This window comes from Capricornis sumatraensis, chromosome 20, assembly GCF_032405125.1.
Source record: "Capricornis sumatraensis isolate serow.1 chromosome 20, serow.2, whole genome shotgun sequence".
NCBI classification, from domain to species: Eukaryota; Metazoa; Chordata; class Mammalia; order Artiodactyla; family Bovidae; genus Capricornis; species Capricornis sumatraensis.
Genome location: NC_091088.1, coordinates 20,969,326 through 21,041,414, shown reverse-complemented (window position 1 = coordinate 21,041,414; position 72,089 = coordinate 20,969,326). Strand labels below are relative to the sequence as shown.

General features: G+C 39.2%; 1 protein-coding gene across 2 annotated transcripts; it reads left to right on the top strand.

Annotated features, from left to right (window-relative positions):
- Positions 1-36,360: 36,360 nt before the first annotated feature.
- On the top strand, positions 36,361-70,594 carry C20H16orf87 (chromosome 20 C16orf87 homolog). 2 transcript variants are annotated; one of them, XM_068992893.1, is made up of 4 exons: positions 36,361-36,479; positions 41,346-41,442; positions 61,200-61,382; positions 69,712-70,594. In XM_068992893.1, the coding sequence occupies exons 1-4, from the start codon at positions 36,414-36,416 to the stop codon at positions 69,828-69,830; spliced, it is 465 nt and encodes a 154-aa protein (XP_068848994.1). In that variant the 5' UTR covers positions 36,361-36,413; the 3' UTR covers positions 69,831-70,594. The 2 variants fall into 2 exon arrangements, with proteins under 2 accessions (XP_068848994.1, XP_068848995.1); XM_068992894.1 differs by lacking the exon at positions 61,200-61,382.
- Positions 70,595-72,089: the final 1,495 nt, after the last annotated feature.

Genomic DNA, 72,089 nt, shown 5'->3' with positions numbered 1-72,089 from the left:
GATGAACTATGGAATGAGGTTCGTGACATTGTACAGGAGACAGGGATCAAGACCATCCCCATGGAAAAGAAATGCAAGAAAGCAAAATGGCTGTCTGGGGAGGCCTTACAAATAGCTGTGAAAAGAATGGAAGCCAAAAGCAAAGGAGAAAAGGAAAGATATAAGCATCTGAATGCAGAGTTCCAAAGAATAGCAAGAAGAGATGAGAATGCCTTCTTCAGCGATCAATGCAAAGAAATAGAGGAAAAGAATAGAATGGGAAAGACTAAAGATCTCTGCAAGAAAATTAGACATACCAAGGGAACATTTCATGCAAAGATGGGCTTGATAAAGGACAGAAATGGTATGGACCTAACAGAAGCAGAAGATATTAAGAAGAGGTGGCAAGAATACACAGAAGAACTGTACCAAAAAGATCTTCACGAACAAGATAATCATGATGATGTGATCACTAATCTAGAGCCAGACATCCTGGAATGTGAAGTCAAATGGGCCTTAGAAAGCATCACTATGAACAAAGCTAGTGGAGGTGATGGAATTCCAGTTGAGCTGTTTCAAATCCTGAAAGATGATGCTGTGACAGTGCTCCACTCAATATGCCAGCAACTTTGGAAAACTCAGCAGTGGCCACAGGACTGGAAAAGGTCAGTTTTCATTCCAATTCCATAGAAAGGCAATGCAAAAGAATGCTCAAACTACCGCACAATTGCACTCATCTCACATGCTAGTAAAGTAATGTGCAAAATTCTCCAAGCCAAGCTTCAGCAATACGTGAACCGTGAACTCCCTGATGTTCAAGCTGGTTTTAGAAAAGGCAGAGGAACCAGAGATCAAATTGCCAACATCCAGTGGATCATGGAAAAAGCAAGAGAGTTCCAGAGAAACATCTATTTCTGCTTTATTGACTATGCCAAAGCCTTTGACTGTGTGGATCACAATAAACTGTGGAAAATTCTGAAAGAGATGGGAATACCAGACCACCTAACCTGCCTCTTGAGAAATCTGTATGCAGGTCAGGAAGCAAGAGTTAGAACAGGACATGGACCAACAGACTGGTTCCAAATAGGAAACGGAGTACGTCAAGGCTGTATATTGTCACCCTGCTTATTTAACTTCTATGCAGAGTACATCATGAGAAACGCTGGGTTGGAAGAAACACAAGCTGGAATCAAGATTGCCGGGAGAAATATTACTAACCTCAGATATGCAGGTGACACCACCCTTATGGCAGAAAGTGAAGAGGAGCTAAGAAGCCTCTTGATGAAAGGAAAGAGGAGAGTGAAAAAGTTGGCTTAAAGCTCAACATTCAGAAAACGAAGATCATGGCATCTGGTCCCATCACTTCATGGGAAATAGATGGGGAAACAGTAGAAACAGTGTCAGACTTTATATTTTGGGCTCCAAAGTCACTGCAGATGGTGACTGCAGCCATGAAATTAAAAGATGCTTACTCCTTTGAAGAAAAGTTATGACCAATCTAGACAGTATATTCAAAAGCAGAGACATTACTTTGCCGACTAAGGTCCGTCTAGTCAAGGCTATGGTTTTTCCAGTGGTCATGTATGGATGTGAGGGTTGGACTGTGAAGAAGGCTGAGTGCCGAAGAATTGATGCTTTTGAACTGTGGTGTTGGAGAAGACTCTTGAGAGTCCCTTGGACTGCAAGGAGATCCAACCAGTCCACTCTGAAGGAGATCAGCCCTGGGATTTCTTTGGAAGGAATGATGCTAAAGCTGAAACTCAGTACTTTGGCCACCTCATGCGAAGAGTTGACTCGTTGGAAAAGACTCTGATGCTTGGAGGATTTTGGGCAGGAGGAGGAGGGGACGACCGAGGATGAGATGGCTGGATGGCATCACGGACTCGATGGACGTGAGTCTGAGTGAACTCTGGGAGTTGGTGATGGACGGGGAAGCCTGGCGTGCTGCGATTCTTGGGGTCGCAGAGTCGGACACGACTGAACTGAACTGAACTGAACCTGTTTTGTCTCTGCTCAGGTCAACAAGCTACAACATGCAGTGCCAGTTCAACAAAGATTCAAAACTATAGCCGACCACGGAAAATATCACTCACACTTAGATGGACACCACTATGAGGACTCTGAGGCCTGAGACTAGCAAGAGGGGGAGGCCCAATACCCCTTGCTGTCCCAATTTGGCAAGAAGTAGCCAGAAAGACCTCAATGCCCCTATTCCCAAAGAATTGGGCCTCCCATCTCTTGAGGGGGGAATGTTAGGTAGTTAGAATAAGAAACAGGAGTCCAAAATGGCAGTGAATAAAAGACAAGGAAGGGAAAAACCTGCAAAAATAGAACAAAGGAAGGTCAAAGGAAGGTTTGAGTTAAGACCTCAGGTAGAACAAACAGCACTCCTGGCTAAGCCCAATTTTCATAGGGCAGGCCCAGGGGGAGGAAAAAACATACAAAAGGAGGAGCCAAAACTCTTTCTCTCTCTCTCTCCCTCTCTCTCCCTGGCCCCGCGTGCTGGAGCCCTCCTCCACTGTCTTCTCTTCGAGTCTTTGGGTTGGCATGCCCTCACGCTTCCAGGATGGATTCTCCTGCTATCTTCTAAATAAAATAGAGCTGTAACATTGAATTGTCTAAGAGCTATAACACTGTCTGTCCAAGACCCAAGAGCTGTGAGGCGCAGAGGGCTTTAATGTCCATCACTCCAAATCTTTGTTGTGACAAGACAGAACGGAGGAGCATACACTCGCCTGACAATAGTATACCTGGACCCCCAGAGAATCAGTAATAAAACTAACTCAAACTGAAAGAATTCAGTGAAGGAGCAGGATTTGAAATTAACAAAAATCAGCTTTCATAAGGCAGGCATACCATATTTTGCTTCACATCATAGACTTTCACAGATAACTGCATTTTTAACAAATTGAAGGTTTGTGGCAACACTGCATCAGATAAGTCTTTACGTGTCTTTTTTTCAAAAAGCAGTTGCTTATTTTTTGTCTCTGTATCACATTTTGGTAATTTTCACAAAATTAGAAATGGAGTTTGAAGATGTGACTGAATTGCTGCAATCTCATGATAAAAACTTTATGACACTCAAGGAGTTTCAGAGAAAGTGATTTCTTGAGATAGACTTTATTCCTGGTAAAAATGCTGTGAAGATCATTGAAATGACAACAAATAATTTAGAATATTATATAAACTTAGTTATTAAAGCAGAGGCAGGTTTGTAAGGATTGAATCCAATTTTGAAAGAAGTTCTACTATGAGTAAAATGCTGTCATACAGCATTGCATGCTACAGAGAAATCATTTATGAAAGTATTAGGGGAACCACTGAAATCACCCACCCTGGCTAGGCAAGATACTAGCCACTTGCATGAGTTATATTACAGTAGGAGGTTTTGGTAAGGAATATGGAACTAACAAGCTACCATCAACAAGAAGAATTTAAGACAGGTCAAAAGGAGGGAGGAGACACCAGTCCATATGTTTTACCGGCCTCCCAGAATTCTTCTCACTGGAATCCATTTTGGTTGAACGATACGTGCACGCCACCAGGAAGGACCCTGAGTGTCAGAATGATTGGCCAGAAACAACCTGGAAACTAACCCCATCACCATAAAACCTGAGACTGCAAGCCACATGGCAGAGCAGTTCTCCTGGGTTCCCTTGCTCTGCTGGTCTCTGCCCTGGCACTCCTTCCCAGTAAAGTCTCTGGCTTTCTCAACATGTGTGTCTCCTCAGACAGTTCATTTCCAAGTGTTAGACAAGAGCCCACTCTTGGGACCTGGAAGGGATCTCCCTTTCTGCAACAAAAGAATGAGTTAATTGATGTGGAAAACTTCCTTTTTGTCTTATTTTAAGAAACTGCCACAGCCACCCCAGTCTTTCAGCAACCACTGCCTTGATCAGTTAGCAGCCATCAACACGAAGGCAAGACTTCACTGCAAAAAGAGAATGACTGAAGGCTTAGATGATGGTTAGGTTTTTTTTTAGTAATAAAATGGTTTTAAATTAAGGTATATACATTTTTATGCATAAGGCTATTACACAATAAACTATAGTATAATATAAATATAATTTTATAAACATGCACTTGGAAACCAGAAAATTTGTGTCACTTGCTTTATTGCAGGATTCATTATTGCCATGGTCTGGAACCAAACCTGCAATATTTCTGAGGTTTGCCTGTAGTAAACAGAACATAATGTTAGAGAAAAGCCCATTTACAACAGCTAACTAGAAGATTAGATACTTATGAATAAATTTAATAAGGTGCATAACCTATATAAGGAAATTTAAAACACCCCTGAAAGACATTAAAGCAAATTTAAACAAGTAGCAAAACATGAAGATGTCAATCCTAATTTATAAAATCAATGCAACCTTAATAAAAATTCTAAGAAGTTATTTTACTGAGTTAGACTGATTTTTTTAAAGTTCATATGGAAAAACAAATATGCAAAAAATAACCAGGAAAATTGTCAATTGACTTTTAGTAAGGGTCCCAAGGAAACTAAATGGGAAAGAAAATATTTTCAGCAAATAGTATTAGTACACCTTGCTGGATATCTACATCTGAAAGAATGCAGTTGGTCCACTATGTCACAGCATACACAAAAACCAATTCCAATTCTATCATAAGCCTAAATGCAAGCGCTAATCAAGCTATTGAGGCAGTCTGAGTGCAGGTTGAAAAAGAATTTCCAGATGCAGAGAATTTCAGAAGGGAGTGAGTTTATTAAGAGCAAGGAGCAGAGATAATGAAGGCACTGTGAGTGAAGTGGGCTGACCTCCTGACAGACCAGGGAGAGTTGACAGTTTTTGTGGGTTAGTGGCCAGTTTTTATAATCGCAAGACAAAATTCCTGCTGGAAGGTTGGCCCTAGAGGATTGGTTAGGGCGCTATAGGGTGACTACTGCAGTGGGCATCTTTGCCTAGTTTGGAATCAGGAAGCCTGCTGGTGATGATCATAGAGGCTTTTGGCAATGGTTACAAAGGGGCTTAGCTTTGGAGTGACCTTGATTCTGGTGGCCACTTCTGTGGCCTTGGTACAAGGTCTTGCCCCTGTGGCCTTGGGGCAAGACTCAACATTCCCCCCTCTTCTTATTAATGGGCCGAATCTTTGGCCCCTTAATACCTGCTCGTGTCTAACTACTTGCGTATCTTCATCTCAGATCATGGGGACCCAGGTCATTGGGGAAAGGGGTGGAGACTGCTCTAGCTTCTTCCTGCTGGACAGGAGCATCATGGGGTCCTGGGTTCCAAAGCCTGCTCTCTGTCAAGGTGCATTTGTGGAGGGAGATGAGAGTCCATGGAATGATCATACGGCTTGTTCCAGTGTAGTCTGTGTGCTAACTGGCTGCTATCCTTGTTGTAGCATCATCTGGAGGTTTAGTTATTGTATTCTAGAAGAAACAAACTTTACAAGAAGGTTAGATATACATGGCCCAAAGATCAATAGAAGCAGAAAAGCTATCGAGGGGCCTGGAAGAGAGGCTAGCCTGGAGAACCAGGACCAGACAGACATTGGTTTGTGATGTTAGTGTTTCTCTAGGTAAGAGAACATGAAAGAATTGGGGCTTATGAAAGTCTTTGTTCGAAAATATCTAACAATCTGAAGACTTGTTCTGTCAGTTTTTCCCAGAGCAGAGAGTGCCTTATTTCTGATTTCTACCCTGAACTCCTTTCAGAGGGTGTTGAAAGTCAGTAGCTGTAGTGGCTGCTGATTTAATCTTTGTAGAGGCAGACAGCAAGTCCCAGTTCCAAGTTAGCAGGGCTCCTTCATGGCAGTGAATTTGACCCTTGGTTTGCGGGCATTTTATGATCATTTTGTCCCATGATGCTAGGAATGCTCATTCCCAGATCTAGTGAAGATTTTTCTGATAGATCACTTAATATGCTGTTACTGGACTTTATCATGAAAGTAGTAAAAGTTCTGGACTATAGCTTCTTTACTGCTACTGCTAAGTCACTTCAGTCGTGTCCGACTCTGTGCGACCCCATAGACAGCAGACCACCAGGCTTCCCATCCTTGGGATTCTCCAGGCAAGAATATTGGAGTGGGTTGCCTTTTCCTTCTCTAATACGTGAAAATGAAGTTGCTCACTCTTGTCTGACTCTAAGCAGCCTACCAGGCTCCTCCGTCCATGGGATTTTCCAGGCAAGATTACTGGTGTGAGTTCCATATGAGATCAATATCATAATTATGTAACTCTAAATATGGGAAGAAGCAACAAGATGGAATATTTTCCTGGACTATAAGAGACTAGCTAGTATCTAGCTACTATCTCATATGGAACTATAGATCATCATTTTATTAGAGACTCAGTCACACATTTGGTAATATAAGAGACAACCATTTTGTAAAATAGGCAATATAGAAAGCCATATAGCTAGCAGTAATAGTAACTTCACAAGTAAGAATTTAAGAACTTTTATTAGGTGTAGCCCAGTATATACCTAGGTTATCTGACTTAATCTGTTAAATGACTATAGCCAGTGTTAATCTGGTTGTTGATCATGGTGCATCTGATCTTTACCTAAAGATTGATTATGAAGTTAGGTTTCAGAAACAAACTTAGAGTACCCTTTATTAACTCAGTTAAATCTTGTAATAGTATCATGGTGCATCTGATCTTTTCCTAAAGATTGATTATGAAGTTAGGTTTCAGAAGCAAACTTAGAGTACCCTTTATTAACTCAGTTAAATCTTATAACTGTGTAACAGCAAAGGACTAGCTGGGAAGTGAGTCTTGGTGAACACAGACCGTATTAACAAAAATAGAATTTAATATTTGGGCTTTCTAGGTGGCACCAGTGGTAAGGAACCTGTCTGCCAATGCAGGAGATGTAAGAGATGCAGATTCGATACCTGGGGTCGGGAAGATCCCCAGGAGGAGGGCATGGCAACCCACTCCAGTACTCTTGCCTGGAGAATCTCATGGACAGAGGAGTCTGGCGGGCTACAGTCCACAGGGTTGCAAAGAGTCAGACACAGCTGAAATGACTTAGTACAGCACCCAGAATTTAATATTTAGTGAAACTTTTTGTTTCTAAAATCATTCCCATTTTATTAAACATAGCCAAGACTAATTTGTTTTTTAAATAAGTTTGGTCCATTGACAATAGATGTCATAAACCTGTCATCAGATTTTATCTAAGTGTTTTTTTCTTCTAGAGGTCCCCAGTATACTTTGAGATTCCTGTTTATATCAGGAGACAGTCTTTTTATTTACCTGATAAGGCTGTTCAGACCCCAAGTGTCTCCAGTTTCCAGAGGGACAAGGCAGAGAGGAAAGATAAATGTTTATTTTACCCACAGGTATAAATTACCAAATTGTTTTGAACCATACATAGCTTGAGGAGGAAGAAGCTCTTCTCCTCAAGATTAGAAGCCAGTAATATGTCAGACAAGAGGTCATGAACATTGTAATCTTATTTAGTGGTTTATTTAATCCCATGTAGTCCCATGGACTGCAAGGAGATCCAACCAGTCCATCCTAAAGGAGATCAGTCCTGGGTATTCACTGGAAGGACTGATGCTAAAGCTGAAACTCCTATACTTTGGCCACCTCATGCGAAGAGCTGACTCATTGGAAAAGACCCTGATGCTGGGAGGGATTGAGGGAAGGAGGAGAAGGGGATGAGAGGATGAGATGGCTGGATGGCACCACTGACTCGATGGACATGAGTTTGAGTGAACTCCGGGAGTTGGTGATAGACAGGGAGGCCTGGCTTGCTGTGATTCATGGGGTCGAAGAGTCGGACACAACTGAGTGATTGAACTGAACTGAATTAATTTTTGTTCTGTTGTCCTTGCCTGATGATTGAGGATGATAGTGACAGTGATAGTTTTAAGAAGTTCGTGAAGTTTTTGTTAAGACTTATATGATTTGTCCGATGAAGTGGGTGCCTTGATCACTGGAGATTGTAGAACGTATAGCCAAGTGGAAGACACACTTTTAACCATTTTTTCCTCCATTGTGAGAGCATCAACCCTGCAGCCAGGAAAGGCTTTATCCCATCAGATAAAAGTGAAGTTTGTCAGGCAGCCAAAATCCAAGCGGCCATCTTGGATTTCCTATAGCCCTGACTGTTTGCTTTACAGCATTGTTTATCCATTTTAAATTCCCTGATTAATGAATAGATGAAGGGTTAATTTTTGTATAAGCAGAATGAGCTTTGCCTATGTGTGCCATAGTCCTCATAGATCATTGTGAAATACTTATTTATTTTATCACAACAAAAGTTGTAACAGTAAGTTTTAAAAACAAATATAAATCACTTCAAGGTGAAGAAACGTACATAGTCTGTTATGTACCTTCCAAAAGGTGCCTTCCAAGAAAACTTTGTTCTTTTTTTTTTTTTTTTAACTTTGTTCTTTTAACAAGGAGAGAAAGCCAAATTCCAGTTTGGTACCAGCTTATATTCACTGTGAAACAACAGTTATTCACTTAGCCAAAGTAACAATAAAAGATTTCAAAGGCAGTTTAATGTCTTAGAAACTTGTACCATGCACAAAACTCTCTTCTCTAGGTCCATTTTCCACAAACCATTTCTTTTTTCACTTTCTTTGCCCATTCAAAGAACAGCCACCTGTAAGTTTAGACTTACTTCTTTTCCCTTGACAAAGTGTAATTCCATTTCTTATAACTTTCTTACTGAAAACACACATCCTATTTTCCTTAAGCAACCATGAACTGTACTTTATATTGCCATTCTGTAGATTGGCAAGCATAAATTACCCAAAGCCATTATCTCATTTTATTTTCTTAAAAGTTTCTTTATAGCAAGTTATTTTTCTTGTTGACCAATCTGCAATAGATATATTCACAGTTCAGTTTATTTAAACCTAGGCATAATAAATTATTACACTTAATGTTAATGAACCTTAAGACATATCTATATTAATTAAATCAATAAACATTAATATCAGATATTAAATTTAATATTGAATATTTCCCAGCTTATATGAACCTGAAATTCATTTAATTTCTCTTATATTTAGAATTGTTTGTAAGACTAATTAAATTAGAACTCATTTACAAATGAACCTCAGCAATATTATCCAAAGACAAAGATACACACTGAGACATACATATATATCCAGAGATCTCACAATTTTCTGTTTGATGTTTAAAATGTCTCTTTGACCTTTTTTTTCTTGGCCTGAAGTTCTACTGATAGGCCCAAAGTCTCAGGCAGAGTGGACTGTGTATCTCAAGGACATAAGAGTTAACTTCACACTCTTTCCTAGGCATGTTGCTGTTTTCTGAGGCAGAATCAGAGCTCCAAAAAAAGTATTTTAATAAGCCAGGTTTTTCTAATTGCACATGCAAAAAGAAACAGTTTTGTAATTTCAAAGATTTCATTTTAACCAGTTTTCTCTGGAGTCTAAAGAATATCATAACATCCAGTTTCAAAAAATGTCATCTTTCCTTTTTGCAGTTATAGTTTCATAGCTAAAACATAGACCAAATAGTGTTCAAACTGGCTCAGATGACAGGGCCAGACTGACTGATAAAATATTGTCCCAGCAGGTGTTGTTCCTCTGGGGAGGTGGAGTCTTAGTTTGATCAGAAGACTCTGAAGGAGTAAGGGACTAGCAGGAACAGAGGAAGCTTGGTTCCCGCCCTCCACCCACCACCACCCAAGAGATCAGAGAAGGGGATTCTTTAGAATGTTAGGAGAGGGTTTTTTGTTTTCAGACTTTTTATTGTAGGAGAGAGTCCTAGGCTAGGAGATCTGATGGAAGGAGAGACAGAGGGGGATGAGGGGATAGGGCAGCAACAGAAAGAGATGAGCAGTATGAGTCCCTTAGGTCCAGATTCTGACTGAGTGCCATTAGGGTTTGAGCGTAAGGAATGATAAAAGAGATCAAGTTGGAGGATTGTGTTGTAATTTAGTGTATCATTAAGAAGCCATTTTTCTTGGTCCCCCAATTCATACTGGCTTCAAGTTTTGTTGAGAAAGAATGTGAACCTTTCTTTTAAGATTTTCAGGATCAAATTTTTTCCAGGTCCTGTGAATAGAGCCTAGAGGTGAATCGATGTACCTGAGCCCATTCTTAATGGGGGTACTGAGAATTCACCAGCCACAGAAGGCGTCCCAACTGTCCCAATGAACACTCTGTGTGCGACAAGGCACTGTGAGGCTAATGGTACAAATGGCCAGCCATCCCAACAATCACGTCCAACAGAGAGGTAACCCCTGAGCATGCGATGTGGCTAAGCACCAGCCTAGGCACAAACTGTGTGAAAATGCACCTGGTAGCTAGGGCAGGAAATGACAGAAAAGAATTTCCTGGAACCAACCATGACTCACTCTTTAGCGATTCCCTGGGGTCACAGAGTCGGACACGACTTCACTTTCACTTTCACTTTCACTTGACATGTGAAAGGCACCCTTTGGGATGATTCAGAGGCAGTTCCTAGGCTCTTGTAAATTAATCTGGACCATGGGAGGATAAGAAAGACAGAGAAGACAGGCTGAGGAATCTGCCCTGCAGTCCTGCCAGGAAGGGGGTGGCCTGGAGAACGGGCTCAATGTTTTGCTTGACCCAATATGTGCCTGACATGGTGCATGGAAGTTGTCTTGCTAGGGATGGCCTGGTGTGGTCTATGACCCCCTTATCCTGTCACAGGAGTCTTCAAGCGGCAGGTGCCCTAATGGCTTTTAGGTGCTTGAGCTGTGTCTGTACAATTTTAATTGGCCTGGCCCTCAGCTTAGGAGGAGGAGGAGGAAGAGGAAAAGAGAGCCCTTGCCCACTTGGGTGGCAGCGACTGGCCCAAAGTAGGCAGTGGAGACTTTGAAACATGCCAGAGAGTAGCCCTGGCCAGAGTTCCTCAGTTGCTTCTATAGACAATTGCCTGTTCAAGGATGGTTTGAGGGAAAAGAAAAGAAAGAAAAAAGGCAAGTGGGAGAGAGCCCCCTAAAATTCCATGCGTGGGCCACCAAATGTTGAAGCATTCTGAGTGTGGGTTGGAAAAGAATTTCCAGACAGAACATTCCAGAAGGGACTGAGTTTATTAAGAGTGGGGAGCAGAGATAACAGAGGTGCTGTGACCTCCTGACAGACCAGGGAGAGTCGACAGTTTCTGTGGGTTAGTAGCCAGTTTTAATAGTCTCAAGACAAAATTCTGGCTGGAAGGTTGTCATTAGGTAATTGGTTAGGGCACTATAGGGTGACTACAGGGATGTGCATTTTTGCCTAATTTGGAATCAGGAAGCCTGCTGGTGATGATCATGGGGCCTTTTGGTAATGGTTACAAAGGGGCTCAGTCAGATTTGGAGGTGACCCTCGTTCTGGGCTCCACTTCTGTGGCCCTGGTACAAGGCCTTGCACCTGTGGCTTTGGGGCGGGGCTCAACACAAACCATAAAACTCTTCAAGGAAAACAGCAGTAAGTCTTTGTGATATTAGGCTAGGCCATAGTTTCTTAACTATGACACCAAAGGCACAAGTGACAAAATGAAAAATAAATTAGACTATTTATAAATTTAAAACTTTTTCTTTCTGCTGCAAATGCTATGAAGAAAATGAAAAAACAATTCACAGAATTGGAAGAGCTATATGCAAATCACATATCTGATGAAGGACTTGTATTCAGAATATATAATGAACTCTTGGAATGTGAAGTCAAGTGTGCCGTAGAAAGCATCACTACGAACAAAGCTAGTGGAGGTGATGGAATTCCAGTTGAGCTATTTCAAATCCTGAAAGATAATGCTGTGAAAATGCTGCACTCAATATGCCAGCAAACTTGGAAATCTCAGCAATGGACACAGGACTGGAAAAGGTCACTTTTCATTCCAGTCCCAAAGAAAGGCAATGCCAAAGAATAATCAAACTACCACACAATTGCATTCACCTCACACGCTAGTAAAGTAATGCTTAAAATTCTCCAAGCCAGACTTCAGCAATACATGAACCATGAACTTCCAGATGTTCAAGCTGGTTTTAGAAAAGGCAGAGGAACCAGAGATCAAATTGCCAACATCCACTGGATCATGGAAAGAGCAAGAGAGTGCCAGAAAAACATCTATTTCTGCTCTTTGACTATGCTAAAACCTTTGACTGTGTGGATCACAATAAACTGTGGGAAATTCTGAAAGAAATGGGAATACCATGCCATCTGACCTGCCTCTTGAGAAATCTGTATGCAGGTCAGGAAGCAACAGTTAGAATTGGACATGGAACAACAGACTGGTTCCAAATAGGAAAAGGAGTATGTCAAGGCTGTATATTGTCACCCTGCTTATTTAACTTATATGCACGGTACATCTTGAGAAACGCTGGGCTGGAGGAAGCACAAGCTGGAATCAAGATTGCCGGGAGAAATATCAATAACCTCAGATATGCAGATGACACCACCCTTATGGCAGAAAGGGAAGAAGAACTAAAGAGCCTCTTGATGAAAGTGCAAGAGGAGAGTGAAAAAATTGGCTTAAAGCTCAACATTCAGAAAACTAAGATCATGGCATCCAGTCCCATCACTTCATGGCAGATAGATGGGGAAACAGTGGAAACAGTGGCTGACTTTATTTTTCTGGGCTCCAAGATTGCTGCAGATGGTGCAGCCATGAAATTAAAAGATGCTTACTCCTTGGAAGGAAAGTTATGACCAACCTTGACAGCATATTAAAAAGCAGAGACATTACTTTGCCAACAAAGGTCCGTCTAGTCAAGGCTATGGTTTTTCCAGTAGTCATATATGGATGTGAGAGTTGGACTATAAAGAAAGCTGAGAGCTGAAGAATAGATGCTTTTGAACTGTGGTGTTGGAGAAGACTCTTGAGAGTCCCTTGGACTGCAAGGAGATCCAACCAGTCCGTCCTAAAGGAGATCAGTCCTTGGTGTTCATTGGAAGGACTGATGTTGAAGCTGAAAGTCCAATACTTTGGCCACCTGATGCAAAGAGCTGACTCATTTGAAAAGACCGTGCAAAGAGTCGGACACGGCTGAGCGAATGAACTGAGCTGAACTGAACTTGAACCTCAGTAATTTAAAAAAAAAAACAGTTTTAAAAATCAGCATAAGATTTGAATAGAATTTGTCTAGAGAAGCTATGGTGGCACTAGTGGTAAAGAACCCGCCTGCCAGCGCATGAGACATAATGAGACGAGGGTTTGATCCCTGGGTTGGGAAGATCCTATGGAGGAGGGCATGGGAACCCATTGCAATATTCTTGCCTGAAGAATCCCATGGATTGAAGCCTAGTGGGCTTCAATCAGTAGAGTCACACAGTCAGACATGACTAAAGCAATTTAGCACACACGGAGAGAAGATATTCAGTTCAGTTCAGTCACTCAGTTGTGTCCGACCCTTTGTGACCTCATAGACTGCAGCACGCCAGGCTTCCCTGCCCATCACCAACTCCTGGAGCTTACTCAAACTCGCCCATTGAGTTGGTGATGCCACTGAACCATCTCATCCTCTGTCCTCCCCTTCTCCTCCCACCTTCAATCTTTCCCAGCATCAGAGTCTTTTCCAGTGAGTCAGTTTTTCACATCAGGTGGCCAAAGTCCTGGAGTTTCAGCTTCAGCATCAGTCCTTCCAATGAATATTTAGGACTGATTTAGTTTAGGATTGACTGGTTTGGTTCTCCTTGCAGTCCAAGGGACTCTCAAGAGTCTTCTCCAACACCACAGTTCAAAAGCATCAATTCTTCAGCACTCAGCTTTCTTCACAGTCCAACTCTCACATCCATACATGACTATTGGAAAAACCATAGCTTTGATTAGATAGACCTTTGTTGGCAAAGTAATGTCTCTGCTTTTTAATATACTGTCTAGGTTGGTCATAGCTTTTCTTCCAAGGAGCAAACATCTTTTAACTTTATGGCTGCAGTCAACATGTGCAGTGATTTTGGAGCCCAGAACAATAAAGTCTGTCACTGTTTCCACTGTTTCCCCATCTATCTGCCATGAAGTGATGGGACTGGATGCCATGATCTTCGTTTTCTGAATGTTGAGCATTAAGCCAACTTTTTCACTCTCTTCTTTCACTTTCATCAAGAGGCTCTTTAGCTTTCCTTCACTTTCTGCCATAAGAGTGGTGTCATCTGCATATATTAGGTAATTGATAATTCTCCCAGCAATCTTGATTCCAGCTTGTGCTTTATCCATACCAGCATTTTGCATGATATACTCTGCATATAAGTTAAATAAGCAGAGTGACAATATATAGCCTTGAAGTACTCTTTTCCCAATTTGGAACCAGTCTATTGTTCCAGGTCCAATTCTAACTGTTTCTTCTTGACTTGCATACAGATTTCTCAGGAGGCAGGTGAGGCTTCCCTCATGGCTTAGCTGGTAAAGAATCCACCTGCAAATGTGAGAAGACATTCAGATGGACAATAAGTACATAAAAAGATACTCAGCACTGGAGAAATGCAAATCAAAATCATGAGATACTATTTCACACACTGATGGCAATAATAAAAAAGACAGAAAATAACAGGTATTGGTGTAGAAATTGGAAAACTGAAACTGTTGTACACTGCTATTATAAATGTAAAATAGTGTAACCACTTTGTAAACAGTCTGCCAGTTTCTCTAGAGTTAAACAGAGTGATCCTCTGTGTTCCAGCAGTTTGTTAGGTATATATTTAACATAACTGAAAACCTATGTCTGCACAAAAGCTTGTATGTGAATTATGCTTGTACATGCTGCTTTGGGGCTTCCCTGTTGCTCAGATGGTAAAGAATCTGCCTGCAATGTGGGAGGCCTGGGTTCAGTCCCTGGGTTGGGAAGATCCCCTGGAGAGGGAAATGGCAACCTGCTCCAGTATTCTCGCCTGGAAAATTTCATGGGCAGAGGAGCCTGGTGGGCTACAGTCAATGGGATCGCAAAGAGTCAGACATGACTGAGCAACTATGTTGTTATTAGCAGCCTTATTCATAATAGCTAAAAAATGAAAGCAGTCCTCATGTCTATTTGATAATAAATGTGGTATTATTACCAATAGAAAATGGTATTTTAAAAGTAGGAATGCTCACTCCTTTGAATGAGGGGTCAAATGAGTTTAGGAATGAAGACAAGAAGATGCTCTGGCGGCAGCAGTCCTGGTAGGCATGGCATGAGGCATAAGTCCTCCTTCGGTGAGTGAGTGAGTGAAGTCGCTCAGTTGTGTCTGACTCTTTGTGACTGTAGTCCACCAGGCTCCTCCACCCATGGAATTTTCTAGGCAAGAGTACTGGAGTGGGTTGCCATTTCCTTCTCCAGGGGATCTTCCCAACCCAGGGATCTAACCTGGGTCTCCTGCATCACGGGCAGACGCTTTACGGTCTGAGCCACCAGGGAGTCCTCCTTGAGGAGGTCACTGTTAGCTCAACTATAGCGCCACCAAGCAGGTGACCCACAACCTGGAAAACAATTATACCAAAGAAGTTCTTGCACTGTTGTGAAAGTTCTAGGCCCCGCAACAGATTTCCCAACCTGGGGATCCAGCAAAGGGACTCAGAACCCTCAGGGAATTTGACTTTGAAGGCCCGTGGATTTGATTACAGAACCTCCACAAGACTGGGGAGAGAGAGACTCTTGGAGGGCACAAACGAAACCTTGTGCATAACAGGACCCAGGAGAAAGGAGAAGTGACCCCACAAAAGACTGAGCCAGACTTGCCTGTGTGTGTTCGGGAGTCTCTGGCAGATGCATGTGTCTACAGCGGCCTCCTGTGGGGTGAGGGACACTGACTGCAGCAGTCCTGGGAAGCACAGCATTCTGGCATAAGCCTTGTTGGAGGAGGTCTCCATTAGCCCTACCATAGTTTGGCCTCAGGCTAAACTACAGGGAGGAAACAGCCCAACCCATCAGCAGAAAATTGGATTAAAGATTTATTGAACACGGCCTTGCCCACCAGAGCAAGACTCAGTTTTCCCAAAAGCCAGTCTCTCAGGAAGCTTATTTACAGCCTCTTACCCTCATCCATCAGAGGGCAGACAGAATGAAAATGACAATCACAGAAAACTAACCAGACTGACCACATGGACCACAACCTTGTTTAACTCAATGAAGCTATGAGCCATGCCAGCATATAGGGCCACCCAAGATGGACAGGTCATTGTGAAGAGTTCTGACAAAACGTGGCCCACTGGAGAAAGGAATGGCTAACCACTTCAGCATTCTTGCCTTGAGAACCACAAGAACAGTATGAAAAGGCAAAATGATATGACACTGACACGGAAAGATGAACTCCCCAGGTTGGTAGGTACCCAATATGCTACTGGACAAGAGCAGAGAAATAGCTCTAGAAGGAATGAAGAGGCTGAGCCAAAGTGGAAGCAACACCCAGTTGTGTCTGGTGGTGAAAGTAAAGTCCAATATTGTAAAGAACAATATTGCACAAGAAAATGGAATGTTAGGTTCATGAATCAAGGTACACTGGAAGCTGGTCATACAGGAGATGGCAAGAGTGAACATCAACATTTTAGGAATCAGTGAAATAAAATGGATGGGAATGGGTGAATTTAATTCAGATGACCATTCAGATGACTACTACTGTGGGCAAGAATCCCTTAGAAGAAATGGAGTAGCTCTCATAGTCAACAAAAGAGTATACAATGCAGTGCTTGCGTACAGTCTCAAAAACGACAGAATGATCTTGATTTTTTTCTAAGGCAAGCCATTCAATATCACAGTAATCCAAGTCTATGCCCCAACTACTAACACCAAAGAAGCTGAAATTGAACAGTACTATGGTGATTGCAGCCATGAAATTAAAAGACGCTTACATTTGGAAGGAAAGTTATGACCAACCTAGACAGCATGTTGAAAAGCAGAGTCATTACTTTGCCAAAAAAGGTCCGTCTAGTCAAAGCTATGGTTTTTCCAGTGGTCATATATGGATGTGAGAGTTGGACTGTGAAGAAAGCTGAGTGCCAAAGAATTGATGCTTTTGAACTGTGGTGTTGGAGAAGACTCTTGAGAGTCCCTTGGACTGCAAGGAGATCCAAATAGTCCATCCTAAAGGAGATCAGTCCTGGGTGTTCATTGGAAGGACTGATGCTAAAGCTGAAACTCCAATACTCCGGCCACCTCATACAAAGAGTTGACTCATTGGAAAAGACTCTGATGCTGGGAGGGATTTGGGGCAGGAGGAGAAGGGGACGACAGAGGATGAGATGGCTGGATGGCATCATCGATTCGATGGAGATGAGTTTGAGTAAACTCCAGGAGTTAGTGATGGACAGGGAGGCCTGGCGTGCCACGATTCACGGGGTTGCAAAGAGTCGGACACGACTGAGCGACTGAACTGAACTGATGAAGACCTACACCTTCTAGGACTAACACCAAAAAAAGAAGTATTTTTCATCATTGGGGACTGGAATGCAAAAGTAGGAAGTTAAGAGATTCCTGGAGTAACAGGCAAGTTTGGCCTTGGAGTACAAAATGAAGCAGGGCAAAGGCTAACAGTTTTACCAAGAGAACACACGAATTATAGCAAACACTCTCTTCCAACAATAAGAGATGACTCAACACATGGACATAACCAGATGGTCAATACCAAAATCAGAATGATTATGATCATTGCAGCCAAAGATGATAGAGCTGGAGAAGCTCTATGTAGTCAGCAAAATCAAGACCTGAAGCTGACTGTGGCTCAGATAAGGAACTCCTTATTGCCAAATTCAGACTTAAATTGAAGAAAGTAGGGAAAACCACTAGGCCATTCAAGAATGACCTAAATCAAATCCATTACAATTATAAAGTGAAAGTGACTGATTCAAGGGATTAGATCTGATAGACAAAGTGCCAGAAGAAATATGAACGGAGGTTCCTCACATTGTACAGGAGCTGGTGATCAAAACCACCTCCAAGAAAAAGAAATGAAAACGGTAAAATGGTTGTCTGAAGAGGCCTTTCAAATAACTGAGAAAAGAAGAGAAGTGAAAGGCAAATGAGAAAGGGAAAGATACACCCATCTGAATGCAGAGTTCCAAAGAATAGCAAGGAGAGATAAGAAAGTCTCCCCAAGTGAATAATGTGGAGAAATAGAGGAAAACAATAGAATGAGAATTACTAGAGACCTCTTCAGGAAAATTAGAGATACCAAGGGAACATTTCATGCAAATATGGGCAAAATAATGGACAGAAATGGTATGGGCCTACAGAAGCAGAAGATATTAAGAGGTGGCAAGAAAACACAGAAACACTATACAGAAAAGGTCTTAATGACCTGGATAACTGGTCACAATGGTGTGATCACTCACCTAGAGCCAGACATCCTGGAGTATGTAGTCAAGTTGGCCTTAGGAAACATCACTACAAACAAAGCATAAAGATGATGAAATTCCAGCTGAGCTATTTCAGACCCTAAAAGATGATGCTGTGAAAGTGCTGCGCTCAATACACCAGCAAATTTGGAAATCTCAGCAGTGGCCACAGGACTGGAAAACATCAGTTTTCATTCCAATTCCAAAGAAGGGCAACGCCAGAGAATGTTCAAACTACTGCATAATTCCACTCATTTTACATGCTAGCAAGGTAATGCTCAAAACTGTTCAAGCTAGACTTCAACAGTTTGTGAACTGAGAACTTCCATATATATAGGCTGGATTTAGAAAAGGCAGAGGAACCAGAGATCAAATTGCCAGCATACACTGGATCATAGGAAAAGCAAGAGAATTTCAGAAAAAAAAAATCTCCTCTGCTTCATTGACTACACTAAAGTCTTTGACTGTGTGGATCACAATAAACTGGAAAATTCTTAAACAGATGGGAATACCAGATCACCTTATCTGCCTCCTGAGAAATCTGTATATAGGTCAAGAAGCAACAGTTAGAAATGGACACTGAACAACAAAGTGTTCAAAACTGGGAAAGGAGTACATCAAAGCTGTATATTGTCAGCCTGCTTCTTTAACTTATACGCAGAGTACATCATGTGAAATGCTGGGCTGGATGACGCTCAAGCTGGAGTCCAGAAAGCTGGGAGAAATACCAATAACCTCAGATATGCAGATGAAACCACCCTTATGGCAGAAAGCAAAGAGGAACTAAAAAGCCTCTGGATGAAGGTGAAAGAAGAGAGTGAAAAGCTGGCTTAAAACTCAACATTCAGAAAACTAAGATCATAGCATCTGGTTCTGTGACTTTATGGCAAATAGATGGGGAAACAATGAAAACAGTGAGAGACTTTTATTTTCTTGGGCTCCAAAATCCCTGTGGATGGTGACTGCAGCCATGAAATTAAAAGACTCTTGCTCCTTGGAAGAAAAGCTATGACTAAATGAACAGTATATTAAAAAGCAAAGACATTATTTTGCTGACAATGGTCCGTATAGTCAAAGTTATGGTTTTTCCAGTAGTCATGTATGGATGTGAGAGTTGCACTATAAAGAAGGTTGAGCACTGAAGAATTGAAGCTTTCAAACTGTGGTGCTGGAGAGGACTCTTAAGAGTCCCTTGGACAGCAAGGAGATCAAACCAGTCAATCCCAAAGGAAAGCAACCCTGAATATTCACTGCAAGGACTGATGCTGAAGCTCCAATATTTGGTCATCTATGAGAAGAGCTGACTCACTGGAAAAGGCCCTGATGCTGGGAAAGATTGAAGGTAGGAGGAGAAGGAGACGACAGAGGACGAGATGTTTATATGGCCTCAGTGGACATGAGTTTGAGCAAACTCCAGGAGATGGTGAAGGTCAAGCAGGCCTGGCATGCTTCAGTCCATGGGGCTGCAATGAGTTGGACACAACTGTGCAACTGAACAACAACAAAAATGTTGTATATCCATATAATGAAATATTATTTGACAATAAACGGAAAGGAAATAATGATATATGCTACAATGTGAATGACTTGAAAATATACTATGTGAAAGAAGTAGTCATGAACGATCACACACTATAGGATTCCAATTATAGGAAATACCTACATAGGCAAATTTATAGACAGAAAATAGATTTACAGTTCAGGACTGGGAAATGGATAGAAGGAGAATGTGGAATAACTTTAATGGGTACAGAGTTTTTTTATGGGAGGTGGAGCAAAAAAATGTTCTAAAATTAGATTAACAGCACTGTGAACACTAAAAACCACTGAATTATACTTCATTATAATTTTTGTTCCATTTGTTGTTTTCTTAAGGCTTCCCAGTAATTCCATGTGATCTGGCTGGTTGTCTTCAGGATTAAATATTCCTTCTTTAAGGTAACTGTTAAATCTTGCCCTAAGCAAAGGGCCTCTCAGGTTAATGCAGAGTCTATTAGGATTTATTCTTGTTTGTTTCTTCCATTTTTATTGAGATGTAATTGACATTATGATGATGTGATCACTAATCTAGAGCCAGACATCCTGGAATGTGAAGTCAAGTGGGCCTTAGAAAGCATCACTACGAACAAAGCTAGTGGAGGTGATGGAATTCCAGTTGAGCTATTTCAAATCCTGAAAGATGATGCTGTGAAAGTGCTGCACTCAATATGCCAGCAAATTTGGAAGACTCAGCAGTGGCCACAGGACTGGAAAAGGTCAGTTTTCATTCCAATCCCCAAAAAAGGCAATGCCAAAGAATGCTCAAACTACCGCACAATTGCACTCAACTCACATGCTAGTAAAGTAATGTGCAAAATTCTCCAAGCCAGGCTTCAGCAATACGTGAACTGTGAACTTCCAGATGTTCAAGCTGGTTTTAGAAAAGGCAGAGGAACCAGAGATCGAATTGCCAACATCCGCTGGATCATGGAAAAAGCAAGAGAGTGCCAGAAAAACATCTATTTTTGCTTTATTGACTATGCCAAAGCCTTTGACTGTGTGGATCACAATAAACTGTGGAAAATTCTGAAAGAGATGGGAATAGCAGATCACCTGACCTGCCTCTTGAGAAACCTGTATGCAGGTCTGGAAGCAACAGTTAGAACTGGACATGGAACAACAGACTGGTTCCAAATAGGAAAAGGAGTATGTCAAGGCTGTATATTGCCACCCTGGCTATTTAACTTCTATGCAGAGTACATCATGAGAAATGCTGGACTGGAAGAAACACAAGCTGGAATCAGGATTGCCGGGAGAAATATCACTAACCTCAGATATGCAGATGACACCACCCTTATGGCAGAAAGTGAAGAGGAGCAACAAAGCCTCTTGATGAAAGGAAAGAGGAGAGCGAAAAAGTTGGCTTAAAGCTCAACATTCAGAAAACGAAGATGATGGCATCCAGTCCCATCACTTCATGGAAAATAGATGGGAAACAGTGGAAACAGTGTCAGACTTTTTTTGGGGGGGCTCCAAAATCACCGCGGATGGTGACTGCAGCCATGAAATTAAAAGACGCTTACTCCTTGGAAGAAAAGTTATGACCAACCTAGATAGCATATTCAAAAGCAGGGACATTACTTTGCCGACTAAGGTCCGTCTAGTCAAGGCTATGGTTTTTCTTGTGGTCATGTATGGATGTGAGAGTTGGACTGTGAAGAAGGCTGAGCGCTGAAGAATTGATGCTTTTGAACTGTGGTGTTGGAGAAGACTCTTGAGAGTCCCTTGGACTGCAAGGAGATCCAACCAGTCCATTCTGAAGGAGATCAACCCTGGGATTTCTTTGGAGGGAATGATGCTGAAGCTGAAACTCAGTACTTTGGCCACTTCATGGGAAGAGTTGACTCATTGGAAAAAACTCTGATGCTGGGAGGGATTGGGGGCAGTGGGAGAAGGGGACGACCGAGGATGGGATGGCTGGATGGCATCACGGACTCGATGGACATGAGTCTGAGTGAACTCTGGAAGATGGTGATGGACAGGGAGGCCTGGCGTGCTGCGATTCATGGGGTCGCAGAGTCAGACATGACAGAGCGACTGAACTGAACTGAATTGACATACAGCATAAGTTTAATATGTGCAGCACAAATATTTGACTCACATACATCATGAAATGACTACCACAATTGGTTTGGTGAATATCCATCATTTCATATAGATACTAAATAAAAGAAAGAAAAATTTTTCTTCTGATGAGAATTTTTAGGATTTACTCTCTTAACAACTTTCATATGTAACATACAGCAGTGTTAATTATATTTACCATGTTGTACGTTACATCACAGGTGGCACTAGTGGTAAAGAACCAGCTTGCCAGTGCAAGAGACAAAAGAGATGCAGATTGATCCCTGGGTCGGGAAGATCTCCTGGAGGATGGCATGGCGTGGCAACCCACTCCAGTATTTTCGCTTGGAAAATCCCATGGACAGAGGAGCCTGGTGGGCTACAGTCCATAGGATCAATGACTCAACACGACTGAAGTGACTAAGGAAGCAAATGTATGCACATTACATCCCTAGTACTAATTTATCTTATAATTGGAAATGTGTACTTTTTGTGTACTTCATCCAATTCCTCCACCCTTCCCTATAAGACTCTGGTAAACACAAATAGGTGACTCATTGGAAGAGACTCTGATGCTGGGAGGGATTGGGAGCAGGAGGAGAAGGGGATGACAGAGGATGAGATGGCTGGATGGCATCACTGACTCAATGGAGGTGAGTCTGAGTGAACTCTAGGAGTTGGTGATGGACAGGGTGGCCTGGCGTGCTGCAATTCATGGGGTCGCAAAGAGTCGGACACGACTGAGGGACTGAACTGAATTGAACTGAAACACAAATATGATCTCTTAAGTCTTTGAGTTTGTTTTTGACATGTAATTGGCCTACAACACAGTGTTAGTTCCTAGTATACAACATAGTGATTCAGTACTTCTGTACATTACACAATGATCACAATAAGTCTAGTTACCATCCGGCACCATACAGCCATATACATTATTATTGACTGTATTCCCTACACTGTGCATTTAATACCTTTGTTTGTTCGTTCAGTCACTCAGTTGTGTCCGACTCTTTGCAACCCCATGGACTGCAGCATGCCAGGCTTCCCTGTTCTTCACCATCTCCTGGAGCTTACTCAAACTCATGTCCATTGAGTCAGTGATGCCATCCAACTATCACTCTGACGTCCCTTTCTCCTGCCTTCGACCTTTCCCAGCACCAGGGTCTTTTCTAAGTATTGGAGCTTCAGCTTCAGCATCAGTCCTTCCAGTGAATATTCACAGTTGATTTCCTTTAAGATTGACTGGTTTGATCTTGCAATCCAAGGAACTCTCAAGACTTTTCTCCAACACCACAGTTTAAAAGCATCAATTCTTTGGTGCTCTTCTTTATGGTTCAACTCTCACATTGATATGTGACTACTGGAAAAACCATACCTTTGACTATACAGACCTTTATTAGAAACATAACGTCTCTGCTTTTTTAATATGCTGTCTTGGCTTGTTATAACTTTTCTTCTAAGGAGCATCTTTTAATTTCATGGCTGCAGTCACTGTTCACAGTGATTTTGGTGTCCAAGAAAATAGAGTCTGTCATTGTTTCCATTTTCCCCCCATCTATTTGCTATAAAGTGATGGGACCAAACGCCATGATCTTCGTTTTTAGAATGTTGAGTTTTGGGGAATTCCCTATATTCTGAGTATTAATCTCTTGTCAGATACACGATTTGCAAACATTTCCCCCCATTTCGTAGGTTGTCTTTTCCTTTTCTTTTTTATTTATTTGGCTGTGTCTGGTCTTAGTTGCAACAGATGGGATCTTCGTTGTATCATGCAGATCTTTGCTTACAGCTCATAGACTCATGATTGTGGCTCAAGCAGGCTCAGTTGTTCCAAGGCATGTAGGATCTTAGTTCCCAGACCAGAGATCAAACCCATGTCCCCTGCATTGCAAGCTGCATTCTTAACCACCGGACCACTGGGGAAGTCCTTTTCCCTTTTTTATAGTGTCTTTTGATACACAAAATTCTTAAATTTTATGAAGCCCGATTTATCTACGTTTTGTTAATTTGTATTAATTGTGGTAAGGTGGTTCAGGTGGCAAAGAATCCGCCTGCAGTGCAGAAGACCAGGGTTTGATCTCTGGGTTGGGAAGATCCACTGGAGAAGGGAATGTATTCTTTGCTCCACTCCAGTATTCTTTGCTGGAGAATTCCATGGACAGAGGAGCCTAATGGGCTACAGTCCATCGAGTCCCAAAGAGTCAGACACAACTGAGCCATTTTCACTGCAATACAAAATATAAAGTTTACCATCTTAACCATTTTTAAATATATAGTTTAGAAGTAGCAAGTATATATATGTATATGTCTATAGATGTATATATATATATACATCTTTGTGCCACTGATCTCTGGAACTAGTTTATCTACCAAATCTGAAACTCTATTCTCCTTAAACAACATCTTCCCGTTTTTCCCTCCCCTCAGCCTCTGGTAACCTACCTCTATTTTACTTTCTATCTCTGTGAATATGATTACTCTATGTACCTCATATAAGGGGAATCACACAGTATTTGTCCTTTTGTGACTGGTATATTTCACTTAGCATAATGTATTCAGGGTTCATCCATTTTGTAGCATGTGACTTAGTTTATTTCTTTTTAGGCTGAATAATGTTCCACTGGGTATTTACCATATTTTGTTTATCCATTCATTGTTTGAATGACATTTGGGTTGCTTTTACTTTTTGGCTGTTGTGAATAATGCCACCATGAATTTGAGTGTACAAATATCTGAGATACTGCTTTCAATTCTTTTCAGTTCCCAGAGTGGAATTACTGGATCATATGGTAATTCTATTTTTAATTTTTTAAGGAACCAATATACTGTTTTCCATAGTGGCTGCACCATATTCTTACCAGCAGTACCCAAGTGTTCCAATTTCTCTGTATCTTTGCCAACTCTTGTTATTTCCCATTATTTTGTTGTTGTTGTTAACAGCTTTCTTGATGAAAGGTTGTTGCTGAATGAAAAGATGCCAGGATTCTTGGCCTCCAGAGGAGAAGAATTCTATCCAGGGCCAGAGACAAGGCTTGATTGCTCAGAGCTTTCGTGTAATAAAGTTTTATTAAAGTATAAAGGAGATAGAGAAAGCTCTTGACATAGGCATCAGAAGGGGGCAGAAAGAGTACCCCCTTGTTAGTCTTCAGCTGGATGTTATATAGTCACTAGCAGTCTGTTAATGAAAGAAAGAAATGTCTTAAAACTCAGAATGGCACCAGGCCCCTCACCCATAAGATGTATTTTGGGATAATCTTGGCACCAGAAGATTCATCCCAGGCCATAAAATGATTAACTTGAATCTTGTATAAGGGCAGATTACCATACAAATAATTTCATTTACATAGATTAGGGGAACAATATCTAAGTATAACATACTGGTTTGTCAAGTAGGTTCTGAGCCATTAGGAGGAACCAACTTGAAGACAGAGTTTGGGGTAAATGTATAGTACATTAGCATAGCTTAAGACAAACATTTCCATAAGAAAAATGCATTGGTTAACTCAAGGTTTGAGAATAGTTAACTTCAGTGAAACCAGGTGTTATTATGGTAACACAGTATTTTAAGAGAAACCTCCTTTTAAATTTGTACAGAGAAGAAAAAAATATCACTAGTTTGTTTCCTCCTGCCACTTAAGAGAGATAAAAATGTCTGACACTTGCAGGCTATTTCCTCCATTTGGAGACCCCTGGCCTTCCTGCCTGTTACCCTCTCACTGATGGGTGTGAGGTGATTATCTTATTGTGGTTTTGATTTGCATTTCCCTAATGATTAGTGATGTTGAGCATTTTTTCATATGCCTGTTGGCCATGTGTGTATGTTTGTTGGAGAAATATTTATTCAGGTCCTTTGCCCATTTTTTAAAATCAGGTAATTTTTTTTGTTGTTGAATTGTAAGAGTTCTTTATATATTCTGAATATTTAACCATTTATTAGATATATGATTTTTAATTATTTCTTCTATTCTATAGGTTGCCTTTTCACTCTGTTGATTGTGTCCTCATCACTGAAGTTTCAAATTTTGATGTAGTTCAGTTTATCTATTTTTACTTTTGTTGTCCTTGTAATATTATTTAAAAGTTCACTTCAATCCACTGCTAACATAAACTAGCTCCTCTATAATCATGGTGTAGAAAATAAGGCTAACTGACTTAAAATCCAGAAGCATTAAAAGAAAAGATTTACAAATTTCACTAAATTCAATTCTTGCATGACAAAAACCCCATAAACAAAGTTTGTGGGGAAAAATATTCACAATCTATGCCATAAAATGATAATTTTTTAGATGAGAATACTTCTACAATTCTTTATTTTTATTTATTGGAGTATAGTTGATTTATAATGTTGTTTCTGCTATATAACATAGTGTGTGTGTGTATATATATATATATTAGGTTCTTTTTGTATATAGGTCATTATATAGTATTGGGTAGAGTTTCCTGCACTTTATAGTCAGTCCTTATTAATTTTTTAATGTATAAAGAGGTCTTAAAAATTGAGAGACAAAATTCTAACAACCAGATATAAAAATGGTAATTAGACACTTTGTTGGTGAAACTATGGGGAAACAGGCACTGTCATACATTGCTTGTGAGAATACAAATTGCTCTAACTCTTCTGAAGGGAGATTTGGCAATACCTAAAAAATGTTACATAGTATTTTTTTTAGTATTTATTTACCTTTTGACCCAGCAAGACCATTTCTGAGAATCTACCATGAAGATATATCTCCAGCAATATGAAAACACATGCAGATATATACTGCAGCATTGTATGTAACTGCAAAATATTGGATACAATCTGAATGCCTGTACATAGGAAAGTAATTAAACTGGTATATCTGTACAGTGGAGTAATAGAGTTATATTTTAAAAATAGGATAATCTTTATTAATTTATCTGGAGTGTTTTCCAGAATACCAGTTCAGTTCAGTCACTCAGTCGTATCTGACTCTTTGCAACTTCATTGACTGCAGTATGCCAGGCTTCCTTGTCCTTCACCAAGTCCCAGAGCTTGCTCAAACTCATGTCCATTGAGTCGGTGATGTCATCCAACCATCTCATCCTCTGTCAACCCCTTCTCTTCCTGCCTTCAATCTTTCCCAGCATCAGGGTCTTTTCCAATGAGTCAGTTCTTTGCAGTTCTTTCCAAAATATAGAGTGAAGTAAAAAAAAAAAAAATCAAGCATAATAATATTTATAGTATCCTACCTTTCATGTAAGAAAGGAGACATAAGACAATACACATATGTAGTTGTTCATTTGTCCAAAATCAATGCCAGCAGGGTTAAACCACAAAGTGAGGTGACTGGTAATCTATAGGGCTGCAGGGAAATGGAGAGATGGGAACTGGGTAGTGGAATGAGAAAAGAGTAACACTGAATAGGATGGGGAAGAAAAGAACTAACCCAAGTAATTATGGAAAATACTATCTTCAGTAGATACAGTAACGTTAGACATCAAAGAACCGTGGATTAATGCTGTAGTCAGTAAATGTATTTCTCACAGGGGTAGAGATGAACAATTCTGTGCTTTATGTGTATACTCAAACTGAACAAACAGGTAAATATGTTTTAGATAAGAACTGGGTTTTTCGTAAGGAGAGGAAGAGGCTAAAATGACCTCTTTTGGGTTGGACTGGAACCTGAGCTATCACTATATGTGTCAGTTAGTATGCATACGTATTTCTCCTAACTGTTCAGTGTGAGGAACTAGAAGTGATGACACCTCAGCAGTAATGAAGAAACTTTATTACTTTATGTAACGTTATTACATCCAATTTTTAAGTGTGATTCTTCAATAAAAGGAACCAGGGATCTTTAGAGAAGAGGTCAATTACAGGACTAAGATGGGATAAAGGTGTTTGGAAAATCTTTAGGTGTGCCAGATAATTTTTATTTTATTTTATTTTATTTTTTTTTTAGAGAAAGCAATGGGAGAATATTGCTGAAAGAACACAGGAGCCAAACTAAAGAAGTTCCTAATGGGCAAAACTGGAATAGTTTGAGCAAAAGAAATAATGTTATCACTGAATTAATAAAGTATAATATCCGTGAGCCCTACTGATATAAATTTTAAAATGAGGGGAAAGGGACAGTTCTTCCTTCATAGCAGAACTTTAGTTTAATAACTGTGGAAGAACTGCAGGAAATAGAAAACCAGCATTAGCTAAATAGTAATTTTTGTTGCAGACAAGATGAACTGATAGGCAGTAAAATCAGTGAGTGAAAATTCGAGGAAAATGAAAGTTTTGTAACAGAATCTAAGTATACAATTTTGTATATGTTCAGTTTTCTTTGACAATTGAGTTTTTATTGTTTATTTTCTCTACAGATGTGAACAATACCACGTCTTTGAAGGTTACAAATACTTTTTAAAATATAAATTTAAACTAGCTCATAGTGCAGACGTGGCAAGTAGAAATGTCAATTCTGTCTTTGGGAAAGGCTCTGTTAGTGAAAGGCTCTGTTAGTGCTGGATGTTAGTTTGAAAAATTTTGTTCTGGGGATCTGAGTCTGAAAAATGAGCCTTTGGGGAAACCCAAATTTGTTTTAAATGAAGATCAGTTGAGAGCTATGATAGAAGCTAACCCCAAAACAGCAATTCGAAGTCTTGCAGCAGACTTAGCAGTTTCTGCTACAATAATTTCTTGACACCTGGCTGCAATAGGAAAGGTAAAAAAAATGGACATGTGGGCAGGTACCACACCAGTTAATGAATGATCATAAACTCAGATGGTTAGAGATATTCTTATCTCTTAAGATTTGAAAGAATAGAGACATATTTGGGAGAGGATCATAAGCTTTGACAAAAAGTGACATCGAAAGTGATCTGGACGATGGATAGATGTTGATGAAGTTCCCAAACATGGGTTCAAACCATCACTGTAAGCAAAAAAGGTTCTGGTAATGGTATGGTGGTCTACAATGACTATTTTATTACTGCTTTTTAACCCAGGTATAACTAATGGTAGCATCTTATTGCCAAAAAGTTGAAATTATATATAAAAAGTTTATCTAAAAGTACTCCGTATTGGTTAGCAGACATGAACCTATATTTTTCCATGACATCTGACCACAGAAATCACAAACCACCATAGAGAAGTTAATTGAGCTAAGAAATTTTACCACATTCATCATATTTACCTGACTTTTTTTCAACCACTTACCACCTTTCCTGTCATTTGGAACTCTAAGAAACAAAACTTTCTCCAACTGAGAAACAGTAATTGGAGGATTTGAATAAATATTAATAATGCTGAATTTTATAAATATAGTATATACCATTTAATATTGGGGGAAACTTATCAGTTGGGGAAAGCAGTTAATGCTAACAGTGTATATTTTGGTTGAGTATAGCATTTTTTCTCCAAAATACTTAACATTTTCATTTAGCCCATAAAAAGGCAATTTCATGTGGTTTAACTTGATACCTTCTCAGACCCTGGCAGAACATGAATATGGAAAGGAACCTAAGATGCTGGAAAACTACAAGCTGCCCCTGAGTTTTGGGCTTTTTCACTGGAGGAATGTGGAGCCCAGAGTGGATGTGTATGTGAAAGATGCTTAGGAGTCCGTCATGCAAAGGTCCAAGTAAAGTGGGTTCCAGAGAGATGAACTGCCTCATCAGAGGCTCTCAGAAAATATTTTTTCACTAAAGAAATGAAAGCATGTTTCTAATACTAAATGCCATGCACACATGGCTCAGTGATGCTTTTGGATGATAACACTCATTCTGTCACACAGAGCCAATCCTTTCATTCATATACTTTCCATTCTGATTTTATTATTTTTTAAAATGTAGGTGGCCTGTTAGATGCCATAGCTAATGGCCTCTTTATGATTTTGTAACCAGATTGCAGTTATTCTTTGTGGCATCCAGGGATTAAGTTATGATAAAGATACTGGGATGGTCCTTTTCCTGCCTCTTTCCCTGCTGACAACATGCTATGTCTAATCCATGACAGAGAGGAGAGTTAAGGAATCTTGAAAGGTAAGAGGACATCTTGGAATGAATCTTAACCTGGAGGGGGAGAGAGACACTGAAAGGGAGGGAAGGAGAGAAACGGAGGAAGACATGGAATGGAAATTCCCTAAAGTAAAATTGACTATGATCCCAGGGATTAAGGACAATGGGACGTATTACTGCAGAAAGGGGGAAAAAGGTGTTCTTTCCTTGGGGTAGGTGCAATCCTGCACCATGACACAGGCTTGGTGAGCAGAGCATAGCGTGCTTCCAGTCTTAATTTATTTCCTCTGCTGGATGCCCTGGTTGGGAGTCACATGCTTGTTGTACTACTACATCTATGGGTTTACCAAGGAATCTACAGTTTCTGCGGACGCTTGCTTACTCCCAGGACAGTGAAGCTTCTGATTTAGTTCAGACTGATGGGGTAAGAGGACTAAGACCAGAAGTGTGGGAAGGACTTTATTTCAAAGGCAGCACCGTCCAGTTCAGTTCAGTGGCTCAGTCATGTCCGACTCTTTGCAACCCCATGGATTGCAGCACGCCAGGCTTCCCGGTCCCATCACTAGCTCCCAGAGCTTGCTCAAACTCATGTCCATCGAGTCATGAGTGATGTCCAACCGTCTCATCCTCTGCCATCCCCTTCTCCTGCCTTCAGCCTTTCCCAGGATCAAGGTCAGGGTGAGGATAAATGGTAACAGGGCGAGAGGCAGGGGCTTGGCCATTGTGAAAGAAAGTGTTGTAAAGTTACTTACTCGGGATGGGAGTTGTTCTGTGACCCACCGATCCTTCCCTCACTTCTCAGACACCCTGTCAGATTTCCAGAGCTGGATGCTGAATTTTGGTCTAAAATAATCAGTGGATGTCCTTGTCCAGCCCAGATGAGTGATTCTGGCACAGGTAGGAAAACCAAACAGAAGCAGTGAAGTGTAATGAGACGGGAAAAGGAGCAAATATAGGATGGTGAGCTATCTGAGCCATCTTTCCTATCACCTCCAAGAAGGGATGTAGACCTGAGAGACAAAAATGTTTGTTTGGGACCATGGATCCAGTTGTGCCTGAAACTGGTACTACTATTCATGTTTTCTGGTTATGGGAGCCAGTAACCCTTTTTGTTTAAGCCATTTTGATTTGGGTTCTTTGTTTGGCAAAAAAAAAAAAAAAAAAAAACATTCCTGACTGATAATGCTCCCTGAGCCTTACTTTATTTAACTGTACACTCTGCAGGATTTGGGGAGGAAGAGGAACATAATGTAAGGATAGGCACAGAGTAGATGCCCAATAAGTAGTATTTAATACTATGGGAGAAAAAGAAAAAGGAGGCAAAGCAAGGCATGGGACACCTCTGGAGGCCCCTCTGTGTCCAGGGCAAGCCAGTGGGCTGAGTTCGGTGCTCAGTGAAGCCGGGTACATGTCTTGAATTGTCCAGAGGTACCCAGCTGTAAAAGAGGGCTGGCCTCTTGAGTTGCTTTGAGCCTGTGGCTTTCCTGCAGTGAGTGCTCCTTGATGCAGTGTGTTATTGGCTTCATGGGGAGAAAAGAAAAGCTCTCTTTCAGGAAAAAGATAGCATCTTCTTTGTCTATTATTTGATATTTCTTTTTTTAAAATCATGGACTGTTCCTTTTGGGAAATCCAGAGTATAGTGTTGTGAACAGAATCAACACAAAATGACTCCATTTTCATCATTGTGATGATCATTTCTCCATTGCTTTGGAAAAGTAGGAACTACAGCTTTAAACTTTTAACTCTTTAATTTAGGAGCTATATTAGATTTTCAACAAAAATGAGAAATTTTAAGGAAATCAAGACCTCCCAAGCAGCCAAGTGCTCTCATTCTCCTTTCCAAGAAAAGAAAGAGAAGCTTTAAAGGGCTCCTTGGTAGAAACTTTGAGTATCAAAATAAAGGAATGGAAATGGAGGCTGTTACACCTCACTTTTTCTTACTACCACTCCCCCCCCCAACCCCCCGCAGCTTGGGTATAGTAAAGGGTATAAAGAACAGTTTTGAGGGAATTCCCTGGTGGTCCAGTGGCTAAGACTGCATTTTCACTGCCAAGGCCCTGGGTTTGATCCCTAGTCAGGAAACTAAGATCCCACAAGCTGAGTAAACTCAGCCAAAGAAAAAAACATTTAAATGGCCATTTTGGTTTCTCAAGTACATAATCCCTGTATTAAAATATTATAGTTTCTGCCTGCTCTAATTGCTTACTATGAGACTAGAGCACCTACAGCCACTTATAACGGCACACATAAAAGATCTTGAACAAAGTGAGAAGTAGCATTGAAAGCCAGTGGAAAGTGGACTCTCCAGCACCCATCCTCAATATGTCAGATTCTCTCTTCCTCTTCCTCTTGGTGCTTCAGCAACAATAGCTTCCTTTCACTTCCTTTTACCTCAGTTAATTTCCCCATGCTGCTCTTTCTGGTTGAATATTTGCTATTCCTCTTTACCTTGTTAACTCTACCTATCATGCACATTTCTTCCTTGATTACTCCAGGAAGTCCTCCTTGATTACTCTACGCTACCATAGATCAGATCTCTATGTGATGAGGGACTGGGGCTTGCCAACAATCAAATGAGTGAGCTTAGAAGTGGATCATGTATGGATGTGAGAGTTGGACTGTGAAGAAAGCTGAGCACCGAAGAATTGATGCTTTTGAATTGTGGTGTTGGAGAAGACTCTTGAGAGTCCCTTGGACTGCAAGGAGATCCAACCAGTCCATCCTAAAGGAGATCAGTCCTGGGTGTTCATTGGAAGGACTGACACTGAAGCTGAAAGTCCAATACTTTGGCCACCTGATGCGAAGAGCTGACTCCTTGGAAAAGACCCTGATGCTGGGAAAGATTGAGGGCAGGAGGAGAAGGGGACAACAGAGGATGAGATGGTTGGATGGCATCACTGACTCAATGGACATGAGTTTGGGTGAACGCCAGGAGTTGGTGATGGACAGGGAGGCCTGGCATGCTCCGGTTCATGGGGTTGCATAGAGTCGGACGTGACTGAGTGACTGAACTGACTGAGAAGTGGATCTCCCCATCGTTGAGCACTCAGATGAGATTGTAGAACCACATCTGCATTCCTGACTCACAGAAACAGGTATGTTTTAAGCCACTGATTTTGGGGGTAATTTGTTATGTAACAATATATAACCAATACCTTATTGTCTCATTGTCATAAGATGGCTGCTTTACCTATACGGCCTCAAGGTGATGCTCCAGAGAGTAAGAAAAGTGTGAAAGGCAAAGGACAAAGAGGTTTTTCTGGACAAGAATTGCTTCACTTTTATCAGGAACTCAGAGCCTTTCCAAAAATCCCACTCAGTGGACTTTGGTTTATATCTTATTGGCCAGCAATAACACCACATGACCCATTCCTACTTAGAAGATGGCTAGAGAGAAGGGGGGAACCTGGATAGAGTTTGCATCAGTCAACTGTCAGTGTGTGCCAAAAACCCCACAGAGATAAAGACCTCTTCCTTACTCACACCAACCAAGTGCCCTTTTGGGGAGAGTTTCCTAAAAAGGACCTAGTCAAATGAAATTTTCAGAAAACTCCTCAAGGCCAGGATTACAGGACCTGGGTTCCCAATTCATGCCCTACACCATTCTCCAAGGAAAACTGAGGTACTTTCTTCCTCTGTTACTTCTGTTCCTCCATTTCTTTGTATTACAAGTTTGAGAGTCATCCTGGAAACGTCCATGGCCGCTGCTCTCCACCAACAAAATAGCTCCTTAAGTTTTACTAACACTATGGCCTTCATATTTTTAAAATTCCTCTCCACTACTGTCCATCCTCTCCCCATGCCTCAGGTCTTAATACCTGAGGTGTTTTACTGGTCCAATCATTATCAACTTCAAATATAATCCTGTTAATTCCCCAAAATAAAACCTCTACTGCCCCACTGCACTCAGGAAGAAGCCCAAACTCCCTCCCATGGTAGCAAAGACCCTGTCTGCACAGCTGGATATGATCTACATCACCAGTCTTAATTCTGTCTTGCACTTGGTGTGCTCACAACACCAAGCTACTGACTTCTCTGCCTTTGCTTACTCTGTCTCATCTGCCTGGTGGTTTCTCACCTCTGATTGGGCAACTCCACCTGACTTCCTTCAGTTCAGTTGCTCAGTCATGTCCGACTCTTTGCGACCCCACGAACCACAGCACACCAGGCCTCCCTGTCCATCACCAACTCCTGGAGTTTACCCAAACTCCTGTCCATCAAGTCGGTGATGCCATCCAGCCATCTCATCCTCGGTCGTCCCCTTCTCCTCCTGCCCCCAATCCCTCCCAGCATTAGGGACTTTTCCAAGGAGTCAACTCTTCTTGTGAGGTGGCCTAAGTATTGGAGTTTTAGCTTCAGCATCAGTCCTTCCAATGAACACCCAGGACTGATCTCCTTTAGGATGCACTGTTTGGATCTCCTTGCAGTCCAAGAGACTCTCAAGAGTCTTCTCCAACACCACAGTTCAAAACCATCAATTCTTCGGTGCTCAGCTTTCTTCACAGTCCAACTCTCACATCCATACATGAACACTGGAAAAACCATAGCCTTGACTAGACGGACCTTTGTTGGCAAAGTAATATCTCTGTTTTTTAATATGTTATCTAAGTTGGTCATAACTTTCCTTCCAAGGAGTAAGCATCTTTTAATTTCATGGCTGCAATCACCATCTGCAGTGATTTTGGAGCCCAAAAAAGTAAAGTCTGACACTGTTTCCACTGTTTCCCCTGTTTCCCCATCTATTTCCCATGAAGTGATGGGACTGGATGCCATGATCTTCGTTTTCTGAATGTTGAGCTTTAAGCCAACTTTTTCACTCTCCTCTTTCACTTTCATCAAGAGGCTTTTTAGTTCCTCTTCATTTTCTGTCATAAGGGTGGTGTCATCTGCATATCTGAGGTTATTGAGATTTCTCCCAGCAATCTTGATTCCAGCTTGTGCTTCCTCCAGCCCAGTGTTTCTCATGATGTACTCTGCATACAAGGTAAATAAGCAGGGTGACAATATACAGCCTTGATGTACTCCTTTTCCTATTTGGAACCAGTCTGTTGTCCCATGTCCAGTTCTAACTGTTGCTTCCTGATCTGCATACAGGTTTCTCAAGAGGCAGGTCAGGTGGTCTGGTATTCCCATCTCTTTCAGAATTTTCCAGTTTGTTGTGATCCACACAGTCAAAGGCTTTAGCATAGTCAATAAAGCAGAAATAGATATTTTTCTGGAACTCTCTTGCTTTTTCGATGATCCAGCAGGTGTTGGCAATTTGATCTTGGGGATTCAGTACTGGAGATAACTCTACTAGAAAGCCTTTCAGGAACACCAACTCCCTTGACAGTGTCAGTTGACCTCCTCAGTAACTGTGTACAAATCCTTTTCTCTTTTGCAGGGGTGGAGGAGTGGGTGGGGGGTGAGGGGTTGTCCTATGTCATATTAGGTTAACCTAGTAGACAATTCACATTAATACAATACTATATGGAATATGTCTCCCTCCTCTTCCTGCCCTCCACTTCCTTTTCTAGTCTCTTAATATATATGTAACCATAAATACATTTTCATGTTATTTTCCACAATCTTAAACAAGGTGTAGAGTACTTTGCTCTTCCAATTAATACTATTTTAGAGATCATTATATCACTTCATATAGAACTATCATTCTTTCGAAAACTGCAATGATAATTCTGATGTGTGCATACCTAAATTTGCTCAGGCAATTTGTTGGTAGACACCTGGGCTGTTTTTGATTAAGCTGTGCTGCGAAGTGCAACATCTTGGCACAAATGCATTTGAGCACAGCTGAAGAATATATTTTAAATTCTTAGGGAAAATATCTTTTCAAATTCTTAGGGATGTGATTGCAAGATCAAAGGCGAGGTGAATTTTAAATTTTGATATTGTAGTCAACCGAATTACTCCTCCCAACAACTCATTTCCCCTGTATTCGAACGTTAGGCCCTCTACACCTCTAAACTACGTGTTTGAGGACAGGCACCCCCCAGTATTCAAATTTGTCTAGCCGATTTGGCCCTCAATACATATTTGACTTAACGAATTTCATACCTCCCGGTGAAGAGCTCAAGGCTGGCATCTAGCCGACTCATCAGCTGTCTATTATAATTTATCAATGATTAGACTTGCTAACATTTACTGAAGTCTATCAAACGTCGGTATCTGTACGAAAAGTCCTACCTCCCACCTGCTTTTTCACTCTCACCTTCTTCCTCCGGGGAAGGGGGCGTGCTCAGCACCAGGACCCGCCCTTTCTGTACTTTCGTTGGTGGAGCCCGACGCCCGTTACTGCCGAATCCCGGCTAAGCCACGCCCCCACGCCGTTCATCCGGCCGAGAGAAGGCGTGTCCATTGTCCCGTCGGAAAATCCATGCTGTGTCTTCTCGTGAGAATCGAGACCCGCTGGAGGACTGGAGCCGTGTGGGTGGAAGCGTGCTTCGCAGTTCCTTGGAGCCGGCGCCCGCCGCGCCCCGCCTCCTCGATCCGCAGGCTCTGCTCGAGTTCGCGAACGCGCGCGCGCACCCGTCAGAGCCTCGGTTTGGCCAGCGGGGGCCGCGCGGGCAGAGGCTGGGCTGCTGAGGTACGAGGGGCGGAGTCCGAACCGCCGCCACCGCCGCCGCCACTGCTGCTGCCGCCGCCGCCGCCTGAGAGAAGCATGTCTGCAACTCGAGCGAAGAAAGTGAAGATGGCTACCAAATCATGCCCCGAGTGCGACCAACAGGTGGGCGTCGGGGGCCGGGCACAGAACACGCGGGCCAGCGGGGCGGGTGCGCGCGGGCAGGGGCCGTTGCCTGTGGCCGTTGGCTGTGGAGAGGCCGCCTCGCCGGGGTCCCCGCGGCCGAGCGAGGGGGCCAGCCCTCGGGCTCTGTGGCCACCGCGGGAGCCCCGAACCGGCCCGGCCGAGCCGAGGGCTTGCCGCGGAAGCGCCCGGAGCCGCGGCCCGGCCGGTGTCCACCTGGCGGCGGTCAGACGGGCGAGTGTCGTGCCCTGGGGCTGGGCGTGAGAGGGGGCGTGCGTTTATCCTGAGCAGACGGGGCGACCTGTCCGGAGGCTCCTCGAGTCGCCTGGCCGGCTCCGGTGACAGCAGCAGGAGTGTGGGGCAGCGGCCCAAGTGGACGAGAACCGTCCCTCAGCCCCCTCCTGCCCCGACGAGAGTGCCTGACGTGCGAACTCCCAAGTCAGGGCTCCTGGCTCCCAAATCCCCCTCCTGCCACTCAGGGTTGCTTTGTTCCCATTTCAGATGTGGACGGTGGACCCCCCAAACTGTCCCCCTGCCACCTGGGCGGATGCTTAAATGTGACAGTAAGGCCCACAGTGTAATAGTTATAAGTTTTGGCGAAATATGGAGTTTTTTTCTCTTAAAACATTATTTTTGCCATAAATAATCGTGAGTCTTTTCTGTACATTGTTTTAAATGGAATATAATTGAATTACGTCCCCATTGAAGCCCTTTCTTTCTGGGCGCTCCTCACGTTCCCCTAACCCGCCGCGGTATCCACTGTTAAAAATTTAGGATTTCTGCTTCTAGATCTTCTAAAAAATATGTATGTGGTTTTATGAATTTTAAATGACTGCTTTCCACACAGAATTAATGGTGTCATAGCTGTAATGTTTTAAATCTCATTTACTCTTTTAGTTTAAGAGTGCCTCATTTTTCACCCGTTCCTCTAAAACCTTATAATCTAATGAGTTAAAACTCTCAGTTAAAAGCATTAGTAAGGGCCCTTGTTTCACGCCAACATGCTGATCTGGGTGTGTTTTTTCCTTTTCCACTGGGAGAATTTTTTCAAAATGACTACCTCTCTCCTCCCCCTTTCTTTTTCTTTCTCTCTTTTTAAAATGAGTAATAATTTGAAATGGCTGAAGATTCTTTTAATAAGCTGATTTTAGAGCATTCTTTAAGGAGCAAGCTTAAAGATTGAGCAAATCTTTTAACAGAAAATGTTACATGTTTTATTCAGTATCTTTTATGGGCAATGGTAGAGATACTGATTAGAGGAAGGCTGTGCAAGGAGAATTATGGTTTATTGACTTTATGAATTTATTGAGTATGCATTTTAAAAACAATTTAGCCATGTTTGCCAAACCAAAGTTAAATTTCCATTCTTAACATTGAACTAAATTTGTTAAATTCTGAAAAAATTGGGCTTCTTTATTTAAGTCTCCTTGTCGAAGATTATTTCAATATTTAAATCATTTCCATTTGTTCCAATTGTGCAGAAATGTAAGGTTTACATGGTATGCATTATGCATTCCAGTGTCTTTAGGGCATCAATTAGTGTGAGTCATGACCTTGCAGTACTTGGCATGAAGTAACCTTAACCTGTTTTGAATATCCTGGTTGAAGAAAGAGGAAAGGATTGTAAACTTGTAGGAGTCTTTGTATCTGTTCATCAGAACCTGATCAGCATTTTATTTGGCAATACTGTATTTCATTTTGTTGTTAACACACACAACCCCTCTTCCAGCTCCTATAACAAAATACTGTAGACTGGGTGGCTCAAACAGCAGTAATTTATTTTGTCACAGGCTGGAAGCCCCAAGATCCTGGCAGAAAAGAGAGCTTTCTGACAGCTCTTCTAAGGACACTAATGCCATCATGAGGGCCCCACCCTCATGAACTCATCTAAACCTAATTATCTCATCTCCAAAAACCATTACATTGAGGAGTTGGGGCTTTAACAGATGAATTTATTGCTGGGATGTTTTTGGCAGGGTGGGGACACAATTCATTGCATAGCAAGCTACAACATAATTTAAAATGTTAGTTTGTGTTGTCCTTTATTCTGAATACTTAAGATAACGTAAATGATGACTAATTCAAACTTTTGGTTATTCTTAAAAGTAATTTGTCTTTTATTGAAAGTAACTCAATAGAAGAAAATAAGATTAATTTTAGCTTTCTAATTATTTGAAAGTATAGATTTCTTATAAATGAGAAAAATTACAACCTCAAAAGCCATTTTAAAAAAACTAAAAAAAAAACAAAAAACTACTGTTATTCTAAGTTGCCTGGTGAACATTAAATTACAATTTAGATACAGCTTATAAGCATACATGTAAAATCTTTTTAAAGTTTGAGGAAGTTGCCTCAGCCAAGTAGATTTACATGTGTTCTGTATGTGTAAGTTTAAAAATGGGTACAGAGATCAGTAAACAAGAAAGACCTAGATTTTCAGTTGCTTTATAACATCCCCTTTTACATGCCTCTATTGAAAATAAAGTTCTGAAACATCCAAACCACAATACTTTTCATTTTCAACGGGTTTCACATCCACTAATTCAAATTACTGAGCCATTTTGAGTATAGTAGTAGTCAAGATCCTTATTTTTCTGGTGTCTTTGGTGTATGTTTCTGTTTTTGCGTTTTTGTTTTCTTCTTTATTAGATCAGCTTTTCCCCCTTTTTTTGGAAAAAAATTTTACAAAATTTTATGTGACCTTTAGCAAATATGTCTGCTATAGGTAACTTTCCCCTTAGCAACAAAGAATATAAATGTATGCTCCATAAAATGGTTATTTTTTTGAGCTTTTTTAAATCAGTGAAATAATATAGGGCCAGGATTTTGTTTTTTGCAGGTTTTTTTAGAGCTTGTCTTCTAAAACATGTGCAAACAATCCAAATACCTGTTTTTCAAGGAATAAATTGATTCACAAGCCATCAGTAAACAAAACTTTTAAGTTTTTTTCTTCCATTTTAAAATCCTGAAAGTATAGCATTAGAACTTTCATTACTGTTGTTTTTGGCATTACAACTGAAATTTAAAGGAAGTTTAGATTTTTTTTAAAAAAAATCTAAATTATACAATAATTTAAAGAGACTAATATTACTGAAGTTGGCCACCCTGCTTAACAATTCTTTTTACAGGATCTGTATTGTGGTGGTGGTTAGTTGGCTTTTTTCCAGGGTTGGTGTGAGCGAAAGGAACTTTCCATTTTCAAAAGGCCCTTAGGGTGATTTAGCTCAGGCACCTAAATGTTCTTGCACATAAGATGCTTTCATTAAGGGATGTAAATCAGCCTATCGATTGCGTTAGTCATCTGAAAGCCAAATGTTACATTTCTCATCTAACTGTAGCACTCTGTTAATTCTGGATTGGATTGATGTATTTTTTGTGTATAAGACACAGAATTAAATTTCAATTTGTTGAGTTTCAGTAGCTGAAAGAAAATGGCTGTTCAGTAGCAAAGGATCTGTTGAATAAGAACATCATGTTCTGTTGTTTTTTGGGTAGCATTAACTTAAAACTATTTATATTACTTCTATGCCCTTAATGATGTGTTTAAGTGTAAAGGAAATGAGTCAGTACCTTTGAGCTTGGTTTCTATGAAGATGTGAAATTTTAAAATGACAAAACTTACCTATTTTAGGCATATTTCTCACTAATAAGAAATGTAACATTACATTTTCTGCTATTTTTTGAAAGGATCTCATTATATTCTTGATAAAGGAACCTGTTAGACATACTGGAGTTTGATTATTTTTATAGCATTCATTGTTATTTTTCATGAATACACAACAAGTTCTTTCTTTAGTATTTTTACTGCAAAGAAAAGGATTCTCCCAAAATTATGATTTAGCTTATTTAGATCAAATATTTATATTCTATAATATGAGGCATTTCGTACATAAATGGATGAAAGCTTTATAATCATAATTAAACTTTTACAACAAATGGAATTTATCTTACAAACCAGAATTGTAATTACTATTTTGTGAGTACTTTTTTGTTGAGATTAATTTCTGGTTCTTAGTGAATGTGTCCCCAGTCCAAGGAACATTAAGGTTAATATTAGTGAAACAATTGTAGAGGAAAATCTAAAACTTTTTTTCAGTAACATTTGACTTAAAAAAATATTTATATGAAATGGAGAAAGGACCCTCTTGTAAAAATATTTTATAGATTTTGAAACAGAAGCCTGGAGAATTTAAGTGTTTTATCAAACTTCCTTCCTGGACCTGAGATTATAAAATCCTAGATCTCAACTCCTGCTTTGTCCTACATTCTCTGTTGTTTATACTGCACTTTGGCCCCTCAAACTGGTTGTTGTAAACTATTTTGTTTTCGTGTCAGTAGTAATTGGTATCTTACCCTCTCATGTTTTCAGTTCTTTACCCTCTGAAATGTCTTACAGATCTGCCTTTTCTCTGTTTCCAGTCTCATTATTCCAGTGGGGCCCTCAAAATGTTATGCTGGGATTACTTTAATGACTTCCCAACCATGCCCTCCAACTTATTCTATTATCAACTGCTATCAAACTAATATTTTAGGAAATGCTACCTTTTTTCCAATATATTTTCCTTGGCTCTGATCCTGTTGTGGTTTTCTGTTGTTCACTTACATCAGCACACTTTTATCATGTATTTGCTATAGTCTTAGTGTTGTAATGCATTAGTAGAATGTGAAGATGTAGAGGACCCAATACCCATCTCATCATTTATTATAAGGAGGCGGGGTTTAAATAAACCCATGATTCCTACTTCAAGTAATTCATCATTCAGCTCAGGAAACTAAATAAACACTGAGAAGTTTAACAACAGAAAAGTAGTAATAATAAATTGTGTTGTTTTTTTTTTTTGTCTGTAGGTTCCTGTTGCATGTAAATCATGTCCCTGTGGTTACATATTTATTAGCAGAAAACTTTTAAATGCAAAACACCCAGAAAAAGCACCATCTTCTACAGGTAATTGTGAGAGTTTACCATATTTTTAGCTTTTCGATGTAGAAATTTTAAATTAGTTTTTGTGAATTTACTATTCAATTTTTGTTGAATTTAAATAAAATCTATTGAAGTATGTGTTTGGTTTTTACTAGCTATTGGAAATCAGCTTTATGACATTAATATGCCATTCATTCTATTTAAATGTTAATTCACCAGTGCTGGTAAGCTTGTGACAGATTTTCTATTTTTTGCTTTTGGAGGATGGAAAGCCATTGAAGGGCTTAGGGAGTGACCTAATCTGATTTAATAAAAATTTTTTTTTAATGTTTAATAAAGGTATAATTGACATTCAATAAATTGCACATATTTGAAGTATATCTTTGATAAGTTTTGTTTACACTAATCAGTCACCACAATCAAGATAATGAACATGTCCATCATTCCCATAAGTTTTCTAGTTCCCCTCTGTGATCTCTCCATCTTATTTCCCCTTCCCTCAGATAACCACTGATCTGCTGTTACTGTTTTAGAACTTTGTATTATATAAATGGAATCATATAGTATGTACTCATTTGCCTGGCTTCTTTCACTGAGCATAATTTAAGATTTAGCCATATTGTTATATATAAGAATTCGTTCCTTTTTATTGTTTAGTTTTAATAGTATTCTTTGTGTGGATATGCCACAATTTGTTTACCTGTTTACTGCTTGATAAACATTTGGTTTTTCCCCTCATAATGCTGGTAAAATTTGTAACAACGTTAAAGTAATATTTTTTAAACTGGTGGCTGAAAAATATACAACCTGATTTTGATGTGAATATAATTTTTGGACACATTGATTATTCTTTGTTATTCCCTGATATAGAATATATAAAAAAATTTTTTTGTTTGAATTTTATCTTCCCATTAATATAGACAGATTGGGTGTATTCAGTGGATATATTTATTAAAAATTAAATTTTTTCATCTTTGATAAAATAGAAAAACTTTGTATGTTTTTGAACCCCAAATAAGAGTAGACTGATTACAGATGTATATGTGAGCACCTGCTGTATACTAGGCACTGTCTAAGCCTTGGGTCTAAAGTAATGAATCAATCTACTCTCAAGGCAGGTTCACTTCTGTCATAGATCTTACTACATTCCTGTGGGCAGGAAATAGAGAACAAATAGGGAGAATATCAACTTGTAATAAATGCCTTGTTAGGAATTAAAACAGAGTGCTGTGGTGTGTGATTGTTAAGACTGCTTTTGACTTAGTGATTGGGGGCTTTTCTGTTCTGTTCAGTTCAGTTCAGTTGCTCAGTTGTGTCTGACTCTTTGTGATCCCATGGACTGTAGCACACCAAGCTTCCCTGTCCATCACCAACTCCTGGAGCCCACTCAAACTTATGTTCATAGTGTCGGTGATGCCATCCAACCATCTCATCTTTTGTTGTCCCCTTCTCCTCCCACCTTCAGTCTTTCCCAGCATCAGGGTCTTTTCCAATGAGTTGGTTCTTTGCATCAGGTGGCCAAAGTATTGGAGTTTCAGCTTCAGCATCAGTCCTTGCAATGAATATTCAGGACCAATTTCCTTTAGGATTCACAGATTGGATCTCCTTGTTGTCCAAGGGACTCTCAAGAGTCTTCTGCAACACCACATTTCAAAAGCATCAGTTCTTCTGTTCTCAGCTTTGTTTATAGTCCAGCTCTCATATCCATACAAAGTTTCTCACTGTTCCCATTGCTTCCCCATCTGTTTGCCATGAAGTGATGGGACCAGATGCCATGATCTTAATTTTCTGAATGTTGAGTTTTAAGCCAACTTTTTCACTCTCCTCTTTCATTTTCATCAAGAGGCTCTTTAGTTCTTCTTTGCTTTCTGCCATAAGGGTGGTGTCATCTGCGTATCTGAGGTTATTGATATTTCTCCTGGCAATCTTGGTTCCAGCTTGTGCTTCATCCAGCCCAGCATTTCGCATGATGTACTCTGTATATAAGTTAAATAAGCAGAGTGACGATAATAGGGCTTCTCTGAGAGATGACATTTTAAGTTGAGACTGAATAGGAACATGACAGGGGGGTAGTAGCCATGAAGAAGATCATTCTTGACAGAAATTGCAAATGCAAAAATTCTAAGGTTGTTAAAAATTTGATGTATTTTAGGAACAGAAGACCCACTCCAGTGTTCTTGCCTGGAGAATCCGAGGGACGGGGGAGCCTGGTGGGCTACCGTCTATGGGGTCGCACAGAGTCGGACACGACTGAAGCGACTTAGCAGCAGGAACAGAAGGGCCTATGTGGTTGCAATGTAGACAGTAAAACCAGGAGAGTGTTTGAGATGAAGTCAGAGGGATAAGCAAGGGCCAGATTATTTAAGGCTTTTAAACTAAAGTAAGATTTTGGTTTTTGTTCTTACCATGTGAGAAGAAATTATCCCTGGGTGGTGGGATGAGGTTAGGGGATGGTGACATGCTTTGCTTTGCCTTTTAGAAAGATCATTCTGACTACTATCTAGAGAATAGTTTGTGGGGTTGCAAGATGGAAGTGAGCTCTTGAAGTATGTTAACTGAGTAAGGGAGCCGGGTTAGACAAAAGAATAGTTATAGTAGGAGATGATTCAAGGATTATTTATATTTATGTCTGTGGGAGGCCTGTTTATCCCAAGTCTATGGAGAGATGGGCAGAAAGTTTTTTTTTTTAAGACTATTTCCTTCCTTCATTTTTTAATAATTATATTTATTTTTAATTGATTTAGTGATTGCTTTACAATATTGGTTTGATTTCTGTCAAACAGCAAGATGAATTAACCATAGGTATATATATATTCCCTCCCTCTTGAACCTCCTTCCCACCCTTTCCCACCCCTCTAGGTTATGACAGAGCCCCAGTTTGAGTTCCCCGAGTCACAGCAAATTTCCGTTGGCTATTTATTTTACATATGTTAGTATATATGCTTCCATGCTACTCTCTCTATTCATCTCACCCTCTCCTTCCTTTCCCCGCCCTTGTCCATAAGTCTGTTCTCTATGTCTGGGTCTCCATTATAGCCGTGCAAATAGTTTCATCAGTACCGTCTTTCTGGATTCCATATATATGCATTAATATATGATATTTGTTTTTCTGCTTCAGACTTACTTCACTCTGTATAATAGGTTCATCCACCTCATTAGAACTGACTCAAATGCATTCCTTTTTATGGCTGAGAAGTATTCCATTGTATATATGTACCACAGCTTCTTTGTTCATTCATCTGTTGTTGGACATCTGTTGTGTCCTAGCTATTGTAAATAGTGCTACAATGAACATTGAAATACATGTGTTTTTTTTTAGTGTTGGTTTCCTCAGGGTATATGCCTAGAAGTGGTAATTGCTGGGTCGTGTGGTAGTTTTATTCCTAGTTTTTTAAGAAATCAACATACTGTTTTCAGAAAGTTGTTTTAATTCCATTTCTGCCTTTGAGTTTGCTCCTTTTCAACATGATAATGGGTTTACTACTAATGCATTAGTTCTTAAAGACTGTTGCTGGATTGGGTTATACAGGAGTCATCTAGAGAGCTTGTTAAAAATCGATTCCTGGTTCTGACTTCCTAAGAGTTTGATTCAAGGAATGGAAACTCTGGAATGATTCACTCTGTAGATTTTCTGGGGAGGCATGCAACTCATTTCTGAGTCTCCAAAATGAGTAAGACATGGTCCATGCTTGTTAGTGGAACAAGTATGTTTATTTTATTTTTATTGTACAAATATCTTTGAGATCCTTCTGTATACCAGTTATTCAGGTGAGAAGTGAGGTAAGGTGGAGACCTAATGAGGACAGTGGAAAGGGTCAGATACTCCAAGTGTTAAGAAGTTAGAACCAGTTGAAGGAGAGGGAAGGCTTTAGAATGACTCCCAGATTTCTTCCTGGGATTAGTGGCTAGAAAGGGAAGACAAGTTTTGAGGGAAAGATGAAGAAACTAGATTTGGATATAGTTGTGAAATACCATCTATGTAAATTTTTTTTTTTCCCCAGTTGGAGATACAATCTGAGAGTAGCTTAGGGAGTAGCCTTAGCTAGAGATAAAGGTTTCAAATAATCATGGTTGTTGAGATCATGGGAATGGGTGAGCTAGTTCTACAGTCTATAGGGAAGGAAGAGAACTCTGGCAGACTCCAGTGTTTATGGGTAGAAGTAGGTAGGGAGTTCCTGTCAACTGAGAAAAAATGTTAGCTGTAGGAGAACAGCCAACAGTGGTTTTTACATAAGTCTGGTGATAAGTGAGAAGTAATTCATTATTATTTTACATTTGGCATTTCCTAAGATTCTGTTGTTTAATAAATTAGAATAGCCTTGTGGCCTTGAAGTACAGATGAAACATTGAAGCCTAGGAATCCTAGGGAGGAGGAAGAAGAACCAGCAAAATAAAGAGAAGGAATAGAAAGGACAAAGAAATATCAGAGAGACTTTGCTATCTAATAGGCAAGTTGGGCCATGGTTACAAAATGAAGCAGGGCAAAGGCTAACAGTTTTGCCAAGAGAACACACTGCTCATAGCAAACACCCTCTTCCAACAATAATAAGAGACGACCCTACACATGGATGTCACCAGATGGTCAGTACTGAAATCACATTGATTATATTCTTTGCAGCTGCAGATGGAGAAGCTCTGTAGTCAGCAAAAACAGGACTGGGAGCTGACTGTGGCTCGATCATGAACTCCTTATTGCCAAATTCAGACTTAAGTTGGGAAAACCACTAGACCATTCAGGTATGACTTAAATCCCTTATGTTTGTACAGTTGAAGTGACAAATAGATTCAAGAGATTAGATCTGATAGAGTGCCAGAAGAACTATGAACAGAGCTTTGTAACATTGTACAGGAGGTGGCGGTCAAAACCATCCTCAACAAAAAGAAATGGAAAAGGCATAATGGTCGTCTGAGGACACCTTACAAATAGCTGAGAAAAGAAGAGAAGTGAAAGGCAAAGGAGAAAAGGAAAGATATATGCATCTAAATGCAGAGTTGCAAAGAATAGCAAGGAGAGATAAGAACGCTTTCTTAAGTGAACAATGCAAAGAAGTAGAGGAAAACAATAGAATGGGAATGACTAGAGATCTCTTCAAAAAAATTAGAGATACCAAGGGAACATTTCATGCAAAGATAGGACATGATAAAGGACAGAAATGCTATGGACCTTACAGAAGCAGAAGATATTAAGAAGAGGTGGCAGGAGTACACAGAAGAAGTATACAAAAGAGATCTTAATGACCCTGACAACCATGATGGTGTGATCACTCACTGAGACCCAGACATCCTGAAGTGTGAGTGAAGTCAGGTGGGCCTTAGGAAGCATTACTATAAACAAAGCTAGTGGAAGTGATGGAATTCCAGCTGAGCTATTTCAGACCCTAAAAGATGATGCTGTGAAAGTACTGCACTCAATATGCCAGCAAATTTCAAAAACATAGCGGTGGCTACAGGACTAGAAAAGGTCACTTTTCATTCCAGTTCCAAAGAAGGGCAATGCCAAAGAATGTTCAAACTACCATACAGTTGCACTCATTTCACAAGGTAGTTTTCAAAATCTTTCAAGCTAGGCTTCAACAGTTCGTGGACTGAGAACTTCCAGATGTATAAGCTTTATTTAGAAAAGGCAGATGCTTTCCAATTTTTGTGCTAGAGAAGACTTGAGAATCCCTTGGACTGCAAGGAGATCAAATCAGTCAATCCTAAAGGAAATGAACTCTGAATATTCATTTGAAGGACTCATACAGAAGCTCCAACACTTTGACCACCTGATTCAGAGAGCCGACTCAGAAGAAACCCTGGTGCTCGAAAAGATTGAAGGCAGGAGGAGAAGCGGGGGACAGAGGATGAGATGATTGGATGGCATCACTGACTCAGTGGAGGTGAGTTTGAGCAAGCTCTGGGAGATAGTGAAGGACAGGGAAACCTGATGTGCTGCAGTACATGGGGTTGCAAAGAGTCGGACATGACTGAGCAGCTGAACAAGCTGTGCTATAGAACCAAAGGAAGAAAGGGTTTTAAGAAGGGCTGTTGTTTAGTCCATAAGTTGTGTCCAACTCTTTGCGACCCCTTGGACTGTATAGCCCACCAGGCTCCTCTATCTGTGGCATTTCACAGGCAAGAATCTTGGAGTGGGTTGCCATTTCCTCCTCCAGGGATCAAACCCATATCTCCTTCATTTAACAGGGAGATTCTTTATCACTGAGCCACCAGGGAAGCCCTTAAGGACTAACAATACTCAGATCCTGGAAATCAGTTTGGTACAGTACAGACATGAGCTATATGTTGTTACATGGAAGATCTGGCTTCAGATTCAGATTCTAGTTTGGTAAGTGTAACAGATTAACCCTCCATGAGGAGCTGCTGTTTACTTGTACATACACAGATTTATAGTACTGACCTTAGAGGACTGAAGTGTAGATGAAGTGCATATGAAAATGTCTAATGTAAAGAACTACCACACAATTGCACTCATCTCACATGCTAGTAAAGTAATGCTCAAAATTCTCCAAGCCAGGCTTCAACAGTATGTGAACTGTGAACTTCCTGATGTTCAAGCTGAATTTAGAAAAGGCAGAGGAACCAGAGATCAAATTGCCAATATCTGCTGGATCATCGAAAAAGCAAGAGAGTTCCAGAAAAACATCTATTTCTGCTTTATTGACTATGCCAAAGCCTTTGACTGTGTGGATCACAATAAACTGTGGAAAATTCTGAAAGAGATGGGAATACCAGACCACCTGACCTGCTCATTGAGAAATCTGTATGCAGGTCAGGAAGCAACTGTTAGCAACAGTTGTTCCATGTATGCAGGACATGGAACAACAGACTGGTTCCAAATAGGAAAAGGAGTACGTCAAGGCTGTATATTGTCATCCTGCTTATTTAACTTTTATGTAGAGTACAGTATGAGAAACACTGGGTTGGAGGAAGCACAAGCTGGAATCAAGATTGCTGGGAGAAATATCAATAACCTCAGATATGCAGATGATACCACCCTTATGGCAAGAAGAAAAGAAGAACTAAAGAGCCTCTTGATGAAAGTGCAAGAGGAGAGTGAAAAAGTTGGCTTAAAACTCAACATTCAGAAAACTAAGATCATGGCATCCAGTCCCATCACTTCATGGCAAATAGATGGGGAAACAATGTCAGACTTTACTTTTTTGGGCTCCAAAATCACTGCAGATGGTGACTGCAGCCATGAAATTAAAAGACGCTTACTCCTTGGAAGGAAAGTTATGACCAACCTAGACAGCCTTAAAAAGCAGAGACATTACTTTGCCACGAAAGGTCTATCTAGTCAAAGCTATGGTTTTTCCAGTAGTCATGTATGGATGTGAGAGTTGGACTATATAGAAAGTTGAGTATTGAAGAATTGATGCTTTTGAACTGTGGTGTTGGAGAAGACCCTTGAGAGTCCCTTGGACTGCGAGGAGATCAAACCAGTGCATCCTAAAGGAAATCAGTCCTGAGTGTTCTTTGGAAGGACTGATGTTGAAGCTGAAGCTCCAATACTTTGGCCACCTGATATGAAGAACTGACTCATATGAAAAGACCCTGATGCTGGGAAGGACTGAAGGCAGGAGGAGAAGGAGACAACAGAGGATGAGTTGGTTGGATGACATCACCGACTCAATGGATATGAGTTTGGGTAAACTCCGAGAGTTGGTGATGGACAGGGAGATCTGACGAGCTGCAGTCCATGGGGTCGCAAAGAGTAGGACATGACTGATCAACTGAACTCAATGTAAAGAAAGCTTGATATGTTATAGGTACATAAATACTAATTTTTACAATTAAATTTCTTAAAAGTAAGATTGCCTTGACTAGTCCATTATGTATAGGGAATTGAGATGAGTATAATTTTTTAAAAAATCTCCCCAGTTTTATCAAGTTCTAATGAATGTTGTCAATAGGATCTAGAACATTTCAGTTTTAATTACCAGAGAATTTATAGGAGAAATGAAAATGGATAATATATACCTGTAAAGATAATACTGACAAGCAGTTTTTGGTGAGAATAAACTCAGTTTGTTCCAAATCTTTAAATTTGGTTTTCCACATGGGTGTTCTGGATGGTTTAGTGCATCAAGAGTGCTGTTTTGCACTTAATAGCAATGGATATACCTTTTTCCTTTATACATTTTTTGTTATAAAAACTGTAAAGAAAAAATAAACTCAAAAATCTAAATGAGATACTAGTTTATAGAGGACTTCTCTAAAGATAAGAAAAAGACTTAAAATAATAAGATATTGGGATAGCTCATTAATATTTAATTTCTCAGTGAGTACAAGCTTTAGGTTAAGTAACACCCTCCCCATTTTTTACTGGAGGAAGGAACAAAGGGATAGAAATATTAAACCCAATTTTTAAATTATTCTCTAAGTTCACAGGCAAAGGCTGATAAGTAAGCAAAATCTACAAATTGCATACTCACTTTTGTTAAGGAAGAAAAATGAAGAAATTATTATCACTAGTACCTTTTAGAAATCCAAAGTCATTCAACATTAATTCAATAGTAAGTTATCCTTAACTCTGAATTACTTGACGGTGAAGATTTGGTATTGTTATTTCAGAAAAATCATTCCTTACAATTTTATTCCTGATTTTAGGTCCACAGCAGAGCTGTCACTAAAATTTCTTTCCATTGTGCTACAAGGATAATCTCAATTTTTCTTATATACTTAAAAAAAAAACCCATGTGTTTTTATTTCTGGAACTAATTTTCTAAAAATTGTTTTAGACCTGAAAAAATTTTCATGAAAAATACATTATGGTATATTTCTTATCTTCCATTGGAGAGAGTACCTTTACTTTGTTGTTGTTCAGTAGCCTAGTCATGTCCGACTCTTTGCCACACATGGACTACAGCACACCAGGCCTTCCTGTCTCTCATGATCTCCTGGAGTTTGCCCAAGTTCATGTTCATTGCATCAGTGATGCTGTCCAGCCATCTCATTCTCTGACATACTCTTCTTCTGCCCTCAATCTTTCCCAATGAGGGAAAGATTTTTCCCTTGAGGGACTTTTCCAATGAGTTGTCTGTTCATGTCAGATGGCCAAAATACTGGAGCTTCAACTTCAGCATCATTTTTTCCAGTGAATATTCAGGGTTGATCTCCCTTAAGATTGACTGGTTTAATCTCCTTGCTGTCCAAGGGACTTCCAGGAGTCTTCTCCAGCACCACAGTTTGAAGGCATCAGTTCTTTGGCATTCTGCCTTCTTTACAGTCCAGCTCTGAGAACTTACATAACCACTGGGAAGACCATAGCCTTGATTATATGGACCTTTGTCAGCTGAGTAATGTCTCTGCTTTTCAACACACTGTCTAGGTTTGTCATTGCTTTCCTGCCAAGAAGCAATCATCTGATTTGTACTCACAAATCGCCTTTACTTTGTACTCACACTTATGTCATTGTCATTCTTCCTTGTTACTCAGTAAGTCCTTTTCATCTGAAGGCTCAAGTCTTCGGCTCAGGGAAATTTTTACCTATTTCTTTCCCCCCATTCTCTTTTCTTTCTGGCATGCTTATTGGATAATTGTTGTCATGATTGCCATCCACAGAAAACCTGGCTGACACTAGATTGGACAAATAGTTTACTTTTCCTTTAGTGAAGAAAAATGAAGTTGGCATTACAGTTGGTCCTCTGCATCTGTGGGTTTCCATGTTTGCAGGTTCACTCAACCATGGGTTGAAAGTATTCAGGGGAAAAAAATTCCAAAAAGTTTCAAAAAGCAAAACTTAAATTTGCTGTGCCCTGGTATTTACATAGCATTTATATTGTATTAGTTATTATATCTAGAAATCACAGACTATACAGGTAGATGTGTGTAGGTTTTGTGTAAATAATAGACCATTTATATAAGATACTTGAACATCTACAAATTTTGATATCTGTTGGGGGTTTTAAAACCCTCATTGATACCAGGGGACCACTGTACAGGACTGTTCAATGTTGTCCCCAAGGACCTAAGCTCTTCCCTTTCTTGAAAAGATGTGGCTTTCATGCTCATTGTTGTTCAGTCACTAAGTCGTGCCCAACTGTTTGCGATCCCATGGAATACAGCACACCAGACTCCTCTGTCCTTCACTATCTCCCAGAGTATGCTCAAATTCATGTCCCTTAAGTGGATGATGCTATCTAACCATCTCATCCTCTACTGCCTCCTTCTCTTTTTTTCTTCAATCTTTCCCAGCATCAGGGTCTTTTCCAGTGAGTTGGCAGGGTCTTTTCCAGTGAGTTACATCAGGTGGCCAAAGTATTGGAACTTCAGCTTTAGCATCAGTCCTTACAATGAATATTCCGGGTTAATTTCCTTTAGGATTAACTGGTTTGATCTGCTTGTAGTCCAGGGGACTCTTAAAGCACCACAGCTCAAAAGCATTAATTCTTTGACTCTTAACCTTCTTTATGGTCCATCTCTCACATCATAACTACTGGAAAAACTGTAGCTTTGACTATATGGGCCTTTGTTGGCAAAGTGATGTCTCTGCTTTTCAGTACCCTCTCTAGAGAAGGCAGTGGCACCCCACTCCAGTACTCTTGCCTGGAAAATCCCATGGGTGGAGGAGCCTGGTAGGCTGCAGTCCATGGGGTCGTGAAGAGTCAGACACAACTGAGTGACTTCACTTTCACTTTTCACTTTCATGCATTGGAGAAGGAAATGGCAACCCACTCCAGTGTTCTTGCCTGGAGAATCCCAGGGATGGGGGAGCCTGGTGGGCTGCCATCTATGGGGTCGCACAGAGTCGGACACGACTGAAGCGACTTAGCAGCAGCAGCAGATTTGCCATAGCTTTCCTTTCAAGGAGCAAGTATCTTTTAATTTCATGGCTGCAGTCACTGTCCACAGTGATTTGGAGCCCAAGAAAATAAAATATCACTGCTTCCACTTTTTCCCCTTGGATGTGCCATGAAGTGATGGAACTGGATACCATGATCTTAGTTTTTTGGATGTTGTGTTTCAAGCCAACTTCACTCTCCTCTTTCACCCTCATCAAGAAGTTCTTTACTTCCTCTTCATTTTCTGCCACTAGAGTGATATCATCTACATATCTGAGGTTGTTGATGTTTCTCCTGGCAACCTTGATTCCAATTTATGATTCATCCAGCCCAACATTTCACGTGATGTACTCCGCATATAAGTTAAAAAGCAGGGTGACAGTATACATCCTTGAGTACTCATTTCCCAATTTGGAACCAGTCCATGCTCATTGTTACAAAGTAATTGTTGTACATCTAGGCATCTCTTAAGTATTCTAAGCAGAAAGAAGAGAGACAGACACAGACGGAAGGACAAAGCAACCATGTGCTGTGCTTAGTTGCTCATTCGTGTCCGACTCTTTGCGACCTCATGGACTGTAGCCCACCAGGCTTCTCTGTTCATGGGGATTCTCCAGGCAAGAATGCTGGAGTGGGTTGTCATGCCCTCCTCCAAGGGATCTTCCCAACCTAGAGATCATACTCCTTAAAAAAAACATTAAAACTTTCTGGAAACCGTATCCAGTTCTACTTATATGTCATTGGTCAGAACTAAATTTCATGGCCTCTTCACTTGCAGGAGAATCTTTGAATGTGTATATTTTAACTGGGCACATTTCCCTCTTGACCAGAGCAGGATTCTATTCTTAAGGAAGAGGGGGAGAATGAATATTGGGTAAATAATTACACATTATATTATGATGAGTATCAGATTTCTTAGATCTTTCCTGTATTTCTCTTCCCTTATTGTCATATATTCTGTCTTTGTTTTGTTCCAAGAAATTTCAGTGTTTTCCTTCTCTTATAATGGACATGCCTGAATTCTGTGTTCAGACATGTCCATTATTTGTCTTTTTAAAATTTTTTTAAAAAATGTATCTTTTTGGCTGCATTGGGTCTTAGCTGTGGCACATAAGCTGCTCTCTATTTGTGATGTGCAGGCTTAGTTGTCCTGTGGCATGTGGAATTATAGTTCCTTGACACGGGATCGAACCTGGATCCCCTGCATTGGAAGGTGATTCTTAACCACTGAACCATCAGGGAACTCCCTATTTAACTTGTCTTTTGCGCTTTCTTATTAGCAGTTCATTTTTTTTTAAATTTCTTCTTTTTCATTGAATCTTATTTTTTCATATCTTTTATTGTAAAATTTAGTATATTAATCATTTTAAATTGTATAGGTTAGTGGCATTAAATACATTCATTATCATGTGCTTAATCTTCACCATTATCCTTTTCCAGAACTCTTTTCATCTTCCCCAACTCCATATACATGAAACAGTAATTCCTCATTTTCCTTCCATCCCCATATCATGCCCCAGACCACCTGTGTTCTTCCTGTGCCTGTGAATTTGAATTTGACTACTGTAGTTATCGTCTTACCTGGAATCATCCAATATTTGTCCTTTTGTGTCATGTAGCATAATGTCTTCAGAGTTTATCCATGTTGTAACATGTGTCAGAATTTCCTTCTTGAATACTATGTGAGTGTATTACATACCCCATTTTGTTTATCTCCTAATGCACTGATGGGCACTTGAGTCGCTTTCATCTTCTGGGTATTATGAAACATGCTGCTGTGAGCACGTGTGTACATACTGCTCAGTGCCTTTCCTTCGTTTCTTTTGGACGGACATATGCCTGTATGGGGAAACGCTGGATCGTATAGTAATTCTGTTTAATTTTCTGAGGAAGTGTCATGGTGTTTTCACTGTTTTTCTTTACCACCAGCAATGCAAAGTTTCCAATTTCTCCACTTCCTCAGCAACACTTGTTATTTTATGTGCTTTTCCTATTAACCATCCAGTGGGATTGAAGTGATGTCATGTTGTGATTTTAATTTGCATTTCCCTTATGATTGGTGATGTTGAACATTTTTTCATGTGTTTATTGTCCATTTGTCTATTTTTGGAGAAATGTTTGTTGAAGTTCTTCGACCTTTTTTTCGTTGTTGAATTGTGGAAGTTCTTTTTATTCTGGGTGTTAATTCCTTACCTGATACATTTTTGCAAATATTTTTTTCTTCTATTTCATGAGTTGCCTTTCTGTTTTGTTGATAGTGTCCTTTTGACATACATGTTTTTAAATTTCAAATGAAATCCAAGTTGTCTAGTTTTTATTTTGTTGCCTATATTTTTGGTGTCCTATCCAAGAAATCACTGGCAAATCCACTGTCATGAAGCTTTTCTCCTGTTTCCTTCCACCTCCCTAAGCCTTTTATGGTTTTAGCTGTTATATTAGGTCTTCAGTCCATTTTGAGTCAATTCTTGTAGGTAGTATAAGGGTCCACTTTCATTTTTTTGCCTCTGGGTATCCAGTTTCCCAATTACCATTTGTTGCAAGCTCTATTTTTTTCATGACTACTGTTTCTGAAAACCATTTGACCATGGATTTATTTCTGGATATTTTATTCTCTTTGTCTCTGGTAACACAGTATCATATTTTTTGATTACTGCAGTTTTGTTAGGAAAAGTTTTGAAACCAAGAAGTATGGTTCTTTGTTCTGTTCTAAGATTGTCTTTCTTTATGGGGTTTTGAGATTCCATATGATTGGAATGTGTTTTCTGTTTCTGCAGAAGAATGTTAATGGTATAATACTCTCTGAAGGTATCATCTGAAACATTTTAAGATGTTTTTGTTTCCTGAAATACTTTTGTTCCTTATGGGTTTGTTGTTGTTGTCTTTTTTTAGCCTTGACCAGGGATTTAACCTGGGCCTCAGCAGTGAAAACCCAGAATCCTAACCACTAGGCCACCAGGAAACTCCCTGTTCCTCATGTTTTATCTTGTTCCTTCTCTCTTGCTCTTTTTGTTTTCCTCAAATAGCTGGTAATCTTTAATTATCTGTTGATGCTTGTAAATGAAGGCCTTGGTTTATCAGTGTAGGTAACTTGCATGCATATCCTACACTTTAAAAAATATATTTATTTATTTATTCATTCATTCATTTTTGACTGCACTGGATCTTTGTTGCTGCACATGGCATGTGGCTTTTCCCGGACCAGGGATTAAACCTGTGTCCCCTGCATTGGCAGGTGGATTCCTAACCACTGGACCACCAGGAAAATCTTCTTACACTGTTTTGAAGGTCCATTTTGACATCATCTTTTTAGTGTATGATGGGAAGAAGTTTATTTTTAGTGTGTATTTGGAAGAAGGTAATGTTTGAGGTTCTGTATAATTGGAAGAAGCAAACTTTTAGATGTAAATTAGGTAAGCTGGGAGATGCTGTTGAAATCCATGATTGCCAAAATAAGAAAGGCATCATTTTGAGGCAGAATGTGAAATCCTTTATAGTGTTTCTTTTTTATGAGGAACCACTTTTTTTTGTTTATTTCTTATTTCTAATGTGTGTGCCTGCTCAGTCGTGTCCAGCTCTTTGTAACACTGTGGACTGTGGCCCCCTAGGCTCCTCTGTCCATGGGGTTCTCCAGTCAAGAATACTGGAGTGGATTGCCATTGCCTCTTCCAGGAGATCTTCCCAACCCAGGGATTGAACCGAAGGCTCCAGCGTCTCCTGCATTGCAGTTGTATTCTTTACCACTAGCGCCACCTGGGAACCCCTTTCATATTTCTATGATATGGAAGTTCAAAGTTCCCTTGAACATTGCTTGGTTCTGAAAAGCTTTATTTCTTTATGTCAGTTGCTTTGTATACATAGGCCCAACTGTTCTACAGTAGTTCGAGAGTTATTCTGATGAGCACTCTGTGGCCTACTCTTCCTTACTATACTTTTTGTCCTATCCTGGGAGTGTCTTTGGGAAGAACAGCTGCCCCTTCTATAGGAGCCATCTCATAGTCTTAGTTTGAATTTCAGTTTCTTCTTTTCTGGTTACTTAATCAGAATCTGTCAGTTTGCCAGCTTGCTGGAATTCTGTAATTTCAGATTGCTAATAGCACTATTTCCTGTTTGAAACCCTGCTGATTTATTTTCCTTTTTCCCATGTTTATTTGCATTTCAGTAGAATTTTTGAGAACATCGTGAGATAAATGCATGTTCCGTTCAGTCGCTCAGTCGTGTCTGACTCTGCGACCCTATGAATTGCAGCACGCCAGGCCTCCCTGTCCATCACCAACTCCCAGAGTTCACTCAGACTCACATCCATTGAGTCAGTGATGCCATCCAGACATCTCATCCTCTGTTGTCCCCTTCTCCTCCTGCCCCCAATCCCTCCCAGCATCAAAGTCTTTTCCAATGAGTCAACTCTTCGCATGAGGTGGCCAAAGTATTGGAGCTTCAGCTTTAGCATCATTCCTTCCAAAGAAATCCCAGGGCTGATCTCCTTCAGAATGGACTGGTTGGATCTCCTTGCAGTCCAAGGGACTCTCAAGAGTCTTCTCCAACACCACAATTCAAAAGCATCAATTCTTCGGCACTCAGCCTTCTTCACAGTCCAACTCTCACATCCATACATGACCATTGGATGTACTCAGTCTAATTTTGTTTATTTAGCACCACTTGACATGTGTAAGTTGGAGAAGGGCAATGGCACCCCACTCCAGTACTCTTGCTTGGAAAATCCCATGGACGGAGGAGCCTGGTAGGCTGCAGTCCATGGGGTTGCTAAGAGTCGGACATGACTGAGCGACTTCACTTTCACTTTTCACTTTCATGCATTGGAGAAGGAAATGGCAACCCACTCCAGTGTTCTTGCCTGGAGAATCCCAGGGACGGGGGAGCCTGGTGGGCAGCCGTCTATGGGGTCGCACAGAGTCAGACATGACTGAAGCGACTTAGCAGTAGCAGCAGCAACATGTGTAGGTAATGTTCTAGTTTCTGTGAATGAGACAGACAAACAAATGTCCCAACTTTGATAGAGCTTATACTTTGATGGGGGAGACATATTGAGCATATATGTAAATAAAAAACAGACTATAGTAATAGTAGAAGAAGAAAGTAACTTGGGCTTGAGACTTGGAGTGATTTGTAAATTGACATCTGAAGGAAATATAGCCTATCTCATGAAGAGTGCTGGGAAGAGAACTCTAGGCAGAAGGATTGGCAAATGCAGAGCTTCAAGAGGAGGAAGGAGCTTGTTTTAGAGGAAGACATGTCTGGAGAGTAGTGAACAAGATGGCTAGTGATATGAAATGAGATGAGTAAGAGGTGAATGTCAGGTCTTATAGTGGGACTTATAGTCTTTTGTCAGGAAATTTGACTTTATTTTAAATAAAGTGAAAAGCCTAATGAAAGATTTTAGAAAAGGAACTTATACAGTCTGTTTTTTCTTAAAGGTAATTTTGACAGCTGTTTAGGGAATATATTCAGTTTGGATGTTGCCCACAGAAGTGGGAGAAATGAGGAAATTGTGGATATATTTTGCACAGAGTACCTGTGGATTTTTGTGATGATAGAAGAAACAATCTGAGTCACAAATGACTAGGTTTATTTGGCTTTTGTAACTGTTGGTGCTATTTACTATTATAATGAAGGTTGGAGGAAGGAAAATCAAGAGTTATTTTTTTGGACACTTTTGAAATGCTTGTGGGTCATACAAGTAGGCAGTCTAGAGCTTTGGGAAGAAGTCACAGCTGAAAGTATGAATTTTAGAACCATTATAACACCAGCGCTTAATGTTTTGGGTCCACGGAGTATCTGAGTTCAAGATAGAGTCCTAGGACTTTAATATTAGAGATGGAAAAGAATCTGCAGGGAGGAGAAGACTCCAAAGGAGATAAAAAAGGAGTGGCTGGTATGATGGGCAGCCTGGAGAACCTGAAAAATCAATGAAATTAATTTCAAGGAAAAGAGTAGTCCTCTTGAATTTTTGAGAAATGGTAAGTAAGATGATTAAAGAAAGGTGTCAGTTAGATTTGCTGACAGAGGTTTTTGTTCTTGATGATCCTTTTCATTGGGTTGGGAACTACACTGGAATGAAGTGATGGATGAATGGAAGGTGAGAAACTAGAGGCAGAAAGTATAGACACGTCTTTTTATTTGAGATTGGCTATGAATAAGTTTACAGCAATGAGTGGGTAGCTGAAGGAACAAATTTAAATTCAGTGTTAAAGTCTAAAAGGCATACTGTAAAAAGCTTTACCAGTTACTATTTCTTTGAACTTTTATTTTTTTTCTTATACTTTATTTAAACTTTTAATATTTTAAATTATGGCAGCATAATAACACATTTATTGGAGACTTGGAAAATACAGATCAAAATTACATATAGTTCCATTATGTATTACAATTATTTTTAAGTAGATTAAGATTTTTTAGGTGGAGTTTCTGCATCAAAGTCTCAAAAATTAATAGAATAAATAGAAAAGTAGGATATAGTAGACTAGCATTATGAGCCAATTCAACATAATTAAGATTTATACAGTTTTCACACAACAGCAGGGTACAAATTCTATTGAAGTTCCTATAGACATACACCAGGAGACCCTGGAACATATCCAGGGACATAAAACCAGGTGCAAAAATTTCATCATCTAAAAGTGTTGAAATCAAACAGTCTGTATTCTCTTATAACTGTGGAATTGTGTTAGAAATGAATATTGAAAGATACTTGAAAATAGCCCACATATTTTCAAGTGCTGCTGCTACTGCTGCTAAGTCGCTTCAGTCGTGTCCAACTCTGTGCGAGACAGCAGCCCACCAGGCTCCTCTGTCCGTGGGATTCTCCAGGCAAGAATACTGGAGTGGGTGCCATTTCCTTCTCCAATGCATGAAAGTGAAAAGTGAAAGTGAAGTCACTCAGTCGTGTCTGACTCTTCGTGACCCCATGGACTGCAGCCCACCAGTCTCCTCCATCCATGGGATTTTCCAGGCAAGAGTACAGTGTGACATTAACCAAGAGAGATCTTTGTCTTACCCGTTGAAAGCCTCAAGAAAGTTAAAAGACTGAAAAAACACAGGGTGATTGTGGAGAATAAAGCATTTAAATGAGAAATTAATATAAAAAATACTTAAAAAACCCCATATTTGTGGAAATTAAATGCCTACTTTTAAATGATGGGTGTATCTAAGAAGCCGTAACAAGAGAAATTAGAAAATATTTGTAAAGAATAAAGATGAAAAGAGAAGTTATCAGAATTCATTGCATGTAGCTGAAACTGGTCAATCCAATAAATACAATGTGAAATCTTGAATTAGGTATGAAAACCAATAGTGGACATAAAATTTTGTGCAATTTGAACAAAATCTATACTTTAGATAATAATACTGGAATCACATGTAAATTTTCTATCTTTTTTAATAACATCATATATCTTTATATTTTCAGAATTGGATTGGAAGTTTCATGCCTCATTTAAAATTGTTCTTTTTTTTTAAATCACTAAAATAATAATCTTTCTGCCTTTAGCAGTAATAGTAGATGCCATAATAAATGAAACTGTATCAAATCAATTTTTTATTTTTTTGAGAAATTCTAAGCACACACTGTCACATCCACATCCATTTCTTGTCTTGTATATCATTTTAAAGCAAATCTCATATAATTTCAATTATAAATATTTCATTATATGTTTCTGAAAGGTTGACCTTTAAAAGCTGAAGCACAGGGCCTTCCCTAATGGTCCAGTGGCTAGGACTCCATGTTCCCAATGGAGGGGGCCTGGGTTCAATCCCTGGTCAGAGATCTAGATCCCACATGCTGCAACTAAGACCTGGCACAGCCAAGTAAATAATTTTTAAAAACTTACATGCAATTAAAAAATAACACTAATTCTGTAATACCAAATATCCAACTGGTATTGAAATTTTCAGGTTTCTCATAAATGGTTTTTATAAACAGATTCCAAATAAGGTCCTCACATTGTATATGGGTGATATCTCTTTTGACTCTATTATTTTCTTTTTTATTCCTTGCAAATTATTTGTTAAAGTAATAACTTTCTTACAATTTGGAATAATTAAATGTTCTTACGTTATCTGGTGTATGTCTCATTTGAGACCTGGAATTAACTAATTTTCTAAGGATATGGCATTTGGAAATAACTATTACTATTTTACTTAAATTTATTTTACCTTATAATAGCCTATTGAGCATACTTAATTTATATAGCCTTTTAATTTTTTCCCTTTAGTGTTTGGGATATGAATTTTCTTATTTGTTTTGCCCCTTTACCACTGTTATTTTAGGCATTTGAGGAATTTTCTTTTTTTAAAGTCGGGTATGTATTAAATTTATTGTTTGTCTTACCCAACCTTTTAATCTGTTTGGAGTGAGAAGGAGTGGCTCCTTGTGTTAATTAAATCACCATATTGAGTAAAGTTCCCCCATTGGATTCTAATTGGGATAAACATGCTCTTAGAATATCAAAAATGACCTTATCTGTAACTAAAGTGAAAACTGCTTACCTCCCTCGTGTTTTTATGTTTTCCCTAGATACTTTCTGTTTGTTTTTTTCCGTAACATTAATATAATATAGCTAAAGTCAGTTTTACTTCTGTGTAATTTATATATTTCAATCTGTGATTTGGGTAGGGGGAAAAAAGGGATGGAATATTTATTTATTTTCCTTTTTAATACTTCACCATTTTTAGCTTAGAAACAGAGAAAAGGGAAAAAAGCAGAAAGGTTGCCTTGGAATTGTGTGAATTTACAGGGGCTGAATATCAAATAGAGATACTTGTTTTCTAATATTCCTCCTACCTTACATGTTAATATGGATCTGAATTCTGTTGTTTCTTTTTTATTCTGAAGGGCATAGATGTTATGGATGTAATTTTATAAAATATGCCAGGCAGCAAACTCTAGCGCTATTTAGAAAGAAAAAGAAGAAAGCAGTGTGAACATGGGCAAACAGTTCTTGCTTAAGCCCTAAAATATATCACTTTTATTCATCCATACAGAAAACAAGCATGAGGCCAAGAGGAGGCGAACAGAGAGAGTTAGGCGAGAGAAGATAAATTCTACAGTAAATAAAGATTTAGAAAACAGAAAGAGGTCTCGAAGTAACAGCCATTCAGATCATATCAGACGAGGAAGAGGAAGACCTAAAAGTGCATCTGCCAAAAAACATGAGGAAGAAAGAGGTATGAGTAAATCCAAGCAGTTTTTTTTCCCCAAAGTATTAAAGTTTTCTAAGATCTTAATTAGATAGTAGTGAAGAAAGTATTTGGTAGGCATTTAACTCCTGGATTTAAAATTCCAACTTATATTTTAGTTTGTAAAAGCATTTTCTCTCAGGTAGATACTTGTTGTTTTTTTTTAATCCGTAAATTTAATTCTTATTGGAAAACTAAAGGCTTAAGTTAGGTAAATTCACTTTCCTATAAACTGATGATAGTAAAGTTCAGAGACAATAATTTGTGTATGACATCCTAATAAGTCTGTTAAAATGGTTATACTTTTTTAAAAGATAAATCTAAATTCTATTAAGATTTATTTCAAACTATTATACTGTGAGTTTTAAAAATTTACTATTGAAAGTGTTCTTCAGTATGAATTTTCAGTGTTCTTCAGTATCCAAAAGCTAAGGTGGATTTCTTCTTGGATAATATTCTTTGTCTAAAACATATTCATTTTCTCCTTATAGATTTTCTCTTTTCTTTGGATAACTAGTGTGCCTACCAATAACCATCCACCATGATGTTTTTAACCATCAACTTAAACTTCAGCTTCTTTTTCTTTGATTTTTGTTTATCTTTTAAAAAACCTTTTATTGTGGAAAATTTTTTAAATTACACAAATTAAAAAGAATGGTATAATGAACCCCCATATGCCCATAATTTCAAGCCAGTAATTAAATGAAAAAGATAGTTGCTTTCTATAATTCTTTTAAAATCTCTATCAAGTAAATCAACTATACTTTAATTAAAAATAAATAACAATGTTATTAGACATCAAAAAAACCTCTGTTAGAATAATTTCATCTTCAGTTAAATGCGTTTATAATTTCTTATGTTATTTGTGAGCTACACTTTACTTCTTTCAGGCATTCAGTCTTAAGTATTCAGGTATTCACCCATAAATATATTTTAGACACTGAGAATTTCTTACTGTTCACCATTTCTCCCTGTTTTATGTGTTTCTATTTAAATATCTATTTGAATAAAATTACTACTGTTAGTGTAAATAACTTCATCTTTATAGCTTTTATCAAAGTTAAAGATTTCTTAATATCATATGGCTAAAGGATTAAGGTTAATGTCTTTGACTATATTCTGTGAAGACTGTGCTTAGATACTCCTTAATTCCTTGGCTAATTTTACTGCTTATTCTCTTTTCTTCTGTTATGCTGATCTTCCAGAGAGTTTGAGTTTTCTTCTCAGTTTGAATGTGCTTCTTTAATAATGGGGTGACCAGAAAATATATGCCAAAGACTATTTCAACAGGGAAACTAGGTAAAGGAAAGTCTAACAGAGAAAAAAGAGAAAAGGAAAATACTGTTTGGCCCAGAAAGCAGAACATTCTTTACAGTTGAAGTAAAAGGACCATAATTCAAAGAATGGAAAAGGAATGCTTCTGGTGGTGGGTAGGAGGAGATGAGAAAATAGATAATGACAGTCTTTTCTTTGGGGAAATGACTGTAGTTCTGGTTCTCACTGTGCAGGTTTGAATCTTTTATTTTGTGTTAACTTGAAAACAGAAGCATTTATTGGCTATACATTTTTTTCAGATATTTTTAGTTTGTTGTAGAAAAGTTTTAAGAAAGCTGTTTCTAGAGTAAGATATGCTTTTACTGCAAACAAGGAAGACCTCAAAGCAATTTTTGTATAATAAAATGGAATCTTTTAATGTAGGTCAGGAACAGGGGCAGTCAGCAAGCTTTTTATGTAAAGAGCCAGATAATATTTTAGGCTTTCTGGGCTATAAAGTCTCTGTCAAAGCCACTCTGCTCTGTCATTGTGTCTGGAAAGCAGCCATAGAAAATATGTAAATGAATGGGCATGGCTGTGTTCCAGTAAGACTTTATAAAAACAGGTTGCAGACTAGATTTTGCTCTTGGGCTGTAGCTTTCAGTCCCTGAAGGCACACCATGTTCTCTAAATATAATACTGGTGGGAAATACGAACGTTTAAAATGTCTATATATTTTAGAATAGACTTCTTTGATATATTTCTTATCGTTTGCTGCTGCTCCTGCTAAGTCACTTCAGTCGTGTCCGACTCTGTGCGACCCCATAGACGGCAGCCCACCAGGCTTCTCCATCCCTGGGATTCTCCAGGCAAGAACACAGGAGTGGGTTGTCATTTCCTTCTCCAATGCATGAAAGTGAAAGTGAAGTCGCTCAGTCGTGTCTAACTCCTAGCGATCCCATGGACTGCAGCCTACCAGGCTCCTCCGTCCATGGGATTTTCCAGGCAAGAGTACTGGAGTGGGTTGCCATTGCCTTCTCTTATTGTTTAGTAGCCACTTAAATTCAGTATCCCTGCTCATAGGACGCTTAAAGAATTTGAAGGAAGCTTTACTTTTATTTTAATAAGGAAAACCTTACAATGTGTCTAAAAGCACATTTTTAATTGACTTTAGTTTTTATATTTTGAAAAAAATAGAAGAATGAAAGGAAGTCTTTTTAGACATCTAGGTAACAACCTTATCATAAAAGCCAATCATTAAACTTAATTTTTGGTTGGTTTAAAATAAGTCTTCATTTTATATGTGGGGGTATGATTATTCTGGATATTAGTAATGTAAGAGTGACATTTTCACTGATTAAAATTTATTAACTAATTTTGAATATCTTATTAATGAACATAGATAATTAAGGTAGACTTCAAGTTAAAGATGGTAGATTGAATAAACACATCTAGCTCTGTTCTCTCCCCAAACCCTAGTAAAGTAGGAAAGGGACTTTTTGTTTTCCAAGGGCAAAGTTCCACAAGAAGAGGGAATAGGAGAAACAGCAAAATTCTGGAAAGTAATAACTTCTTTAGTAGACCCAAGAAACTAAATTGTAAACTCCTTTGAGAAAAGCTAAGAAAGAAACTTTTTCTTGTTTTACATCTTCCTTAAGGTCAGCAATTTTTGGCACGAGTTATGTCTGGAAGTGTAGAGGTGAAGGTGAGGCTAAAAAACTTTATTTGAAAGTCTTTTTTTAATACCTTGCTAGGGCCGTTTATCCTTTGATAAAAGATAAGGCAAAAGAGTTTCTGGTCTCGGAAATAACCAGGCATCATTGAGGGCAGGGCTATCAAATTAAAATGAGGAAAGTTAGGTAAAAATTAGAGATGTAAATATTGGGTTCTCCAATCAGGCCTTCATAAAGGAGAAAAACAGTAACTTGGATGAGTTTTTCCAGGGTGAAAAAAAAAAAAAGAAAACTGCCATTAATATTCTTTGTAAGAGACGTTGTGGTAGTAATGAAACAAACAAAAAGGAATTTCCTTTTTCTTAAAAGGAAATTGAAGATATCAAAAAAGTACCTGGAAAATGAACTTTAAAATGAGAATCTTATATATATATATCTATATAAAATATGTAACTTTAAAATGAGAATCATATATGTGTGTATGTGTATAGATATGTCTATATGATTTGCAAAAATGGCAAACTTTAACAGAAATCTGATGGATAAAATTGAAGAAATGTACCAGAATGTATACCAGTAGGAAAAGAGATTAAAAATAGAATAGGAAACATAAGAAATTTAGAGGACCAATTTGAGGTCAACATATGTAAATAATTGATGTTGCAGAAAAGAACACAGAAGATGAAAGAGAAGGAAGCCATCAGTGAAATAATTTGAGTAATTTTCCCACACCTGAAGGACACTGAATTTCTGTATTGAAATACCCCACCAAATTAAGTGGATGGTTAAAACAAGATATTATACAAAATTATATCATCATAAATTATCTCTCTTTGGTTAAAAGGAAAACCCTTCAAGTGTTCAAAGGAAATAATCAAAATGGTACAGTGAAATACTATCCAGCAAGGAACAAGCTACTTGTGTATGAGCAACATCAACGAATTTCAAAAGCATGTTGAATGAAAGAAGCTAGACACAAAATAGTACATATTATACAATGCCACTTATATGATGTTCAAGAACAGGCAAAATGAATCTATGGTGGTGGAATAATATTTCTGGTAGGGTGGGGAGGGATTGGCTGGAGAGAATGAGAAATTTCATATCTTAAATTGTGGTGTGGATCATCCAGTTGTACACTTAAGATCATATATTTCATTTTAGGGAAATTAGCAACAACTTAAAAAATAACTATAAAAAGTGGTATAGAATTTTCTTAGCAGTGGCACCAGTATTTGCAATATAGTATTTTGCCTTTAAATACTAAGAGGAAATCTTCAGGTCTTTTCTTAATCACACTAGTAACTAGTGTGAAGAAAGACTCAAGACACTTTCTAATATTTAGGATCTCAAAAAATTTGCTACTCATACTCCCTTTCTTAGGAAGCTACTGCAAGATACATGGCATCAAAATGAAGACGTAAACCAAGAATGTATCCTGAACTTAGAACACAGGGTCCAACTCAAGAGAGAGATAAGAATCTCCAGCATGATGTTGACGAGAGATCTCAACATGATAATTGTGCAGTAGGCCTAAAAACCAACCATGTCAGATTGGAGTATAGCAGAAGACTTTCTTGAAGAATTTCTTCAAGAAGATAAAATTGTTATATGTAAACATTCTGAAAGATTTATCCAACGAGGAGAGAGTTTGGGTTCAGTTAGTAATGAAAACTAAGCAAATGAAGAAAGAGAATCTTTTCAGGGAAAACAGTGTACAGGAAAAGTGAAATAATTTACGTAATGAATAATGTTAGCACAATATTGATCTCATCAAAATGATAATATAACTGTAATGGGAAGATGTGATAAAAGTATGATGGCAAGAGACAGAAAACAATAAATCCTAATTTTTCATGGTGGAAAGTCAGTTTATCATGCCTGAAAACAGAAGTCCAAGATGTTGCATCAGATAAATGCTGTTAAAGTGCTGCACTCAATATGCCACCAAATTTGGAAAACTCAGCAGTAGCCACTGGACTGGAAAAGGTCAGTGTTCTTTCCAATCCCAAAGAAAGGCAATGCCAAAGAATGTTTAAACTACCGCACAATTGCACTCATTTCACATGTTAGGAAGATAATGCTCAAAATCCTCCAAGCTATGGTTCATTCGTATGTGAACCAAGAACTTCCAGATGTTCAAGCTGGGTTTAGAAAAGGCAGAGGGACCAGAGATCCAATTGCCAACATATGCTGGATTGTAGAAAAAGCAAGGGAATTCCAGAAAAACATCTACTTCTGCTTCATTGACTACGCTAAAGTCTGACTGTGTAGATCACAGCAGACTGTGGAAAATTCTTAAAGAGATGGAAATACCAGACCACCTTACCGGCCTCCTGGGAAACCTGTATGCAGGTCAAGAAGCAACAGTTAGAACTGGACATAGAACAACGGACTGGTTGAAAATTAGGAAAGAAGTGCGTCAAGGCTGTATATTGTCATCCTGCTTATTTAACATATGCAGAGTACATCATGTGAAATGCCAGGCTGGATGATTCACAAGCTGGAATCAAGACTGCTGGGAGAAATATCAATAACCTAAGCTGAGTGCCAAAGAATTGATGCTTTTGAACTGTGGTGTTGGAGAAGACTCTTGAGAGTCCCTTGGACTGCAAGGAGATCCAACCAGTCCATTCTGAAGGAGATCAGCCCTGGGATTTCTTTGGAAGGACTGATGCTAAAGCTGAAACTGCAGTACTTTGGCCACCTCATGCGAAGAGTTGACTCATTGGGAAAGACTTTGATGCTGGGAGGGATTGGGGGCAGGAGGAGAAGGGGACGACAGAGCATGAGGTGGCTGAATGGCATCACTGACTCGATGGACGTGAGTCTGAGTGAACTCCAGGAGTTGGTGATGGACAGGGAGGCCTGGCGTGCTGCGATTCATGGGGTCGCAAAGAGTCAGACACGACTGAGCAACTGAACTGAACTGAAGATATGCAAATGACAGCACCTTTAGGGCAGAAAGTGAAGAGGAACTAAAGAGCCTCTTGATGAAGGTGAAAGAGGAGAGTGAAAATCTGGCTTAAAACTCAACCTTCAAAAATTAAGATCTTGGCAAATAGATGGGGAAACAATGGAAACAGTGACAGAGTTTATTTTCTTGGGCTCCAAAATCACTGCAGATGGTGACTGCAGCCATGAAATTAAAAGATTCTTGCTCCTTAGAAGAAAAGCTATCACAAACCTCGGCAACGTATTAAAAAGCAGAACATTACTTTGCCAACAAAGGTCCATATAGTCAAAGCTATGGTTTTTCCAATTGTCATTTTCTGATACGAGAGTTGGACCATAAAGAAGACTGAACGCCAAAGAATTGGTGTTTTCCAACTGTGGTGTTGGAAAAGACTCTTGCGAATCCCTTGGCCAGCAAGGAGATCAAACCAGTCAATCCTAAAGAAAATTAACCTTGAATATTCATTGGAAGGACTGATGCTGAAGCTGAAATTCTTGATATTTTCCTGACGTGGAGAGCTGACTAATTAGAAAAGACTGATGCTCGGAAAGATTGAAGGCAGAAGGAGAAAGGGACAGCCGAGAATGAGATGGTTGGATGGCCTCAAGGAATCAGTGGACATAAGTTTGACCAAGCTCTGGGAGATGGTGAAGGACAGGGAAGCCTGGCATGCTTCAGTCCATGGGGTCACAAAGAGTCAGACACGACTGAGCGACTGAACAACAAAAGCAAACTATATACATGTTTAACTGATTAAAAATCAAAGCATAATAAAAAAATCCAGACAAAAGTAGAATCATAGTCAATCAGTCAGTTCAGTCGCTCAGTCGTGTCCAACTCTTTGCGACCCCATGAATCGCAGCATGCCAGGCTTCCCTGTCCTTCACCAACTCCCAGAGTTTACTCAAACTCATGTCTATCGAGTCAGTGATGCCATCCAGCCATCTTATCCTCTTCCGTCCCCTTCTGCTCCCGCCCCCAATCCCTCCCAGCATCAGGGTCTTTTCCAATGAGTCAGCTCTTTGCATGAGGTGGCCAAAGTATTGGAGTTTCAGCTTTAGCATCAGTCCCTCCAAAGAAATCCCAAGGCTGATCTTCAGAAAGGACTAGTTGGATCTCCTTGCAGTCCAAGGGACTCTCAAGAGTCTTCTCCAACACCACACTTCAAAAGCATCAATTCTTCAGCTCTCAGCTTTCTTCACAGTCCAACTCTCACATCCATACATGACCACAGGAGAAACCATAGCCTTGACTAGACCTTGTTGGCAAAGTAATGGCTCTGCTTTTCAGTATGCTATCTAGGTTGGTTATAACTTTCCTTCCAAGGAAAAAAACGTCTTTTAATTTCATGGCTGCAATCACCATCTGCAGTGATTTTGGAGCCCTCAAAAATAAAGTCAGCCACTGTTTCCACTGTTTCCCCATCTATTTCCCATGAAGTGATGGAATCAGATGCCATGATCTTTGTTTTCTGAATGTTGAGCTTTAAGCCAACTTTTTCACTCTCCTTTCACTTTCATCAAGAGGCTTTTTAGTTCCTCTTCACTTTCTGCCATAAGGGTGGTGTCATCTGCATATCTGAGGTTCTTGATATTTCTCCCAGCAGTCTTGATTCCAGCTTATGCTTCCTCCAGCCCAGCGTTTCTCATGATGTACTCTGTATATAAGTTAAATAAGCAGGGTGGCAATATACAGCCTTGACATACTCCGTTTCCTATTTGGAACTAGTCTGTTGTTCCATGCCCAGTTCTAACTGTTGCTTCCTGACCTGCATACAGATTTCTCAAGAGGAGGTAGGTCAGGTGGTCTGGTGTTCCCATCTCTTTCAGAATTTTCCACAGTTTATTGTGATAGTAGAACCTGAAAAAGTAATTTGTAATCCACAAAGATGTTAATCATGATTTTAGCTGGCTTGAGATAAATAGGTGGTTTTTCTTTTGTATTTTAGTTTTCTGTGTTTAAAAAAACATTCTGCTATGAACTTTGATTACATTTGTAATCAGATGGGGCAAAGTAGAAATAAATGTTGCTTATTCTTATTTTCTGTAGCAGGGCTAAGGTGAATAATTTATTATATTCATAAAGGCACCATTGATGTTCAGATGGGACCTTATTTATGGTGAGGAAATTCATTTTGATTGAGACAGGGAGCTCATGCTACTGAGAAGAAAAATATTTGAGATTCTTACAGAAATATTAGATGTGTGTATAGAAATATATATCCAATCTCTATTTAGTCTTAGAATTCAGTTCATGCATTTTAGTAACTCCTTTGTATAATTTTAATATTTCAGTTTAGTAACATACTTTATACCATTTAGTATGCATCATAGTATTATGTATAGTATTTATTGTCATTTAAAGAAATAGTGAAAACTTAAATTACTGAATCTACTGCCTTTATATTAAAAGCTTTCCCTTTTTCTTTTAACAGAGAAACAGGAAAAGGAAATTGACATCTATGCTAACCTCTCTGATGAAAAGGCTTTCGTGTTTTCAGTCGCCTTGGCAGAAATAAATAGAAAAATTATTAATCAAAGACTTATTCTCTGATATTTGTCTGCAAAATGTGTTGAAACTTTCTTCAGGATTACATCAGCAAATTCTCAAAACAGTTGTGGACTCTCAGGAGCATTTTGATTGCATCAATAAGGGCCATTGATTGTTTTTTTCCTTATCATTTAGCCTGTGCCACACTTTGGGAGTGAAGCTATAGGCTTGGACTGTTTTGGGATTTCCTTGTTTACCAAGGAGTATTGTCAGTGTTTGTGTTTGGGATATAGTGAATTTACTCCAAAAAAGAAAAAAAAGTAAACAAACTGGTTGACTGTTAAAGAATTAAAGGATAGGGTTGAGAGTGGAAGTATGAAAACCAGAGAAATAAAATGATAGTTTTCAGGTTTGCCACCAGAGATGCAATATTTTAAATACTTTGAGAAAGAGTGACTTTTGAAAATATATATTTCGGATTTGAGCACTAACATTGCATATTTACAGTTCATTTAATAAATTGGCAATTGATATTTTATTGAATGGGAAATTAATATAAACTGTAAGTTTTGTCTTAAATTGATTTTTTTTGCGTTTTATTTTTATGACGTAAGGTATGGGTTATATTTTAGAAGCTACTTTCTAGACAGTTTGGAAGTTTGGGTGCTATATATGAAGAAAAACATTTAAGGATATATCATACTTCAGATATAAACACTTTGTTTTCTTGAATGTAATTTATTTATTGGTTAAAAAAAACTTTTTTGCTCTCAAGATGGTGCCTGTTAAACTAAACATAGAATATATTTATTACATGCAAAATATTTCTTAGCCACTTTTAAGCAGTAATGTTTGTTCCGAATGGATGTTCATTTATACATCCGGAAAATTATTTAAGTTGTTACTTAACCTCACTCTGGAGGAAAAAGAAAATAAACCTTAATATTGAAACTAATAGATTAAATAGTGTGCTATAAGCTTTTTGTTATAGTGAAATTTGTGAACTGTATTTAAATTATTAATTTCCTAGTGTTAATGATAATTGTTTATAGTTGATTTATACTTAATGCTTTTGCATTTTTGTATATCAATTTTGTGCTTAACACATTCAAACTTGGTAATGACTTTCCTTATTTTAAGTTGGTTGTGGCCTCTCCCACCTCCCCCGCACCCCCCAAATCTGTTTGGAAATTCTAAAGCCTTATTAGGGAAGGTAGCAGCAGTTATACTTGCCCTTGCTTAAGGGAGAATTTTCCTTTCAACGACAGCATTGTCAGCTTCAGGCTGTTTCTCTCGTTACTGCTCAAAGGAAAAGAGGTTTACAATTTTTTTTTCTTTATTTAAATGGTAGCCAGCAGAGGGAGCTTAAGAGGTACTCTAGGTAGGATATAGGATTTTTCCTAAGAATTCCTTTTCCCTCAATCTCCATATTTACCTCCAAGTACTACTACATTTATCTTTTATGCATTTTAAAACCCTGGTAATAAAGTTTATTCCCAGGAATGTTAATGTGACTTTTATCTATGAAATAAAATGATAAGAAACTTTCATTTTGAGAAAAAATGTTATATGATTAATATCTTAAAATGCTTATGAACTTATATAGGCATACCTCCAAGATATTGTGGGTACAAATCCAGACCCCTCCAATAAAGCAAATATTGTGATAAAGCAAGTCACAGGAAATTTTTGGTTTCCCAGTGCATGTAAATGTTATGTATATATTGTATGATACTATAATTTATTGTGTACAATAGTATTATGTCTTTAAATATATATATACGTACACCTTAATTTTAAAAAATACTTAATTGCTAAAAAGTGCTAACCATCATTTGAACCTTCAGAGAGTCTTTGCTGGTGGAGGATCTTAGCTTGATGTTGATGACTGTTGACTGATCCAGGTGAAGGCTTAAAGTGTTTGTGGCAATTTCTTAAAATAAGACAATAATGAAGTCTGCCTCATTGACTGCCTCTTCCTTTAATGAACGATTTCTCTGTAGCATGTGATGCTGTTTGAAAGAAGTAGAACTTCTTTCAAAATTGGAGTCAGTCCTCTCACCTTTATTACCCTGCTTTATTAACTAAGTTTATGTAATATTCTGAATCCTGTGCTGCCATTTCAACATTCTTCACAGCATTTTCAGTAGGGGTAGAGTTCATGTCAAGAAACCACTTTCTTTACTCATTTATACAAAGCAGCTGTTCATCTGTTACAGTTAGATCGTGAGGGTGGAGCAATTCAGTCACATCTTTAGGCTCCACTTACGATTTTAGTTCTCTTGGTGTTTCCATCACATCTTGGTTACTTCCTCCACTGAA

Bases quoted from the DNA above. Each gene is read 5' to 3' on its own strand.
- C20H16orf87 (XM_068992893.1), top strand. From the start codon at position 36,414: ATGTCTGCAACTCGAGCGAAGAAAGTGAAGATGGCTACCAAATCATGC. The intron at 36,480-41,345 runs GTGGGCGTCGGG...TTTTGTCTGTAG, and splicing joins GCCCCGAGTGCGACCAACAG to GTTCCTGTTGCATGTAAATC. The intron at 61,383-69,711 runs GTATGAGTAAAT...TTCTTTTAACAG, and splicing joins AAAACATGAGGAAGAAAGAG to AGAAACAGGAAAAGGAAATT.